Raw genomic sequence first — 72,089 nt, forward strand, 5'->3', positions numbered from 1 at the left:
TTCAAAGCTCGGAAGAGATCTTTAGTGAAAAAGAGAAGTTGCGTTTCGCGCAAAAAAAAAAAAAAAATGGAAGCCTTGTTGGTTTGAGCTGAAAAAGTTGTTAGAATCGAGGAAAGAAACAAGTTGAGAGTAAATTATGTGCTCAAGAAGTTTGCAGGGTACGCTGTTTAGTAAAATAGACAAAGTGCTGGTTTATTACCTGATTTATGTAGAGGAAGCCCCTTCCACACCTTCCAATCACTGGGCATGGAGCAGCTCTGCTATGCCTGCATAAATATTTTGCGAAGAATCAAATATGAGCATGCCTGACCTAAAGTGGCAATGGGGACAGCTTCATGCGATCATCATTCTCAATAAAGACGCATTATCCATTGCTTTCTTGGTGTATTGTAACGCATGTCCGGACCTAAAAGACGCGTTTATGCCAGAGAAAATTGAATTTCGTGCTTTTTCGTTTACTGAGTTCAATCTCCTGACGTCATGCTGTAAAAGACTGGTTGCTGTTGCTTCTAAGTGAGTGGTACTGTAAGCATGGCCTCTGTGATTAGCGCAACAAAACTGGGTATCATGCTTAATCGGCCAGTGTTGGCGACGTGTGTACGTCTTGAAAGAACGGTTTGTTGGGCTGGTTGGTGACAGTTCATCGTTAGTTCAATGCGCGAAAACACACAAGGACACAAGAAAGGTAACGGGACGGACCGCGCCTTTATTTTACTCGCAACTGCTTCATTGAAGGAAAACACGTAAATATATAGTCATCGTACACACAAGGAACATAATCGCGATTCAAGGTTGATATGATACTTCGCGGGTGAAGTTGTTCTTTTCAACTTTGTACACAGATATCGACCTATCACTGACACACTTGCATTCTTATCGATAAAAAATGGCTCAATTAACTTTCTTGCTTTCGTGTCGTTATTTCTTTACAAAATCCCCGCACCAGGAAACCATGGCTCACAAGAGCGTGACGGGCAAGACCTTATATGTCTGGTTAAATTTGGTCCTTCTTTATTTTGTTCGACGTTTCTCTCATGCTCCCTGATTCGCTCATTAACACAGCGCCCAGTTTGTCTAACATAGGAGCGGCCGCACGAGAAGGGGATTTCACACACCACCCCCTTCGGCGCACTTCATAAACGGTCGCCCGTGCTTAGTGCCGCTCCCTCAAGTTAGCTTTCTTGTGTCCGTGTTTTTGCGCATTGAACTTGCATTGTGTACGTCGTTTCGTCGTTTCTTTTTTTTTATTTTTGAAAGCTTCGTTTTCGACGGGAGGGTATGTTCGTTATAGAAAGCAGCATAAATTGCTCATCGTCTCTTTCAGCGGAAGGAACTAGATGCTTAAAGTGATTGTGTTCCAGGTGGGTACTTCCATGATCCAACGTCCAGAGTTTGTGGTGCAGTTTCTGGAAGCAGTGTTCCGGCGTTATGCAACTTTATCGTGCGAGATCTGTCACATAGGGAAGAAAAAGGCAATGCCAGCCAATATTTAACCCCTGGCCTGCTGTACTAGCAACGCCGAGGTGAAACTAAACAAGTAAACTCAGAGCTTTTGTGCTCGATGTGGGAAGGTGGGCGGCGTGTGCGGGTGGTATATTGCAGCACTTATTGTAATCTGGAATTGCATATAAGGATGAAAAAAAAAGACGAGAATGTTATCAAAACTGGGCATGAGCTGCCCTAGTCGTCCTGCGTTCGTGCCTTATTTTATTGAATTACCGGTGAGAAAATGGGCCAATTATTAGAGCGCATATGTTTATTTTATTTATTTTTCAAAATGAATACAAAATCATTAGTTAGCTAACTAGTCAATTAGTAGTTACCTAGCTAAACGGTCTGCTTTTGGGGTATGCGAAAATAATGCTATATCGGGCCTAGATGCCTTTAATCAAGGGTTAAATAAAATAATTCATGCAGTAGCCGAGCCAAAATAATGAGAGCTGGAGAGGATCAGATAACTACAGATTAGCTGAAGGACGGGGGCGATATCGTGCTAGAAAAACTGGTCACCCTGTATACGCAGTGCCTGGTGTCATCGACGGTACTGGAACCATGGAAGAATGCAAACATTATCCTTATTCACAAGAAAGGGGATTCTAAGGACCTTACAAATTACAGACCAATCAGTTTACTGTCTGGTACGTATAAGGTATTTACTAAGGTAATCGCTAATAGAATCAGGACAACCTTGGACTGCAATCAAGCAAAGGATCAAGCAGGGTTTCGGAAACGGTACTCTACTATCGATCATATCCATACCATCAATCAGGTGATAGAAAAATGCTCGGAATATAACCAGCTCTTATATATAGCATTCATTGATTACGAAAAAGCATTTGACTCAGTTGAAACCTCGGCTGTGATGCAGGCATTGCGAAATCAGGCGGTAGACGAGCCGTACGTGAAAGTGCTGGAAGATATATATATAGTGGCTGCACATCAATCATAGTTCTGCATAAAGAAAGTAACAAAATCCCCATAAAGAAAAGTGTTAGGCAAGGAGACACAATCTCCCCAGTACTAATCACAGCTTGTTTAGAGGAAGTATTCAGAGACTTGGAATGGGAGCAGTTAGGGATAAGGGTAGATGGAGAATACCTCAGTAATCTGTGATTTGCTGATGACATTGCCTTGCTAAGCAACTCGGGGGATGAACTGCAAATAATGATTGATGACCTAGACAGGAAAAGTAGAAAGGTAGGCTTGAAAATCAATATGCAGAAGACTAAGGTAATGTTCAACAACCTCGGGAAGGAACAGCAGTTTACATTAGGTAGCGAAATACTGGAACTAGTAGGCGAATATGTCTACTTAGGACAGGTAGTAACCGCATATCCGGACCATGAAAAGGAAATAACAAGAAGAATACGATTGGGATGGAGCGCATTTGGCAAGCACTCGCAGATTATGACTAGCAGCTTACCAGTATCGCTCAAGAGGAAAGTATACAACAGTTGCATCTTGCCTGTACTCACTTATGGGGCTGAAACGTGGAGACAAACCAAGAAAGTTCTACTTAAGTTTAGGACAACCCAGAGGGCTATGGAACGAAAAATGGTAGGGGTAACATTAAGAGATAGAAAGCGTGCAGAGTGGGTCAGAGAAATAACTCAAGTTACCGACATTCTAGTAGAAATTAAGAAGAAGAAATGGACATGGGAAGGACATGTAGTGCGAAGAGAGGATAGCCGATGGTCGCTGAGGGTAACAAACTGGATTCCAAGGGAAGGAAAGCGTAGCAGGGGGCGGCAGAAAGTTAGGTGGGCGGATGAGATTAAGAAGTTCGCAGGGGTCAAGTGGATGCAGCTAGCACAGAACCGGGTTAAGTGGAGAAATATGGGAGAGGCCTTCGCCCTGCAGTGGGTATAATCAGGTTGATGATGATGATGATGATGATGATGATGTGAAAACGCGATGCCAGTTCATGTCCGAGTCTTTACGTTGCTCTCGTCTTGGTGTGCGGTATAGATTTGTGAGGTATATACGAAAAGAAAGGAGGCAACTGATCAGTCGAGGCTATTGGTGATGACACAGCGCTCTGCTGTTAGCCACCGTCAGCAAAGCCGGGGCTCGGACGGACCACCATCACAAGCTGAATGCCTTAAAGCTACGAAATCACCAGTAAGAAATCATTATGGTAATTTTCGTACAAAATAAAAAAATGATTTGATTATTTGATTCAGTCCTGTCATGAGCATTTCAAGTTTACCGGTGCATTTCGTACAGGTTAATCTCGCCAGTTCACATTACTTTGGTCAAAGAATCTGGGCCCTCTCAAATATGCTTAAAATTGCGTAAAGTGGTCCTGTTTCGAGATTTCTATGCAGCAGCGGCTCTTCCACAATAACTGCCTCACTGGGGACTTTGTAAATCTGTTCTTGCCGCGCTCACCTGCTTCAAAGTAGGGGTAAGGATTACTATTCGTTCTAATACCCGCACCAAAAACAGCAGCTCTATGCCTCGTTCGTGCAAACTTGTCCGTCTATGAACATGACCTCATGGGTTCACACAGCTGTGACTCTATTTCCGAATTAAAATCAACTGACAGGAGAAAGGTGACTGCTATCAGTAGGCTACGGTTTTCGCTCGGCTATCTTGTTTCTTTTTCACTGCTTCAATCAAGCTAGCGGGACAATCTGGTATAATGCAGAACAATGGTTTAGTTACAGCTAGTTTTTTTATACATGTGCAACGTGAAGGATATAGAATGCATTCCTGAATAACACCAAAGCTGTGCTTCCTAATATGCTTTCTTTTAAGTATAGAAACATCCTGCACTTTTTTAATGCACATAAATTTGTATCATCTGCTGCGGCCAGAGTATTTTTGGAGCACTAAATTTTTTTTTCAGGATATATTGAGCACTGTGCCTTTCTAGTAAAGAAATTGTCTTTCCCCTGGAAAGTATGAAGTAGACTGACATCAAAATGTCCTTACTGCGCGCATTTATACATTCTGCACGCGACAAGATACGCCGCGACTTTGTTCTGAACCAAACTTGTTGACTTTTGCAGCAACACGCCCGCGAGGAGACGGATCTGTCTAAACTGCTGTCCGAAAAAAGAAGGCAGCTGCATAACACCGCTCTTCTCGGCTGCTTTCTTGTCTCAGTTGGCATTTGCGTCCTCGCCCTCCTCTTGATACCGTTTCACCTCAATAGCCCGGAGGTCCACAGCTGGGCCGAGGACGTGTGCGACTCGGGGGCTTGCTATCGCCACGAGCGATTCTTGCTGCAGACCATGAACCCAAAGGCGAACGCTTGTCACGCATTCGGCACCTACGTGTGCGGTCTCTGGACAAATGATTACCCTGCGTTCTCGGATGTAGAAGCTCTGGTGAGGAAGGACGCATTGCAGGAAGGCGCTAATTTCTTGCGCTTCCATCCCCATAAATCTCGCGTCGCTGAGAAGGCTAGCCGCATGCTGCATTCCTGCCTGGAGCAACAACCTGGGGAAAGTGCACGTGATGAGGGACTGCGTTCGTTTCGGACGTTCCTCCAAATCTGCAGCCTGTCCTGGCCCGATGTACCACTAGAAGGCAAGCAGCCTCTCGATGTCCTCCTCTGCCTTAGTGTCAACTGGGGCATCGACCTCTGGTTCAGGGTACGTGTGCGTAGGGACGGGCTTAGTCGACTACAGATCATGCAAGTGCCAGTAACGTGGTCAATGCTAGCGAGGACAGATCACGTGGATGAACTACAGGCCGCAACCGAAGCTATGCTCTATGCGAAAGAGTTGGGCGCAGGTCTCTTGTACAACAGAACAAGAGCGCTCACTGTGCACCGCACTGAGGGCAGTGTGCAAAAGTTCTTCGACGCTATCTCTTCGACAAGAGGACATGCTGACCGCCTGATCATCTCGCATGTAGCAGACCTTGCCCAATGGACGCCGACAGTCACATCAAAGGAGTGGCAGGATTTTCTTACAAGACATTTGAGCGTAGCAGTAAGGGTGCGTGCTTCCACAGAAGTGCTGATAGACAGCGCAAACCACCTTATCGCAGTTGGAGCACTGCTGAAAAAGTTTGTATCAAAGGAGCTACTGGATGTTATCGGGTGGTGGGTGGCACGACTTTGCACTGACCTCACCGCGCTCGCAGTGAAGAAGGATGGCCAGACACAAGCCATGGCCCCCCTGGTTTGTCAGCGCCGCGTGGAGGCCTGCTATGGTCTAGCCTTGGATAGGGAGATAGCCGCGCTGCAGTGGCCTCCGGACCTTCGGCATTTTGTGGACGACATATTTGAGTCCATTAAGAGCCAGGCCATTATATCGGTCCAACGGTGTTCCTGGATGGACGTAATCAGCAAGAGAAACGTCGTCCAGAAGCTGGACGAAATCAAGGTGACGTTTACCACACACTTAATAATTATATGCCCTCTTAATAGCATTTCGACATTGCTGAGTACAGTCGATTGCACCCAGCGTTCTGCTCAGCAGAGTGTAACTCAGGTGCCTTGTTTAGTGTGCTAACCGCAAAAGCTCGCTATATGACGTTTGAATAAACTAGTTTATTTATGACGTAATCATTAAGCGTACAGATGGACATCTTTGTTTTACAAGCACGCGAGAGTCATGCAATGAAGCAGAGAAAATATTTATTCCATGAAGTTGTGTTTCATGTGTGTGACATTTCATCACACCAAAAGCAAGGAAAGTTGCTGTGAAAATGTGCTTCTACAATTGTTATACATATAGTGATGAACGTCAATAGATTTCTCTGGGAATTTTAAGGTCCACAGAAGCAGGCGAGAGAAAGGTGTGTCGGTAATATGTACGAGAAAAAGTTCCCCTGAGAAATTGTTCACGTTTGTAAGTTATCGAAAAAGAAAAGTAAGGCCAGCTATCGGAAAACTCTAAGCTTAATACTGCCCTGGCCTTTTCGACTGCTGCTGATTCCACAGACATGCTTTCAACGTATAGCGAACCACAGAAGTATTATTTTTACAGAGTGAGTCATGCACGATTTCTGAAAGCAGAGTTTCTATGCGTCTGAAATACCTCAGGTACAGCTCCCTCGGATATTAATTCAGGTTTTCTGTCCATCTTAAAAAACAGAATTCATTTAGGCACATATACATTAGTTTACGGGGTTTAACATCCCCAAGCTATTCAGGCTATGAGGGACGCCGAAGAGTTTTGATGTGCACTGGCATCGCACACTATACAAGCGCTTTGCCTTTATCTCCATCGAAGAGCAGTCTTACTATGTTTTTAACGCGATAGTTTGAAGGCCTGAACTGCAGAAAATGCAGCGCTGCTCTCGACATAAGCGTAGTACAATTCGCGAGCCAATAATCACGAGCATGTCTTTTGCGAGTCACTGACATTGCTTTTCGTTGATTGGTACGTGGATAGTATGGCGTCATGAGACCACGTGACTTGGCCGAGCTGACAGGAGCTGTGAACTCGGTCACCTCCAATGAGATGTGAAGAGGGGATAGAACTCGAACTCGAGACCCTTCTATCCGCGCCAGATACACTACCTTAGGCCACGTGTCACGTTAGCATGGCTTGGTTCAAGCAGAGTTTTATTCTATGTCGGATAGTCTTCATGATAATGTGCTGGCTTATGACTGTATGTCAGAGATGTCCCCCCCCCCCCCCCCCCCAAACACACACACCAGAAGTTGTTCTTTGTACTTTTCAATGCAAAAACAATTGCTGAGGCAAGCGGATATTTTTTCCCTAGTCATTCATGCCCCAAAGCTGGCCAGCTTTTTTCGAAGTTCGGGCTTGTACCAGTAATCACAGTGACCGAAATTCAGTCAATGATAGAACTTACGGTGCCGTTTTATTCATGCAAAACTAGCACAAACAACAGCAACAACAACAACGACAGAATATGCCCATGATTTGAAGTTTTCAAAGTGTACACACTCACCAGACATGCGTTATCATTCCGATCCCCTTACCGAAGGGCCTGAAGAGACCATGGCGTTCCTGCTTTTCAAAATTCTTAGCCCGTAGTGAGTACTTCTTAGCCTAGCTTTCATCACTGTATACTAAAGACTCCTCTTTTCGGCCTCATGCAGTTGATCGTGTGGCCAGACGGCATAGATGAGAATGCGGTGGACGATGTCTACAACGAGTTCCCTGCGCAAGCGTCTCGCTACATCGATTACTGGACAAAGGCCAAGGGGGCCATACGCTCTCTCTTGGGTAAGCGGGAGGGCCTGCTCCTGCAGCGTCACCTGACCGCCGGCTCTGATCCTCTGGTGGCGTACGACTACTGGGACAACACGCTGACAGTGTCGCAGGCGGCGCTGCGGGCGCCCATCGTCTCGCCCAACATGACGCCAGCCATCAACTACGCCGGCCTGGGAACGCTGTTTGCGAGGGCGCTCGTCCAGGCCTTCGACGTCAAGGTACGTTTCGCGTAGCTCGACACAAGGCTGCCTTTGACGCTATCTCTGCCGCCGAGTCGATTTCAAGCTGTGATTGGACGAGAGAAGGACTGGCTAGAATACTGCTGCTCTGCAATAGAGGTGTCTACTATTGCAACGAGAAATTTTATAAGCATGGAAACGAACACATGATACGTGCAAGAACAAAGCACAGTGAAATCGTGTGTTCCGTTATTTTGTGCCGAAATCCTTTGAAATGGCATCATATGCACAACTCCCGAACTCTTGTTTTTACTTGAAAAAAGAATGACATATGCTGTGACATGAATGTTACCTATTTCCGTATTTGGTGCCCACTACAGTTTCGCGACGAGGCGCGAGATTGCTTCGGAAGGAAATTCGTGGCGTAGAAACATTCTGCGAAGTCGGCCTGATATTGAGATAACTTGCGGCCAGTGATTTGCCGACACGCCACCGGGGGGGGGGGCACACTTTCTTGTTTTTGAACGTAACCCCTTCATTCCCAACCAACATTTTTAAAATTTTAGACTCTGCCTGGGATTTCGTTTAATTGCGTCGGAAGCCGGCCATGTACGCAAAGAGACACATCGTCCATAGCTGACTTGCGGTGGAAGAAACCACTACTCGAGCAGTAAACTGGAGGGAGGTCTTTGAAACAGTAGGCTTGCACTAGAACGAAGAACATGGCAGGGATTTAGATGCGGGGTGAAACAACCACGGGCTACTGAAGGAGGGCCTGATATCCACAACATATCTGTCCTAGCTTCTCGTTGTTGGACACTGCTTCGTCGCTATGTTTCCCAAGCTGCAATTGTTTGGCGGTCATCTCTTGTTGCTTCCGATCACCACAGTATTCGAGCGCTTCTTTTCGGCACTGGACCAGGTTTTGTCTTTAAAGAGCACTCCTTAAGCACGCCGTGAGGTCATGAGAACAAAAAACTGAAGGTCCAGAACTGCCAGACAGGCGACATGCCACTGACAATGAACGACGTGTTTTTATTTATTTAATACTCAAAGAGGTGAAATGTTGCAGTTAGAAACCCAAATGGATTCAACTATTTGGAATGTGGTTGAGAATGCGCATATTTATTTTGGCAGTTTAGGCTTTACGAGTAGGAATTACATAGATGGTCACGTCTGGCTTCACATTCGTTTTCATAATTTAGAAGCTGAGTGAATGGTCGAGACGAGTAAAGTGGCTGTGCTTCCTCACATTAAACGAATTGCCGTGTGTAGCAGTCACAAATTCATTCTTTTGCATGCACGTACAGTGTTGAACATATATTCGAACTCCTTATGTGTTTTCAATTACTATATTGGTCAGTTATACTATAGTGCAAACGCTCGCGTGTTTTATACTGTTTTACACGTCTGGGTCGGTGAGTGGCTTTGAACAGCAATTCTTTTTACAAGGTGTATTCATAATAGCCAAAACTCATGCGTAGTTTAACACGCACATTTTATGCAGTCCTTATAATATTTTTTTCTGCTCATAAATGTGACATTTGACCTAATGTTCAAGTGAAGTAACTGGAGTGAAGTGAAGTAATTATTTGAAATTTTCTCATGAGAGCCGGAGTAAAAAATGTCCAACCAACACACCAACGACAGTAATGAAAACATTAAAAATGACTGCCACTTCTTCTCTACTGTTCAACGGCCTGTCCCCGTTGGCCTCGAAATTGACACTTTAGACACCAGAAGAAACAAAACATACCACAAGCGTTGCATCCTGCTGCAATTTGGTTATGATACTTGCCCCCGGTCATTTGCTTCCGATTTTTGTGACTGGTCTTTACAAATACAAGTCAATTTATGAACGCAGATAGGTCAATCCATCAAACTGAAACAGAAGTTCGCATTAGGGTTGGGGCAGTATGAGACTTCTACGCTAGGCCATCTTAGTCAAAGGCGTTTATGAGAGTCACCAAAGTTAGTTTAGCTTCTAATAGGGCTCAAAACCTCAACAGCATTCAAGTAGGCGCAGTGGCTGCAAAGTAAAGGTCCACATCTTTGCGACTGGACTCTCGTACGCACGTAAACACACTGGAATACAGAACTTAAGAGTGTACAGTGGTGACTTCCGTACCCGTAGCTGGGAGAAGTGGCTCATTCCTCACAGACGCAGTGATTGACTACATGCTGCAGTTCTTAAAACACAGGCTACAATTCTATTCTTACTAAACAAAGTTGTGAGCCAAGGTATACTTGACAACTGTTAGTCGAAGGCAAATACGCGAATTTTTTTCTGTATTCAACTGCTGACGGCCTCAATTTTCTATGCTTCTTTGTCCATTATGTAATTTGCTTCTGGCGACTTTTTTTCTTTTACTTTTCCGCCCAATGATAGTTGCGAGCAGTGTTTACTTTGCTTGTAACTGTGCCAAACACACTGAAAAATAAATTGATTATTTTTTGTTAATTCACAGAGATGCTTTGAATGCTGCTGCCTTGTACGGGCCCAGATACCCTAAAGCGTTTTTCAACAACCATTTCGTCTGGGGACCCTCAACAATATGTTAGAAAAATAACTGATGATGATAATGATGACGAACGAAGGCACATAAAAGAAATCCCTACACAACCGCAAGCAAACTCAAGTACGTTTCCATGGACAGAGTCAACAAATGAGGTATTCGGAAATGCATAAGGGACATAGCTGAACAAAAAGAAACCTGCGCCATTAAACTATAAAAAAACACGACAGAGATAACAAGGGTCAATTACCTAGTTTGGTTCGAAAGGGCCCCTCATATTCACTGCAAGCATATATCAGTGTACGTTAAAGAACCTGACGTGGTTGAAGCCTTCCATTACGGCATCTCTCATAGCCTGAGTCGCTTTGGTACGCTAAACCCTAGAAATCAAACCAAATACAAAGGAAAAGAAGCGAGAGTTTTGTGGTGGTAGTTCACGTTTAGTCGGCTACGTTCCGCAACGACCAAACAGCTGAAAGCAGATACTTGTTGCAAAACGGAGTCGCACTGTCGGCTTTGAATCCCGAATACGTTTTGGTCGTCATCCCGGAGCAAGTTGCATGACGCAAAAGCTCAAACGACTACCGTTTGGGAGGGCAAAATAATGTGCATATGCCGCGCAGGGCGTGGCACTGGCTAGCGCCGACGACCGCACTCCCTTGCTCGTGAACAGCACCGAGCGGGCCTTGGCAGAGAGGCTCGCATGCGCCGATCCGGCGGCCGAGCTGAGTGCAGCCGCCTTCTTACACAGCGCCTGGCAGTCGTCGGCACCGCCCGGACTCGAGGTGTCCGGTGTGGCGCGGCCCGCAGACCAGGTCTTCTTTTTGGCCCAGTGCCGCATGATGTGTGGGGACGATCAGCGGCGTTTCTGTGCCCACGAGATCCGGCACGTGGACGCGTTCGTCAGGGCGTTCGGCTGCAAGAAGGTCTCACCCAGTGTCAAAGACAAGGAAGCCTCTTGCCTCTTCTTCGCGTGAGCTCCCCACGCGGCGAGGAGCGGCGCTGGGGTCGTTCTTACGACGAAACTGTACGGGGAACTGCTGTGCTTGGAAACTCCACGGTTCTAATAAGTGATGCGCTTCTTGACTGTCTACCAACTGCGACCGAAACGAAAGGGTGAAGTGGATCTGCTCGCTTTTCTTGTTGCTGCAGGGCTGGAATTTCCCGCTCAGTGTATGCCTTTTAAGATGTGTTAGTAATTTAGATAGCTTTATCCGGACGTGCGTGAGTAAGGGGGGGGGGGGCAGTGTGCGTTATTTGAAATAGCCCAACTTCTTCACATGCGAAGCCGAAAACTGCTGCATATGTGAAAACATGCGGTACAAAATAAGACTACTTCAAAATAACAAGCTGAAATACCTCTAGTTTTAGTTGTTTATCAGTCAGAGAAGGAGAACTAACTATCCTAATTTTAATTATTCTGTCGAAAAATAAATGAATCCGATAAATAATACATTCTAATTTTTATAGATGTAATACTATAACAAGATATGTTATTGCTGTCGTCTCTCTCTCTCTCTCTCTCTATATATATATATATATATTGTAATGGGGCGTTTATTGACGCTCAGATGGAGAGCTGTGAGGAGAGGACCTTGCAACGGCGAGCCCAGCGTACTTCTTCTTTTTCTTCGTCGCACAGCGCACTGGTGCATGTCGATGGCTGAAGTGCTGACTATCACAGTAAATTTTCCCCCCGGGTAAAAAAAGGAGCCATCCTGGCGACTTATGGCGCGGAAAGCACAGCGGGGTCATAGAATGGCTTCAATCGCTTCACGTGAACTGTTTCACGACCACGGCGACGCAAGTCCGCAGAGGGCGTGACGGGGTCAACTATGTAGTTGACTGCAGATGTTTGCTGGAGGACCCTATATGGCCCGTGGTAGCGAGCAAGAAATTTATTTGAAAAGCCAGGGGTTGCGGAGGGCACCCAGAGCCACACCAGAGAGTTCGGGAGATATGACGAAGCTTCGCCGGTATCACGGAGGTATTTTGTTGCCACTGATTTTCTGTTGTGAGAGAGCTGGCGAGCTGACGGCATTCTTCTGCGTACGTGACGGCATCGGACAGCGGGGAAGATTCGGAAACGTCAGGGCGGTAGGGAAAAAGTGTGTCCATAGTACAGGGTGGCTCGCGCCCGTAAAGGAGAAAGAATGGAGAGAATCTAGTAGTGGTCTGTGCCGCGGTGTTATATGCGTAAGTAACAAACGGTAGAACTTGGTCCCAATTGGAATGGTCGGTGTTCACGTATATAGCCAGTATGTCACCGAGAGTGCGGTTGAAACGTTCTGTCAGTCCATTCGTCTGAGGGTGGTACGAGGTAGCGGTGCGGTGTATGGTGCGGTATTCTTTCAGGAGAGCCTCAAGAGCGTCTGATAAGAAAACGCGTCCGCGGTCACTGAGCAGTTCGCGAGGGGCACAATGGCGAAGAACCAGGTTTTTCAGAATAAAGGCAGCCACGTCGCGTGCGGAAGCAGAGGGCAATGGTGATGTCTCAGTGTAGCGGGTCAGATGATCCACTGCCACGATAATCCAGCGGTTGCCAGCTGAAGTTGTAGGAAGGGAACCGTATAGATCTATGCCGACACGATCAAACGGACGGGCAGGAGAGGGCAACGGCTGCAGCGAAGCAGGAGACTTGAGAGGAGTTTTTCGGCGTTGGCAAGACTGGCAAGAACGGACAAAATGGCGGACAAAGCGGTACATTCCACGCCAGAAGAAGCGTAGACGCAAGCGCGTGTAGGTTTTCAACACTCCGCCGTGGGCGCACTGGGGATCAGTATGGAAAGCAGCACAAATTTCGGGGCGGAGATGACGGGGGATGACTAAAAGCCACTTCCTTCCGTCGTGAAGATAATTGCGGCGATAGAGCAGCCCGTCACGAATTGAAAAATGGTGAGCTTGGCGGGCAAGCGCCCTAGACAAACGACCTGGAGAGTGACTTGAAAGAAAGTCCAGAAGTGTAGATATCCACGGGTCGCGCCGCTGTTCCGTGGCCATGTCGATAGTGGCAAGCGAATGCAAATCGTAGGCGCAGATCTCATCAGACAACGAAGAGGGAGGCAGCGGTGAGCGCGAAAGAGCGTCCGGGTCAGTATGCTTGAGGCCTCAGCGATATATGACACGAATGTCATACTCTTGGAGGCGAAGAGCCCAGCGAGCAAGGCGGCCGGACGGGTCCTTGAGGGACGCCAGCCAGCACAGAGCGTGATGATCAGGGACCACATAAAATGGTCGGCCATAGACATACGGACGGAATTTGCCGATGGCCCAAATAATGGCCAAGCATTCTCTTTCCGTAACAGAATAATTGGACTCTGCCTTGGTCAAGGTGCGGCTTGCGTACGCCACCACATAGTCTCAGATACCAGGTTTGCGTTGGGTGAGAACGGCGCCTATCCCAATACCGCTAGCGTCAGTGTGAATCTCAGTTGGCGCATTCGGGTCGAAGTGGCGGAGGATGGGAGGCGAAACTAAAAGACGGCGTAAAGTGTTGAAGGCATCATCACAAGCAGGTGTCCATGCGGAGAGGAGCTGGATGAGAGGAGCAATAATAGATGCGAAATTTAAGATGAAGCGGCGAAAGTAGGAGCACAGGCCGATGAAACTTCGTAGCTGCTTCAGTGATTATGGGCGTGGGAATTCGGCAACTGCACGAAGTTTGGTGGGATCGGGAAGAATGCCATCCTTAGAAACGACATGACCTAGAATAGTTAGTCGGCGAGCAGCAAAGCGGCACTTCTTCAGATTCAGTTGGAGGCCGGCAGTAGCGAGACAAGTGAGAACGTCCTTCAGTCGGAGCAGGTGGGATTGAAAATCGGTAGAAAAGACTACGATATCATCGAGATAGCAAATACAGGTTCGCCACTTGAATCCACGAAGCACAGTGTCCATGAGACGTTCAAATGTGGCCGGGGCAAAGCCCAAAGGGCATGACGTTGAATTCATATAATCCATCTGGTGTGACGAAGGCAGTTTTAGAGCGGTCAGCGTCATCCATTGGCACCTGCCAGTAGCCAGATCGTAAATCCAACGAGGAGAAAAACTCGGCGCCCTGCAAGCAGTCCGGTGCGTCATCGATGCGTGGCAGAGGATAGACGTCCTTGCGCGTGATCTTGTTGAGCCGGCGGTAGTCGACACAAAACCGGAAGGAGCCATCTTTCTTAGGTACCAACACAACTGGAGACGCCCAGGGACTGTGGGATGGCCGAATGACACCACGACGGAGCATGTCGTCCACATGATCAGCAATTACTTGGCGCTCCGAAGCCGACACGCGATAGGGGCGCTGGCGCAAAGGTGCGGTTTTACCGGTGTCAATGGTGTGCTCTACGACAGACGTGCGGCCCAAGTCAGTTTGAGGAAGGTCGAATGAAGAATCGAAGTCCTGCAAGAGGGCGACAAGTTGATCACGTTGCGCAAGTGGAAGATCAGCATCAATAGCATGTTGGAAAACGTCGGAGGGCGTCGAAGCCATCGCAACATCGTAAGAGCACAGACTAACGTCGAAGGAGGGGGATGAGTCAGCAAGAGTGGTGATATGACCGGGATCAAGCTCTTCAAGACGTCCAATGCATTCGCCACGGAGCAGGACTGCTGGGCAAGAAAATGGGTTCGAGGCGTAAAGTGCACTCTTGCCGTCTTGAATTTCGAGAACTGCGAACGGAAAAAGGAGGCAGGGATGACGGGAGGCGGTTTCGGAAGGTGTAAAAATCGCAGTCAAAGGAGTTACCCACTCACAAGACAGTGGTACGAGGGCAGCAGAGAACGGAGGAATGTCGGTGTCATGGGCGACGAGAAGTTTTGCAGTGCGGGGAGGGGTATCACAGAAGGGGGCATCACAGAGGGGGGCGAAGGCAATTTGCGCACGAGCACAGTCAATAACGGCTTGATGAGTCGATAGAAAATCGTATCCGAGGATGATATCATGCGAGCAGTTCGGCAGAACAATAAGCTCGATGGGGTACAAGACGTCTTGAATGAGCACACGGGCTGTGCAAGATGCGGAGGGGTGAATGTGCTGTGATGAGGCGGTGCGGAGCGAAAAGTCGGAAATCGGAGCGGTCACTTTGCGAATTCGACGGCAGAGCGCTTCACTGATGACGGAGACGGCTGCACCGGTATCGACGAGAGCGAGAACTGTGGCGCCTTCTACAGAAACTTTGATAACATTAGCGGGACGACACGGAGGACTTGAGGAATTCGAAACAAGCGCAGTTCTTGCCCCCGGAACTGCGACTGTTAGTTTCCCTCAACGGTGTTGTTAGAACGTCGCAGCATTGGAGAAAGCGATCGGCGCCGAGGAGAATGTGATCGACGAGTCGCATAGGTTTAGCGATCTTGTGAGACAAATTGAGAACCGGGCGGAATCATTTGCGAGCGTGAGTCGGTATCGTACGGGTAAAGTCGAATGTCAGGCTGTGAAGGTTGGAGGCGCTGGCTACAAAGGCGTGCAACATGGCCCGACCGACCGCAGGCATAGCAAATCGGAAGGTTGTCCGTAGTACGCCAAGGTTTCATAGGATGTGGGCGGAACCTTGAGGGTGGGGCTTGGAACGAAGGCTCAGCATGCGGCGGTGAACGGTAGGCAGGGACCTGCACATAGGCGAAGGTGGTGGACCTGCCAGACGTGGGCGAAGGTGGTGGCCTAGCCGTTATTTGGGCATACGTGAGAGGTGCCGTCAATGGCGGCAGCACGGGGTTGGACGGCAAGACATCAGCGACGTGTTCTTGCACGACACGGCGTATAGTAGGGGCCAAAGATGGAGCCAGTTCAGGAACGAGGCGGCCCGAGTCTTGAAAATGGGGAAGGAGTGAGATTTGACGTGCGACCTCTTCACGAATAAAATCTTTGATCTGTTGATTCAGCGGGCTCCCTTCAGAAGTTGGCGAACCACCCAGGGCTAATGCGGCTACGCCTTCGTCGCACACACCGGAGCGGCGCCTAGAAGCGCGCCGCTTGCGGAGCTCGTCGTAGCTCTGGCAAAGCTTCACGAGTTCACTAACGCTGGTGGGATCTTTCGCTACCAGCATCTGGAAGGCGTCCTCAGAAATGCCCTCGAGGATGTAGCGGATTTTGTTCGCTTCCGGCATGGCCGGGTCGACTCGTTTGCAGAGATCAACGATGTCTTCTATGTAGCTGGTAAAGGTCTCATCAGCGCGCTGAACACGATCGTGTAAACGTTGTTCGGCACGAAGCTTACGCACTGCCGGGCGGCCGAACACTTCCGCGAAATTCTTTTTAAATGTCGACCAAGATGACAGGTCAGCCTCATGGTTGCGAAACCAGAGGTTCGCCACGTCCGTCAGATAGAATATGACGTTACTGAGCTTATATGAGTCATCCCACTTGTTGTAGCTGCTTACTCTTTCATACGATGACAGCCAGTCGTCGACATCTTGGTCGGCCATGCCACTGAAGAGGCAAGGGTCACGCTGGCGCACGACGCCAGAACACATGATCGTGGGTGGAACGGCCGGCAGCGTCGAAGTGGACTCGTCTTGCATGACGGTCGTAGAGGGTAGTGTACGACTTCGCAGTTCCAGTTTGAATGGGATCGTTTCCGGCACCGCTGCCAATTGTAATGGGGCGTTTATTGACGCTCAGATGGAGAGCTGTGAGGAGAGGACCTTGCAACGGCGAGCCCAGCGTACTTCTTCTTTATCTTCGTCGCACAACGCACTGGTGCATGTCGATGGCTTTCTAAAAGAAAGTCACGCAGTCCTCGGAGAGGAACGGTCCTATTACCTGGATTCAGGCAACCACAGTCAGCAAGCGCGGCCGCAGAACGCTAGCACGAGTCCGACGTCATCGTCTTTTTCGGAGAGCGGTGCACCACCTGTCAACGCTAGGAGGCATTATTCCCACTCCGAAAAAAAAAAAACTTCGCAGTGGTGCCACCAGCATGGTAGGGACGCTAGGCGTCAAAAAAAAATCAAAGGGATAAAAACGGGCCACTGACAAAGGAGGCTGGCGAAGCCGTTATCGCGTATAGTATGGATCAGGGTGCAGCGGTGGCGTAGCGGTAGAACATCCGCCTCGCATGCAAGAGGACCGGGGTTCAAATCCCGGTGCCGCGCATTTCTCCACCAGATGAAAGAAAAAAAAAAATCCACGTGTTGATGGAATTGCATAAACAGGTTTGGGGTGCGACCTGATGCCGGTGAACACCTCCGGCAACGCACTCCCTCACCAGAACAGGAGTTGGCCACCCTGGTGCAGTAAATGGCCGCAACCTCCTATGATAAGCTCCATAAAACCCCGGCCCTCAGTCACCAGCGGCTGCGGAACAACTGACCACGGCGGCGGTCAGACCTGTGACGCAGCAGGGGGTGCTAAGAAAGTCTGGCTCCGCTGGACAGGCCGCCATTGGAAACTGACCCTGGCAACGTTTAATGCTAGAACCCTAGCTAGTGAAGCTAGCTTAGCAGTGCTGTTAGAGGAACTAGAGGGCATGAAATGGGATGTCATAGGGCTTAGTGAGGTTAGGAGGCCGAATGAGGCATATACTGTACTGAAAAATGGGCATGTACTGTGTTATCGAGGCTTACCAGAGAGGCGACAACTAGGAGTAGGTTTCCTTGTCAATAAGTATATAGCGGGTAATATAGATGAATTCTATAGTATTAATGAAAGGGTTGCAGGCATCGTAATTCGGCTTAATAAGCGGTATAAACTGAAGGTTGTAAAGGCCTATGCACCTACATGTAGTTATGATGACCAGGCAGTTGAAAGCTTCTACGAAGATGTAGAATCGGCAATGCGAAAAGTAAAGACGCAGTATAATGTACTAATGGGCGATTTCAATGCCAAGGTAGTGAAAAAACAGGCAGGAGACAAGGTAGTAGGTGACTATGGCATTGGTTCTAGGAATAGCAGGGGGGAGTTACTAGTTGAGTTTGCAGAGCGCAATAACTTACGAATCATGAATACCTTCTTCAGCAAACGGAAGAACCGGAAATGGACCTTGAAAAGTCCTAACGGAGAGACTAAAAATGAAATCGACTTCATAATGTGTTCTACCCCCGCCATTATGCAAGATGTAGAGGTAATCGGGAAAGAGCGATGCAGTGACCACAGGATGGTGAGGTCCCGAGTTAGCCTAAATCTGAAGAAGGAACGCAACAGATTAGTAAGAAAGAAGCCCATCAACGAATTAGCGGTGAGGGGGAGGGCAGAAGAGTTCAGGATCTCGCTACAGAATAGGTTTTCAGCTCTAACTGAGGATGGCGACATTACCCTAGAGGCAAGGAACAATAATTTCAGAGATATCATTACTGAGTGCGCGGTAGAAGTAGGCGGTAGGATAGTTAGAGAGGATACCGGTAAGCTGTCTAAGGAGACGAAATATTTGATTAAGAAACGCCAGAGTATGAAAGCTTCCAAGCCAACAGACCAGGTCGAATTGGCCGAGATATCAAAGCTCATCAATAAGCGCAAGGTGGCCGATATTAGGAAGTATAACATGGAGAAAATTGAGCATGCTGTAAAGAACGGGGGAAGCCTTAAAGCGGTAAAGAAGAAATTGGGCATAGGCAAAAACCAGATGTATGCGATAAGGGATAAGGCGGGCAACGTCATCACTAATATGGAAAAGATAGTCAAAGTAGCCGAGGAGTTCTATACAGATCTCTACAGTAGCCAAAGTAGTCAGGACCGTAATGAGATTGGCGGTAGGGAAAAACAGTCAGACGTTCCACCAGTGACGAAGGACGAGGTCAAGAAAGCACTAGAAACTATGAAAAGGGGGGAATCAGCTGGAGAGGATCAGATAACTACAGATTTGCTGAAGGACGGGGGGGATATCGTGCTAGAAAACCTGGCCACCCTGTATACCCAGTGCCTGATGTCATCGACGGTACCGGAACCATGGAAGAATGCAAACATTATCCTCATTCACAAGAAAGGGGACTCTAAGGACCTTAAAAATTACAGACCAATCAGCTTACTGTCTGTTACGTATAAGGTATTTACTAAGGTAATCGCTAATAGAATCAGGACAACCTTAGACTGCAATCAAGCAAAGGCTCAAGCAGGGTTTCGGAAACGGTACTCTACTATCGATCATATCCATACCATCAATCAGGTGATAGAAAAATGCTCGGAATATAACCAGCCCTTATACATAGCATTCATTGATTACGAAAAAGCATTTGACTCAGTTGAAACCTCGGCGGTGATGCAGGCATTGCGAAATCAGGGGGTAGACGAGCCATACGTGAAAGTGCTGGAAGATATATATAGCGGCTGCACAGCAACCATAGTTCTGCATAAAGAAAGTAACAAAATTCCCATAAAGGGAGGTGTTAGGCAAGGAGACACAATCTCCCCAGTACTATTCACAGCTTGTTTAGAGGAAGTATTCAGAGACTTGGAATGGGAGCAGTTAGGGATAAGGGTAGATGGAGAATACCTCAGTAATCTGCGATTTGCTGATGACATTGCCTTGCTAAGCAACTCGGGGGATGAACTGCAAATAATGATTGATGACCTAGACAGGAAAAGTAGAAAGGTAGGCTTGAAAATCAATATGCAGAAGACTAAGGTAATGTTCAACAGCCTCGGGAAGGAACAGCAGTTTACATTAGGTAGCGAAATACTGGAAGTAGTAGGCGAATATGTCTACTTAGGACAGGTAGTAACCGCAGACCCGGACCACGAAAAGGAAATAACAAGAAGAATACGATTAGGATGGAGCGCATTTGGCAAGCACTCGCAGATTATGACTAGCAGCTTACCGGTATCGCTCAAGAGGAAAGTATACAACAGTTGCATCTTACCTGTACTCACCTATGGGGCTGAAACGTGGAGGCTAACTAAGAGAGTTCTACTTAAGTTGAGGACAACCCAGAGGGCTATGGAACGAAAAATGGTAGGGGTAACATTAAGAGATAGAAAGCGTGCAGAGTGGGTCAGAGAAATAACTCAAGTTACCGACATTCTAGTAGAAATTAAGAAGAAGAAATGGACATGGGCAGGACATGTAGTGCGAAGAGAGGATAACCGATGGTCGCTGAGGGTAACAAACTGGATTCCAAGGGAAGGAAAGCGTAGCAGGGGGCGGCAGAAAGTTAGGTGGGCGGATGAGATTAAGAAGTTCGCAGGGGTCAAGTGGATGCAGCTAGCACAGAACCGGGTTAAGTGGAGAAATATGGGAGAGGCCTTCGCCATGCAGTGGGTATAATCAGGCTGATGATGATGATGATTATGATGGATCAGGCTGCACAACGTACACTATGTTAGAGCTTTGCTTCCGAAGACGTCGAAATTGCGTGGCACCGTTAGGAAGCACTTCATCGTTAACAGCACTGACACGTCGCAGCCCTTTGTAGGGACCAAAGTAACGGCAAAGTAGCTTCTCGGACACACCTTGGCGATGGACAGATGTCCATACCCAGACTTGATCCCCAGGATTGTAGTCGGCCTGTCGGTGTTGAAGGTTGTAGCGGCGGCCATCAGTGCCCTGCTGTTGACCAATGTGCAAGCGGGCCATCTGACGGGCTTTTTCAGAGCGTTGGACGATCTTTTCGGCGTCTGGTGAGAGCTGGTCGTCCTCAGCGGGGCACAGCAGCATGGCATCAAGCATGGTCTGGACTTCACGTGCATACACGAGGCGATACGGACTGAAGCGCATAGTTTCCTAGAGGACCGTGTTGTACGCAAATGTTACGTGCGGTAGCACCTCATCCCTGGTCTTGTACTGAGAGCATGCCTGCAATGGTCTTGTTTAATAGTTCAGCTAGTCCGTTGCTCTGTCGATAATACGCTGTGGTCTTGCGGTGGCCAGTGCAGCTCAGCTGAAATATCTGGTCGAGTAACTGAGCTGTAAACGCCGTCCTTCTGTCAGTAATAACGTACAAAGGGGCATCGTGTCGCAAGACGACATTCTGCATTAAAAGCCGAGCAACTTCTGAAGCCGTGCCACAGAGAATTGCTTTGGTCTTGGCGTAGCGAGACAAATAGTCCATAGCGACTATGATCCACTTGTTGCCGGCCAGCGACAGAGGGAAAGGACCGAGGAGGTCCATCCCTATTTGGTCGAACGGAGTGCAGAGTACGGGCTGGAGAAACCCTGCTGGCTTAAACGGTGGCGTCTTCCGGCGCTGGCATTCACGACAGCTTTTGACGCAATGTCTGACATCGGCAGGTAACCCGGGCCGGTAGAACGTGCTTCGTACCCTGGAAAGCGTCCGGGAAAAACCCAAGTAACCAGAGCTGGGCTCATCGTGGCATACTAGGAGAATGTCGGCGCGAAGATCGTCTGTCCTTTGTCCTGTCCTCTGTCCTGGCCCCTCGAGTTATTTTTATAAAGGATACCCTGGCGCATAGAGAAATAGCCAAGACGTTGTTGTATCCAGACGCCAGGCCAAGGAACAGGAGGCTTTATTACGAGGTGCAAGCTCGCAGCCTCAAATCAACAATCCCTGTACTGGAGAACGCGCGCCGTCTTATACCTGCGTGAGCTGCCGGTGCATGCGCAGACATGACGAACGCGATCAGCCATGACAATACATAATGAGTGTCCTTCTCGCAATACAACAGGAACGCTATAACACTCCTTTCCTTTCACAGTTCTAAATTATCCGGCGGCCGTCGCTGTCTGGTGCTCCTTCGCAGTGGCATCGGTTGGTGGCCGCTTGTTTCCTGTGCTGGCAACGGTGACGGGGTTGATTCAGCAGACGAATGAAGCCCTACGTCTGATGTATGGGACTTCCACCTCGGAAACTGATCTTGCACTCGACGTGATGCAGGATCGGTGCAGGTGGTTAGCGTGCGCAAACCGCACTTTGTTTCTCACACACACCAAATATTTTGTCGGTGATTTCACTCGCGTAATTCGTCCAGGCCACCATTTCACCACGTCATCACGCACCGAGCGAACCCACACACGATCACCAACAGCAAACAACCTCTGAACACCTCTGCGTTTATCAGCAGACGTTTTTGCTTTGTCAGCTTTCGTACTCATTGTATCTATAGTGCTCGGTTTTAGTAACGACAAGCGAGTCCACAGTTTATTTCGCAGAAATAATTCGGTGGTGTTTTTCCCCTGAAAGTATGCTGTGCAGTTCTGTAACACAAAACGAAGTTGTCAATTCTGTGCTGCAGCGACCTTGACTTGTCTCTTTCTGCGTCTTCCAGCAGCTGCTTAAGCACTGCTTTCTTGACTGTTTGTACTGCACGCTTTGCCGCTCCATTAGATTGTGGGTGGTAGGGTGGCGTGAGCGTATGCATAGCTTCGTTTTCTTTAAGATATTCTTGGAATTCAGCTGCTCGAAACTGTGGACCGTTATCGGTTACTACTTCTACCAGCAACCCATGTGAAGCAAACCAGGAACGAACACATTCAACCGTTTTGGTAGCGGTTGTCTCTGTCATCGCTTTGATTTCTAACCATTTGGAGTATGCATCGATCGCGACAGGGAACAACTTCCCTTTTTCTTCAGCGAAATCCAAATGTACCCGCTCCCATAGGTTTTGGCACATTTACCAGGGGGCCAAAGCTACGGGTTGTGCGGAGGAGAGAACAGACCGGCAGATCTAACAATTCCGCACACATTGTTCGAGGGCATGATCAATGCCAGGTCACCACACCATGGATCTTGCTACAGCTTTCATTCTGGTTATGCCCACATGTTCATGAAAGACATCGAGCATCTGATTCTGGAGCTACTTGGGAACGACCACTCTGTATGTCCATACCAGGCATCCATTATCTACACTGAGCTCATATCGCCGAATGAAAAATGGCTTCAACTGATCAGACACAGTTCTCGGCCAGCCATGTCGTATGTCTCGAACCGCACTCAGCAGTTTATCTCGCCCAGTTTCACGTTCCGCATCCTTTGCCGTCACAGGCAACTCATTCAGAGACGAAAAATAAATGATTTCCTCACACTAGTCCTCCGAGTCGGGTAGTGGCAAGCGAGACAATGCATCCGCATGACTGATAGCAGATCCCGGCTTATGCTTTTTCTGGTAGCGATAGTTAGCAAAAAATGCGAGCCACCGATGCACTCTTGCAGTGGTTGCCGCGCTTCCCTGATTTTTCGGATCAAACAGAATAGTGAGTGGCTGATGGTCAGCCAAAATGTTAAACACCCGTCCGTACAAGCCCTTGTGAAATTTTTTCACAGCGAACACAATGATTAGAGATTCTTTTTCTATTTGTCCATACTTCCTTTCGGATGACGACAATGACCGAGACACAAACGCTACGGGTTTTTCATTGCCGTTTTCGAATTGCGACAATACTGCGCCGAGGAGTCAGTACTCGGAGGCATCACATGTGATCTGAATTTCTTTTTTTATATTATAAAGCGTCAAGAAACTTTTATCAGACAACATCTTTTTGGATAATGTGAAAGCCTCGTCACACTGAGGTCACCAGTGCCATTTGCTTCCTTTGCGGAGCAAGTCGTGAAGTGGTTCAAGAACCGTTGCCAAATTTGGCAAAAATTTGGCATAAAAGTTTATCAAGCCCAAAAAAGCCTTCAACTGGGCCGCGTTGGTCGGCAGGGATGCTTTTTTGTATGGCCATCACCATTTCCGGCGTCGGATGCAGGCAATCCTTATCAATTTCATGTCCCAAGTACGTTATGCGTTGCTGAAACAAAGCACACTTTTTCCTATTCATATGTGCACCGTGTTTGTTCAGACGCTGTAGGAGCCATTCCACTCTTTGGTAAGCCTGCCTATAGTTCTCGCCTGTGATGATTATGTCATCTAAGTAGCAGCTGGTTCTGATGAAAACGTGATGATTTGGTTCCGGAGGTCGATAACTGCACCAAATTCCCGCAGAAAGTCGATGCCGATGATGAGATCCCGAGAGCAGTTGCACAGCACGATGAAACTAACGATGAACGTGGACTGGCTTATATCAACGCGAGCAGTGCACATACCCTTGGGCGTAACAAGACGACCACCGGCAGTTCTGAGGTGCACTCCAGGCCAAGGGGTAATCACTTTTTTCAGGACAGTTGCTAACTATGCACTTAAAATAGAGTAATTGGGGTCTGTGTCCACTAACACACTGTCTCTGCAACCGTTGATTACCTCAGGAATTTCCAAAGAACCACGATTATATCATTCGGGTGCAGGCGCCGCCGTTTCTTGGTCGGATCGTAGCTGCGGTAAGGGGAAGTCTTCAGCACAGCGCCTTCCAGCAACCTCGCCACTGAAGGTCGCTGGTTTCAGTTTTCCCGGTGAGGACTAGGAAATCAACCCTGTGCCTTTCGCGAGAGGCAGTTAGGGGTCGGGGGGTGAGCGCGACTGTCTCTGCGGACGGGCAGGAGTACGTTGGTCCGCAAGAAAGTTCTTGATTTCCAGAGGGCGCTGACGGACACGGGGCCTGGGAGAGTGCATGCGGAAGCCCTGCAGGCCGAGGCGTCGGTAAAAACAACTCAGATAAAGATGGCCCGGCTCTCCGCTGTGAAAGCAGAGTGGCCGCCGGTTAGATGCGCGCCATATGTCAGCCTTCCAAAAAGGTGTTCGTTGATCCTCATAATACTGCACCGGCTGCACTGATGGGAGCGAGGCTAGTGGCGAGGCCTGAATGGATGGCGGCGAAACGGGAGCGGGTGGCGGCGAAGCGGGTACAGGACACCGTGTAACATCGGCGTACGTGGGACGGTGGTAGGCAACCGACAGATGCTGCGTGTCGATCGTAGGAGTAGGGCCTTGGACCGCTTGTTGCACCTCCTCGCGGAGAAGAGTTGAGATGGAGCTGAGCGCAGGCTGAGATGAGGTGCACACTTTCTGCAGCTCTTCATGCACAATCGCACGAATCAGTTCACGAAGTTTATCAGGGTGGTTTCCGACCGGAGTAAATAATGCTGTGACGACAGCAGCATGCATGGCCGGTCGTAGGTGGCGGAATGCTGTTGAAGAACCTTTTCCGTCGTTGTGGCTTCGGTGAGGAAGGCAGCCACGGTCGTTGGAAAGACACGTTGTGGAAAGACACCCGAGTGGCCGGAACCTTCGAGACAGATCTCGGTGCATCTTGTGCTACAACAAAACTGGTAAAGGTGTGACTCGCGACATCGAGCATTACAAAAAAAGATTAGGGAACTGATACGCGGTCCAGAATCAGAGTGATAAGCCTGTATGCCGGCGGCTGTTAAAAAACTACAAATACTGTTTAGAAGGTTTCGCGGCATTACTCCCCCCTTAAAAAAACGTCGCCTCGATGTTCCAAAACAAATAAACTTAAACATAAACACTGCAAAGTTTAAACACCACAGATTCTTTAACGCGTGTATTATATGGCTTCAGTCGTACATGTAGAATTTCTGAGCTTGTGCGTCGCCGTTGTGATGCTGACGTTCCGTCGGGAATAACTTCATAGTCCAGTGGTCCGACGCGGCGAAGGATTTTGTATGGCCTAAAGTATCGACGCAACAACTTTTCACTTAATCCGCGACGGCGAATTGGTGTCCAAACCCACACTTGGTCTCCTGGATTGTACTCTGCGTGGCGTCGTCGTAAATTGTATTGTCGGCTGTCGGTGGGCTGTTGGTCTTTAATACGCAGCCGTGAGAGTCGTTGGGCTTACTCTGCACGGTGCAGGTAGGCGGCGACGTCAAGGTTGTCTTCGTTGGTTACGTGCTGCAGCATTGCGTCGAGCGTCGTCGTGGGCTCCCTGCCGTACACAAGGTCAAACGGGGTCGCTCTGGTCGTCTCCTGGACTGCCTTGTTATACGCGAAGATCAAGTACGGCAAGATGGCACCCCAGGTCTTTGTTCAGCGTCGACGTACATAGCGATCATGTCCGCGATCGTTTTGTTCAGGCGCTCCGTAAGGCCGTTGGTCTGGGGATGGTACGCAGTTGTTCGTCGATAGCTTGTGTGACTGTATTCCGGGATGGCTTGCGTCAACTCTGCCGTAAACGCCGTTCCCCTGTCCGTGATGAGCACTTCTGGGGCGCCGTGTCGCAAGAGAGTTCGTTCGACAAAAATTTGGCGACTTCTGCCGCGGTACCATTTGGTAGCGCTCTTGCTTCGCCGTAACGGGTGAGGTAGTCAGTGGCCACGATGATCCACTTGTTACTCATAGACGAAGATGGAAAGGGGCCGAGGAGACCCATCCTAATTTGTTGAAAGGGCAGGATTGGGGACGGAATCGGGTTTAGTAGTCCTGCTGGTCTGATCGGTGGCGTCTTGCGTCGTTGGCACTCACGACACGTCTTCACGTAGTGGGCAACTTCGGCAGGCAGTCGCGGCCAGTAATACTTCTCCTGGATTCGACGCATCGTGCGTGCAAATCCGCTGTGGCCTGCTGTGGGCTCATCGTGCAACGCGAGGACGCGAACAAGTGACCTTGAAGTTGACTCAGCATGACTCAGTTGACGCAGCATTTCCTCAACTTGATCGCGAATGGCCTGCCGTTCTCGCGGAGATAGACGATAAGGGCTTTGGCGCAGAGGTCGGTCGTGTTCGTCCGTTATAATGCGGTGCTTGTCCAGTGGTGTTTGTCGTACCTTCGATGATGACGAGAAGCACTCCCTGTAGTTTCGAAGAAGACTGCGAATCTGGTTTTTCCTGCTGTGGGTCAATACTGGGTTGATGTCAAATGTGGGCTGACGGAATTGGTCCGGTGCGTCTTCCAGTGGTTGGTCGTGGAGGGCGAATACGTCTTTGAGGTCCGCTAATTCGTCGAGAAAAGCGATGGTCGTGCCCTTGTTGAGATGCCGGTATTCTGCAGTGAAGTTTGTTACCAGCACCTGAGCTTGTCCTCTCCGGAATTTCGCGATGCCTCTTGCGATGCCGATACCTCGTTCCAAGAGCAATTGGATATTTCCTTCGACGATGCCTTCAGCTGTTTCGATGTCTGTGCTACCTACGCTGACGGCGACGCTTGATCGGAGCGGCACGGTCAATTCTCCGTCGATGACGTTTAGAGCGACGTGTTGCGTCGAAGTCGTCGTAGCAGGTATCGCTTTGTCTGCAGAGAGCTTGATGAGCTTGGATCGGAGGTCGATGATAGCCCTATTTTCATTTAGGAAGTCCATGCCTAAAATCACGTCGAGGGAACACTGCTGCAAGACCACAATGCTGGTGGGGTAAGTACGCCCATTTACGGTTATTCTTGCAGTACATCGTCCCGATGGAGTAATCAGGTTGCCACCTGCGGTGCGAATCAGCGGGCCATACTATGCAGTGGTAGCTTCCCTGAGCTGAGAGGCCAACTGTCCACTGATGACTGAATAGTCAGCTCCGGTGTCTACTAGGGCAGTGACTCTGCGACCGTCGATATCAACTTCAAGGTCACTTGTTTGCGTCCTCGCATTGCGCGTGGGTCTTAGTGTCCGATCTCGGCTCCATCGTTTCTTCAGGTCATGGCCGGGGCATACCGTTGTTACTTCGCTGGGCGGCAGTGTCTGCTTGCACCCTGGTCGTGTTGTCGTCGATGTCGTCGTGTGGAGCGGCGATGAAATGGTTGCGTCGTCGTTAGTGGTCGTCGGCGGCGGATGATCTTCGTCTTTTCGCCGTTGAGCGACCTCACCTCCAAAGGTTGCTGCCTTTAGTTTCTCCTACGGGGGCTAGGAGACCGTCCTTGCACGTAACCGTGGCCCGGCGACGCAAATCGGGCATTGTACGGTGATGGGGAGCGTGACAGACGCCTTGGCGACGAGTGCTCTCCGTTGCGCAGGAAGTCGTTGATTTCCTGTGGTCGCTCGCCAGGACGGGGTCGTGGGACGTCGACAGCGAAACCACGGAGGCCGATCCGCCTGTACGGGCAGTGACGGAGGTTGTGTCCTTCCTCACCACAATGGAAGCAGAGCGGTCGTTTCTTTGCTGTCCTCCAGGCGTCGCACTTTCTGGGGCTTGGGGGTCGTTGGTAGGCTTGGCGGGCGGGGACCAAGGGGCGGCTTTCGGAAGCAGGATGATAACGACGAGGGCACCCTTGCAGTGGTTGCAGAGGTCGCGTCGGGGTGCGGGACGACATAATGCAGCTGCATAGTCCATCGCTGCTAATTCATGTTCCGGAGCCATCGGAGTCGTCGCTTTAGGAACGCCCAGCGCCTGCTGAACTTCTTCATGGATGACGTCCGCGAGCGTCGCCACCTGGGGTTGTTGCGATGATGGTAGCATTCGGCGGAGCTCCTCTCGCACGATCTCCCGGATGAGGTCCCGAAGGTTCTCTCTTCTTGCAGATGTGTTGGGGTAGTGGGTTGAGCAGTCCGGCTGAAGTGGTCGCTCGTAGTGGCGCATCCGGGTGGCCAACGTCTTCTCGATAGTAGACGCCTCCGTTTCAAATTCCGCCACGGTTTTTGGCGGATTTCGGACAAGACTTCCAAAAAGCGATTCTTTGACGCCTGGCATTAAAAATTTGACTCTCTCACCTTCGGTCATGTTAGGGTTAAAGTGAAGTAACTGGCTCACGGGGTTGGACGAAAACAACCGGTGCTGTAGTAGGCTGGGCCATTGTCAGCGTCGATGCCTTCCGAGATCGAATGGGGTCAGGCAGCAGACCGTGTTCGGGTTGTAGGCCTTGAAGTCGGCGGCTGGCTCGGTGACCTGTAGGCTGGTCTTCCAGGGCGACAGGAACACGGCTTGGGGCCTCGCTTGAAGGATCAAAGGCAGCACCTCCACCAGATGTCACGTAGGGGTGACAAGGTCGACGACACAAATGAACGGTCGATGACTGCACTGAAGAAACTCTTTATTGGGCTGACTTGCGCCCGCAAAAGGTAATAAGCAACTCAGCGGCATCTCGGCGGCAGCTTTTCGATGGAGGCGAAAAGCAAGGCGCCCGTGTGCTGTGCGATGTCAGTGCACGTTAAAGAACCCCAGGTGGTCGAAATTTCCGGAGTCCTCCACTACGGCGTCTCTCATAGCCTGAGTTGCTTTGGGACGTTAAAACCCCAAAAACCAACTCGGCGGCGGCGATAGCAAAGAGAAGTTTATTTGGTACCTTGAACGTACATTTGAAACCACAGACGATCGTGGGTTCGATGTTTATACAGTAGTCAATAATACACGCTATTCACTGTGCTCAAACAAAGGGTAATAATAACCACGGCCAAAGCTGTCCGTACGGCCTCTCTTTCCTTAAGGGAAATAAAACTCACACGCACATCAAGGTGTGGAAACTATCCCCCAAAAGGAAAAGCAGTTTGACAGGGTGACCCATTACATCACATAAAGGCGCAATATAAGCTTGAATACTGCGCTTACTCAAGACCTCGGGTACAAGCTTAAGAAAGGGGGGGAAGGGGATACGAGGCTCGCAGGCTAGTACAGCAAGGCCGGCATCTTCAGCCTGTTGTCACCTACAACAAAGAAGCGCGTATGCCAACGCCGCAGAAACCGTGCCTCACCATCTCTTTCTAGCTGATCAGACAAGTACTTCCAGATGACGAGGCGCAGATTCCGCTGCGCTGGGTACATTGCGCGAGCAGGAGTCCGACGTGCCTCAGCGAGGCAGCGACGCCGCCACAGTACATACATGGTGGCGGCGACAACTAAACGTGGAAAAAGGCCACGCTGGCGTCTTGTGCCAGGTCCTACGCGAACTCTAAACATGCGCTGCACGAGGCGCCACATCGTGCGTGCAACAACACATTCAAAGAAAACATGCTGCAACGTTTCTACGCCACCACAATTGGCGCATCTATCGTTGGGTACCACGCCCCACCTGGCGAGGCGGTGGCGCGTGGGAAGAACCCCCCAGCGCCTGTTCCACTCAAAATCTGCAACTTCATTGGGCATTTGTCCTGTCGCCAATGCCCGCCATTTGGAGATGGTTGTCATCCGGACTTCATCCGGTGTAAGGCGTGCACACGCGATTTGTTCGCTAATCTGAATGGGTGGCGTGTCTGTAAGGCTCGCATCAGGTAAGTCGGCGTCTAAAGCGTGGCCCGCATGGAGCGTTTTTTGCACGCGAAAACGCGTCGCACGCCCGACGCCCGCGCCGGCGTCGACGATTTCACTCCCGCATGGTAAGCATCCCAGCGGCTTTTTTTTTCCGCCCAGATGCGCGACGCACACGCCCCATCCGGCCGTGCGTCGAGGTCGCGCACATCTTGTTTTCCCTGTCGCCGCGAGCTTCAAGTTGTGGTTTCCGCTCTTTCTTCTGGGTCAGGTGTGTCAAGAAAACAGGCACAGGCATCACTTCCAACAGCTATGGATCTAAATGCAGAAGCCATAGCACAAGGGAGGTATCAGAGGTCCGCTGGCAAGGCTAGCAGCTCATAAACAACCTCCGAGCTCAGCTTAAACACTCGTGGCCCCAGCGGACGGCCCACCTTCACCGAACTCCAACCTAAAAAAAAAGGAAATGCACGGTGCCCGATGCCCGGACCTTGCTGTCGTCGCCTCGTGCGCGGAGCGACTCCGAAAGACTACTTTGCTGTTCGGCCGTTTCGGCCGAGACACCCGAAACCCTCGGCGCCGTCGGAGCGCCAAACCCCCGTCGTTCTTTCCGCTCTCGCGAGCTTCTCTCTCTCGGCCGGCATGGGCGTGGCTCCAACCGGAATCACGTGACGGCTGCTCCGGCTCTCATTGGCCCTCTGCCGCTGCCGACTACCGGCGTCGGCGCGTCGTCGGCGTTTTTATCTGTCAGCCAGATCCCAACGATTTGGCAAAATCGTCCTCTCCGGCGGCAAAAAAAAAAAAAAAACGCTCCGCTGCCGTCGACGCCGGCGAATCGCCCGGAAAAACGCTCCATGCGAACCACGCTTAACGCCTCTTTCATTCCCGCGACAGCGCGATAGAAAGAGGACGGCCTCTCCGCTTGGGGGCCTACGTGCCTTCCAGGGCTGAAAGCCCGACGTGCCGTGCTTAACCAGTAGAAGAGTAGTGAGCGTCCTGGGTAAGACCCCCTTGTGAGAAGGGAACCCACTAACCTCACTGCCAGCACCCGCGACACAGTAGGGGTGCACGGCAATCCAAGGCCCCCCCCCCCGGTTTGTCGGCAGTGTTAACAAGCGACGGGCAACCAACGCAGTCCGGCCGTCCCACATGAAGGCGCCTACAAGAGACGCGAGGCGGCCTGCTGTACGGCGCGGAATTATTGCGACGCGTGACACATAAAAAGCGAAAGCGCACACACAAGTTTTCACAGCCGTTGCTTTTGCCCTTAGTGAGAGGCTGAAAAGTGCGGCCTCAGAAAGAGCGCGTGTTGCTCGCAACACAACTTCTTCCCAAGTACGGGAAGAAACTCCACTTGTTTCGAACAATATCCCCAACACACGGACTGCGGCCACAAAGTTCACCGCCACAGACAGTGCATCTCTGAAAGACCCAAAACGTAGCGCCTGGCTTTTACTAGGGTTGAGCTGTGCACCTGACAGAAGAGCGTATTGGTCAAAGGTGGATAGGAAGATTCGGAAGCTCTCGCTGTCCCGAACAAAAACACAGATATCATCCGCATACACGGAAACCACTAGCGTTTCCTGTCCTACCATTGGGAAGCCCCGAATTCGTTTGTCGGCGACTACTTTACGCAGAAAAGGATCCAGAGCAAGCACGAAATGGACCGGTGAGAGCGGGCACCCTTGTCTTACTCCTCGTGTTACCGCAAAACTGCCTGCGATGGTGCCATTGAGGACGAGTTGGCTGGTTAAACCATTATATAGTGATCTTATGAGTCGTACAAATTCAGTCGGTAAGCCAAAGCAACTAAGCACATTAAAGAGATACCTGTGATCTACGTTATCAAAAGCCTTCGCCTGGTCTAAAGCAACGAGTATACCACTGACATTTTTGGCATTTGCGTAAGCGAATACGTCTCTCGTTAAAGTAAGGGAGGCAAACACCTACCTACCAGGTACCGCGCAGGACTGGTAAGGGCTTACCAGGTCCTCTAAGTAGGCTCGCAGCCTTCTGACAAGTAGAGTGGCAATCAGTTTATAATCAGTGTTCAGGAGGGTAACTGGTCGCCAAGACGCTGGGCTTGATGGTATCAAGCCATCCTTTAGGAGCAAGACGATGCGCCCAGCGCTAAACGAGGGTGGTTTCGTGCCATTTGAAAGAAAGCCGTTTACAAGCTTAAGAAGCAAACCTCCGATGATGTCGAAAAAGGTGGTGTAAAAACCTGCCACTATCCCATCTGGACCAGGCGCAGTTGACTGATTCATGGCCCCTAAAGCGTCGCGCACCTCCTCCATAGTAGCTGGAGATGTAAGTGCCACGCGTGCCTCTTCAGGAACCTGAGGGAGGGGCCCGCAGAAGGAGCTGACAGCTTCTTCATAGCCTTCGCGTTGGTCGACGCCCTGGGAAGAAAACAGGGCAGCAAAATGGCCGCAAAAGATGCGCTGGATATCGGCTTTATCTGAAGAGAGAGTACCATCTTCCAAGATTACTTCATCCACTTGCGGTGGCCGAACTTTAGACTGACCTTGCGAGCGCACGTAAACAATGTCAGCTGTGTCAACAAGGGGAATACGTGAACCTGCTGCCATAAGTGATGAGTGGGAGCTGTTCTCAAGGATGCGATGATACCGAGTGCGCAGTGCGTCAAGATACTCTCTCATTGCGAAAGTTAACTCGCCGCCATCGTGTACAATCCGCATACGTCTGAGGACGTCGTTAAGCGCCGTAGTAACACGGACGCGCCGCGCTTTCCCCGTGAGCACGAGAACGTTTCGCCATCGTGACTTGAGGGTATCCCAGCTTGTGGGAGTCAAGTTAGTCACATCCGCTACCAATGCCCGAAGTTCCGCGCGAATCGTAGTAATGCACTCATCATCATGCAGTATGGATGCGTCCATTCGCCACATTAGTGGGCTGTTGGAGCGTCCAGGCGCCCCCTGTAGAGTGACCATTACTTGGAGATGGTCGCTAATATTTCCGACCACTGCAGGAAAGGGCAGCACCTCACACTCAAGCAAATTGGCCAGCAGGGTAGAGGGGACATAAACTCGGTCTAGCCGGCTAGCACTCCGAACCCTAGTGCGCGTTGCCACAAAATTGTCCCCATGTAGTGCGACCCATGTGTCCTGAAGGCACAGGGAGAGGACAAGCTTCCCCAGTTCTTTTGCATGACAATGTGACGCGCCCTGTCCGGGCCCCCTGATGTCGCGCCATGAGTCCAAAACACAGTTAAAGTTTCCAAGCAGGATGTGTAGAACATCATCCAAAAAATGTGGTGCAATGGATTTGAAGAACTCGTTCGTCAAACTACGCGTGACCGGCGCGTAAACGTTGACGAAACGAGTTCTCCGGCCGTCCAAAAAAAAAAAAAAACGTCCACCGCAATCAAGCGACCGTTGAGACCGAATGTGCAGTGAGCACTCGATCTGAATGCAGGGTTAAGAAAAACGACGCCCACGCCGCAAAACCGCGAGTCCGTCAAAGAAAAAAAGACATCAACATTAAAATAAGAACGAAAGGAAATGACATCTGCAGGTGTACGGAAATTGCATTCCTGCAAAAACAAAGCAACAACTTGATACAAACGTGCAAGGTGTAGCACTTGCCGCTGCTTATCGGGATTACGGAATCCTTGCACGTTGAAAGTAAGAAAGCGAAACCTAGCCATCATAACAAATGAGTGAATGAAACCAAAACAGCAAAGAAACGCAGCTGGAGAACAAACAAAACGGCGAAGGACTCACGATATAGTTCTGCGGACCAAGTTTGCGAGTGCACCCTGCGTCGGCGCCATGGAAAGGCATGACGGTGTCCCACAGGTCCCCGCTGAGGTTCCGGCTGTTAGCTCGACGACGACGCGGCAGCGGCGATACACGGACTATAGGCGGCGAAAACGTCCCGTCAGAGCGAGTGGCTATGGAGGAAAGCACACAGTCACACTCGAACCAACACACACTGCACCGCACGCACCGTTCATCGTTCACCACCGGCGCCGGCGAAGCCGTAGCACCGATAAGATAGCAGTGGCTGGTGTGGAGCGCCAAGGTAGCGGCGCTTCGGCCACCTCAAAGCGGGAAAGGATGAGGTTGGCCGTCACGGCCTGTCACCTTGAAGAGTTACGCCATAGCGCTCACGTCTCGGAAAACGAGACACCCATCGGTGCGTCGTTCTCAGCGGCCTTCGGCTTCTTTTTTGGAGCCGAGGGCGTCGTCGCGCTTGCTCCACCATCCGATGCCGAGTGCTGGCGCTTTGTTTCGTCAGCGCCATCCAAAAGCAATGTTTCCCGCACCCTTATGCGTTGGGTTTTGGGAGCACTTGCGCCCAACGCGCGCAACGACCCGGGCAGGAGACTAGGTGTTCTGGGAAGCTGGGATTCATGACTGTGGTCTTCCGACTGGGCATGCACGGTAGCTCCAGGGGAGGGGAAAGCCGCCGACTCCGAATAGGCCTCGGGCAGAGCGCTCTCCTTCGTAATGGGTGCGTTCAGAGCCGCACCCTCGTATGTCGGTGTGGCGGGAAGGTGCGACGCGTCCGAGTCAGTCACTGACTTGGACACACGCGACGACTCGTCGTCGGACGTAACTTCCGAGCTCCCGACGTCGGATTCCGGCGACTGGGCGGCGGTGGACGCCCTGTCCAGTTCGCCCTCAGAATGTGTAGTGGGGGTTTTACTGGACACTACCGAGGGCTCATTGAGGACTGTCACGGCGGCGTTTCCACGTTGGTGCGACATGGTATCAGGCGTAGCAGCGGCCGCATACGAGCGCGGCATCACGCAGTCCTTGGTCACGTGGCTACCGCCGCACCGTTTACACGCTGCTTGGCACGCCTCTGTCTCGTGGCCGTATGTGGAGCAGCGGCCACAACGTGCCGCGGTGCAGGAAGCACCAAAATGGCCCTCTGCGCCGCACTTGGAGCACACTCGCTTCATCCCACGATACTCCAGCATCGCACGGTGCCCAGCGACAGTGATGAAGTTGGGTGGTGCCCGGAGCATGTCTAGCTTTACCAGCCTCGCTCCGTTACGCACATGACTCTTTCCCTTGAAAACAGGCTCGGTAACAGCGCGGACCTTGCCGTACGGACTTAGAGCGGCGGCGAGGGAGTCGTCGCTCACTGATTGGGGTAGACGGAACACCGTCACGTAAACCACTGCAGCAGCCATTTGTGCCAGTGGTACTTGCTTTCCAGCGACGAGGATTGTGCCCGCCGCTACCATCTTAGTTGCTTGAGCCATCGACGAGACGGCAGCTAGGAACTTTGTTCCGCCGAGGCGCTGTAGGTACTGCAGGCCCCCGACACCGACGACCGCCTCGAGTGCATCAATTAGGTCGTCCGCCGGAGAAGGCTCCGGTAGGGTGAACTGAAAACATTGCGCTTTCGTAGGTCTCTGGACTGGAGGCGGCAGGTCCATGGCTGCCCTAGCTCCGGACACCACAGCTAGAAGCGTGGCGCCTGGGCCCTGTATCTGGCAGCGGGGACTCCGAGGACGAGTTGGATCCGGGGGCCGCCGGAGTAGGCGTCACTGAAGGCAGTTCGACGACGGCGATAGCAACAATCGCGCTCGGCGGTCATCGAACAAAGAATGCTCGTCACACTCGTCAACGCTCAATTTAAAGGCTGCACAGAACAATCTAGATAACGTCGCCAACAGCTACCAGCACGGGCTGGAACATTGTGGAAAGACACCCGAGTGGCCGGAACCTTCGAGACAGATCTCGGTGCATCGTGCGCTACAACAAAACTGATAAAGGTGTGACTCGCGACATCGAGCATTAACAAACAAAGATTACGGAACTGATACGCGGTCCAGAATCAGAGTGATAAGCCTGTATGCCGGCGGCTGTTAAAAAACACTACTGTTTTGAAGGTTTCGCGGCAATGTATATATATTGTCACACGAGCCTACCACGGCGCTGCCGCCACGCTTGGGGATTACGATGACGAAGCGGCTGTTGGTTCGAGGGACGCTCTGGGGCTAGACTCGGTTATCAGTGCTGGGGCCAGATCCCGCGACGGTTCCGTTCGGGAACTGGTTCCTTTCGCCGCTCCTAATTGGTTGCTGCGTCACGTCCGGCGCGACCCCCAAAACTTCCGGAGGAGGCTCCGCGTTTTTCGCCTACGTCACGGGGCGGGACCACCGCTCCGAAAGGAACCTTTTTGCCGGCCGGCGCAGGAACCGCGACGAGTTAGGTCTGCTTCGAGATGGAACCGCTCTGCGCTCGCTGTTGCGCCTCATGGCCGTAGTCGAGCGACGGCGCGCGCCGCGCAGCTGCTTGAGTACGGCCGTGGTATCCTTTTTTTCTCTGTGTGTGTGTGTGTGTTTGGGCAGCGCTTTGCGGGTTTAGTAAACTGACGCAGTAAAAAAAAAGAAAAACGAGACAACGCCTTCTACATAAGGAAAATAAAACCGCAGCAGACACAGGACGGAGGCTAGAGACAACACAGGGCGGTACTGGCAACTGAAACGTTTATTGAAAAAACAGGGGCTTTTAAAGACAGATGGCACATGTGACCTTACAATCAGGTAAAGTGGGCTGAAACATGAAAACCAAACAAGACCTTCGGCGAACCTTAAGCGACAACAATCATCACGTGGAAGTTGATAAAAGGATGATAACAAGCATAATCTGTAAAAGAGGAAATCATTACAAAATAATCTGAACAATCTACAACAGCACATGAATGAAAAGACAAAGATCTCCGCACTAGATGAGCATGACACGAATCCAAAACAAGAGGTTCAAAATAATTTTTAACGGCCGACAACCAGGGGAGAAAGTGGATGCAAACAAACCAAACAGTATAACAACCACCCAAGAAGTCACATGACAAGGAAATCTAGTTCTTTTTGGAGGAGAGCGACAGAAGGTGAGCTAACGCATTCATCTGGATGCGAACGCTGGATGGCAACCGCCTCTACAATCTCTCTTTCAAGTTGTCCCTTCCTTCTTCCTATAATCTCAGTCTGGCTGAGCTGTGGGCGACAGCCCCGACAACTACGGCAGTGAATCGGCAAATTCGAGCCCCCTGCCTCCCCCAAGGAACGCGCGTGTTCTCGTAAACGATCATTTAAGCACCTACCGGTTTGTCCAATATAAACACGCCCACAACTGAGGGGAATCTTGTAAATAACCCCTTTCGCACATGCGACACGCTTGTTCTCTTCTAGGTGTTTTATGCCACACGTGCCTGATCTGGAACCATTCTTTCCCACCAAATTGCACAATCTGGACAGTTTGCAAGGTGCAGAAAGAACAATATCGACGCCATATTTACCTGAAATCTGTTTAAGATTATGTGAAACCTTATGAATGTAAGGAATGACTTCAAGTTTCTTCGGGCTAGTAGTTTGTAAGGAGACAGGTTGTTTTTCTTTCTCTGCCTTTAAAAGCCCCTGTTTTTTCAATAAACGTTTCAGTTGCCAGTACCGCCCTGTGTTGTCTCTAGCCTCCGTCCTGTGTCTGCTGCGGTTTTATTTTCCTTATGTCTCACCAACTGGCCTACACTTCTACCCTGCCTTCTACATGTCTCAGGAGGTTTTGCGGCAACACTGGCTAAGGCTGCGTGCCGATCGCGTAGCGAAGTGGGGACGAAGGGGTATGCCGGGCTGCCGTCAGAAGCAAAGGTGCTCTACGCGCTTCGATCGCTACTTTGCGATCGGAAGCTCTCGGTCAACAGCAGTGCGACCATTTGAATTCGGCAATCGCAGAGACAAATAATTCGCGTCCGTAAGTGCGGGCTGAGTTTTGCCTCCTTCTACATCAGCGGAAGGGGAGTAACGGTGGCTGACTGGATCGAGTGCGGTCGGATTCCATGTGTCATCGGCTGCGTCCTACATTGACAGCTATTCACGGAAAGGTCGCGCATACTCACGACGCTTGAGCGGCCGATAAGACTACGGACGCTGCCCCGCTACATAGGCAGGCTCGGACGCGCCGGCGCGGTGCCGGTATCAAGCAGCTCGTTCGTACTCGCAACGGCGGCAGCAACTCCTCCGTCATAGAGCTTGCGTGATTTGGACTGCATACTACGGGCGTTGTAGTCCTCGTCCTTAGGATATTTGCCACTCGGTGCGAAAGGCAGAACTTACAAAAATTTCACAGCGAGCGAGGAAGCAAACGACGCCGCCGTGCGCGCGACACCATCTAGCGGCGAAGAAAGGTACTCATGAGGCAAGACAATTGCTTGGCAGTTGTTAACAGGATGCTTCTAAGAATATTTTAGTCTATTATTCACTAGTTTGCATTACTATGTAATTATTAGATTTATTTCGTGCTTAACACCACTTTGGTACAAGTATTTGGTACCAGAAAAAGCCACATGCTCGTGGTGGACACGCCTACGATCTGGCGCCATCGCTGATTGGCCGCTGTCTTTCCCGTCCTCGCCGTGAGGTGGCGCCCGCTGCCTTGCTGACGTCAAATTGACGTCATCTTGAAAAAGAACGGTTCCCGAAAGGAACCTCCGCTGGATACGGCCCCTGGAAGCCGACCTGATTCTCGTGTTCTCACCTACGCATACTTTCACTGCTCCTTTGGGCCTGAGTCGCGGCAATAATATGCGGTGTCGCAGCTAACGTGGATCAAAATAAAAAAAAAATACGGTTACTCTAGCACAGTGAAACCAGTTTAGAGTTGTCCAGTGTCACCTATGCTAACCTCCACTATTTTTTAGTTCAAGTAACTTAATTAGAGAAGGATAATTACCTGTTTTTGTAATTATTGCCTTCATAGAAAAAGTGTCAATTCAAAAGTTGCAGGTCTCGAAAAACAGGTAGGTACATTATAGTACGACTTAGCCTCCCCATTTATAGGCCTTCAATATATATATATATATATATATATATATATATATATATATATATATATATATATATATATATATATATATATATATATAGTGCTAAGCGGGGATCCAGGCACTGGTAGCAAGCAGAACCGGAGCGGTGGTGGCTTAACTTGTAGTCAGTTGGTCCGCAAAATTACTGTCTCTCAGCGATCTGTCCTCTTAATCGGAACTTCTTTACGATATGGCCCCCGTAGAAGAGAGGAGCCATCCTGGCGATTCAAGGAGACGAAAGGATAGCGGGATCGTAAAGGGCTTCAAACGGTCGACGTGAATGATCTCACGGCCACGGCGGCGAAGGTCCGTGGAAGCGGCCAGCGGTTCAACTAGTTATCAGAAGTCTGTTGGAGCACTAGATAGGGTCCGTGGTACTTGGCAGTAAACTTGCTTGTCAGACCTGGTGGTGCCGATGGGATCCAGAGCCATAAGTGAGCACCAGGAGAGAATTGGTGGACAGAGTGGCTGTTGTCGCTGTGCGCTTTTTCTGGGCTTGCTCGTCTGAAGTAAGCGAGTGAGCTAGCTTGCGACATTCTTCAGTGCGTCTGGCAGCTGCTGAAAGCGATGTATACTTTGAGATATCAGGACGATAGGGGAGAATGGTGTCGAGCGGAGACGAAGGTTAACGGCCGTACAACAGAAAAAATGGCGAGAATCCGGTAGTTGCTTGAATGGTGGTGTTGCAGGCATAGGTTAGAAATAGGAAAATCTTGTCCCAGTCAGAGTGATCGGAGGCGATGTACATGGGCGTCATGTCACCCAGTGTGCGATTGAAGCGCTCTGTGAGGCCATTGGTTTCAGGGTGGTACGCGCTGGCTGTCCGGTGGATGATCTGACAATCGCGAAGGAGCGCTTCGACAACCTCGGATAGAAAAGATTTGCCTCGATCACTTAGAATTTCACGAGGGGCCCCGTGCCGCAGAATGGAATGATGAAGAAGAAAGGATGCAATATTGGGTCCGGTGGCACCCTGAAGTGCTGCTGTCTCCGCATAGCGAGTAAGGTGATCGACAGCCACGACGATCTAACAATTCCCCGCAGGTGCGTACGGCAGAGGTCCATACAAATAAATACCAACGCGATCGAATGGTCGGTATGAGCACTGAAGATGCTGTAGTGGAGCCGGCTGATGGAGCGGAGGAGGCTTGCGACACTGGAAATCGATGCACGAACGCACATACTGATGAAGGTATACATACCGCGCCAGTGGAAACGCTGTCGCAACCGTTCATGAGTCTTAAATACACCTACATGGCCACACTGCTGATCGTTGTGGTAAGATGCGAAGATATCACTACGGAGGTGGTGAGGTACGACGAGCAGCCACTTATGGCCATCTGGCATATAGCTGCCTCGATAGAGAAGGTGGTCACGTAGGGCGAAATGCTGCACTTGACGACAAAGAGCGCGAAGAGCCAGTGACAGTGACGAATTCATATAAGAAGATCGATTAGTGATGGTAGCCACGGATCCTTGCGCTGTTCTGATGGCATGTCGTCGATAGACAGGGAAGACAAGGCGGAGCTCGATGCTGGGGACAACGGAGCGTCAGGATTTACCGGCGAGCGAGATAAAGCGTCTGCCTCGGAGTGCTGCGCTTTGTGCGGTGGATAACTCGTACATCATACTCTCGGAGTCTAAGCGTCCAGCGGGCGAGACGGCCGGTGGGGTCATTTAGTGAAGACAACCAACACGAAGTGTGATGGTTCGAAACAACATCGAACGGACACCCATACAAGTATGGCCGAAATTTCTGCAGCACCCTAACAATGGCCAAGCATTCCTTTTCTGTCATCGAGTAGCTGATCTCGGCCTTGTTCAACGTTCGACTTGCGTATGCCACAACGTATTCATCAACACCGGGTTTTTGTTGGGCAAGAATAGTGCCGAGACCGACGTCGCTGGCATCGATGTGCACTTCGGTAGGAGCAGCCGGGTTAAACTGGCGCAATACGGGGGAAGAGGTAAGTATCGTGCGCAACTTCGTAAAAGCAGTATCGCAAGCCGGCGACCAGGCAGAAAGATCTTTGTGAGTGGTGAGAGGTCGCGTCAGAGGAGCAATGACGGTCGCAAAGTTCCGAACGAAACGCCTAAAATAGGAGCTAAGCCTATAAAGCTGCGTAGTTGCTTGATAGATGTTGGCTTCGGGAACTCAGCGACAGCGCGGAGTTTAGATGGATCAGGAAGGATGCCATCCTTGGACACTGAATTCCCTAAAATGGAGTTGGCGAGTGGCGAAATGGCACTTTTTCAGATTGAGCTGCAGCCCGTCGTCGCTAAGACATTGCAGGACAGTTTCAAGGCGAGTTAGGTTGGTTGCGATGTCGGATAAAAATACGACAATATCATCCATGTAGCAGAGACATGTGTGCCACTTCAAACCGCGGAGAATATTGTCCATCATGTGTTCAAAGGTGGCGGGCGCGTTACACAGGCCAAACGACATTACGTTGAACTCACAGAGCTCGTCGGGAGTGACAAAAGCTGTCTTGGGGCGATCGTCCTCAGCCATTGAAACTTGCCAGTAGCCAGATCGTAAATCGATTGAAGAGAAAACTTCCGCTCCTTGCGAAGTGTCCAGCGCGCCGTCTATGCGTGGTAGCGGATAGACATCCTTTCGTGTGATCGCGTTAAGGGGCGGTAGTACACACAGAATCGAATAGACCAGTCTACCTTCTTGACTAAAACGACCGGGGACGCCCAAGGGCTAATGGAAGGCTGAATGACACCTGGTAGCGGATAGACATCCTTTCGTGTGATCGCGTTAAGGGGCGGTAGTACACACAGAATCGAATAGACCAGTCTATCTTCTTGACTAAAACGACCGGGGACGCCCAAGGGCTAATGGAAGGCTGAATGACACCTCTGCTGAGCATCCCGTCGACTTGCTCATCAATAATGCGGTGCTCTGAGGCTGATACACGATAAGGACGTTGGCTTAATGAGGCGTGCGTACCAGTATAGATAGGCTGGGCAGCAGTTGATGTCCGACTTAAGGATGGCTGCTGGATGTCAAAGGAAGCTCGGAATCGGTTCAGCAAGTCGAGGTGCTTTGCGCGTTGATCTGGAGCGAGAGCACTGTCGATGGCTTTGTCGAAGGCAGCCACAGGCGATGAAGGAGACGAGGAACGAAGTGGGCTAAGGGCACTGACGCTGTCGGAGATTGTGTCAGCACAAGTGGATAGAAGCGGTGGGGCGGTAACAAAAATTTTTGATCGAACTGACTCGGCGTGCCCAACGCACTCACCTCATTGAAACGTGAGTACATAGAACGAATCGTTACTGATGGCTAGCTCGGTGCGGCCGCTTCGTACATTAAGAACGGCGCAGGGCAGGGGCGTCGAGAGACGGAAAGGGAAGATGGGGTGAAGAGCACTGTGCTGTCATGAAGAGAGGCACAGTTTATAGGCATAATCGCAACAGTTGAAGGCGGGATCTCAGTAAAATCCGCACCGTGGCATTTGGCTTCCCCAAAAACGTAAGCGGCGGTCGGTGCGGTGCACAGCGGAGAAAGCTCTACTTTGGCACGAGCGCAATGAATTATGGTGCGATTGCCACACAGGAAGTCCCACCCTAAAATAATGTCACGAGAGCAGTCACAGAGAACGACAAAACTGATGACATAAAGAACGCCCTCAACGATGACTCGAGCCGTGCAGGTACCGAGCGGTTCGATATTCTGAGCAGTGGCGGTGCGCAAAGAAATCCCAGAATACGGCAGAACAACTTTTCGCAGCAAGCGGCACAGTTTAACGTCAATAACCGACACAGCATTAGTATCTACAAGCGCAAGAGTAAAAACATTTCCAATGCTAAGTTCGATTAAATTGTTCGGTAGCGAAGTAGGACTTTCACTGGTCGACGAAAGCGTAGTTCTTGCCTGCGGAACTGGGTCTAGTGGTTTTCCGGCATTGACGAGGTAGAACGACGACGCATCGGCGACGGCGAGCGATGGCGCGGACAGGTTGAGCGGTTAGCATGCGAGAAGTGGTCAAAATGGGACGAGGGCTGAGATGGCGCACGAGGAGGGGACGGCGGCTGTGCGTAGGTGACCGGGCTCTGATCGAAATCGTACGGGGCGGCCGGGCGGCGGAGGAGGTGGTCTTGCGGTAACCTCAGCATAAGACAGTGGAGTGGGTCCGGGCGTCGGCAGATCATCGGCATGAATGAGCGGAGCTGTAAGTGGAGCGGTATGAAGCGTTGGTTGTCGAGGGGGCGGAAGTGCTTCGGCTACTTGTACCTGAATAACCTGGCGTATGGTCGGAGCCAAGTGTGAGCTGGATTGCGGAACATTTGGAATTAGTGACAGTTGCCGTGCAACCTCTTGCCGTACGAAGTCTTTATTTCTTGAATAAGTGTGGAGCTGACAGTGGCATCAGATATAGTCGCGATGGTGGCTTCAGGTTGTCGAGAGACGATCCGTTGGCTACGAAGGTCGTCGTAGCTTTGACACATCGTGACATCACTTACAGTGAGAGGTTCTTTGACTATGACAATGTTCAATGCGCATTCGTGGATACCCCTCATGATGTGGCGAATCTTCTCGGCTTCAATCATCAATGTATTTACACGACGGCACAAATCTAAACACAAATGCTGCGCTGACGCAGAAGAAGTGTCTTCCTGCTAAGGTGGCTTCATCGCTCCTCTGAAAATTATTGCCGTCCTTGTAAGTGCCTGTCCTTTCTCCAGAGAAGTGGATCCTCTACTTCCGAGGAAGCTCCAGACGTCCTCTCGGCGTCAGGTTGCGAGAACTCCAGCGCATGCTACCCATGCATGAGTGCAGCTCAGGTCGGCACGGAGGCTAGGCCTAGTGCTGCCGCTCCCATGCTGGCAGAGATAGCTTCGTCGGAGTTGCTCACTGCAACTCCTGCCCTGCCGTCGACACTTCAAACTGACCATCGGCCTCAGCTCCAGCTTGGTGCTCCCGGTTCTTCAGCACCAGCGTCCATTCAGCCTTGCCAAAATGCACAACAGCCCGTAAGTGACCTGTTCTCTGGGCGGAGCACGGCTATGGCCACCCAGTTAACACACCGAGATGGACATCCAACAGTGCGACATGAGGAGACGGGCTCTCCAATGAACTTGTCGGCACCACCATCCATGTCAACGAGCACCCGTGTCCCTCAGAAGCGTCCTTCGGAAGATAATCAACCGAATTCGTCCTCGGCAAGTGGTGGCTATCAAGGAAAGCGCTCCTGTTTAACTATCGAAAACCAGGTTGCACCTACACCGGGATCGACCTCTTATAAAGTGGCGATAAAATCTCTAGCCAACAAAAGCCTTACCGATATACAAAACAGGATCATCCAGGCCAACTTGGACGCGTGTCTCGGAACCAAAGGTTTTCGGGGCTTCACGGCAAGGAAGAAGTCAAACACTATAGCTGTGTGGCTCCCGACACTTAGTGCGGTGGAACGTATCCAAACGCTTAGTTGTATTTCAGTCACAAGTGATATCTCAGTGCCTGTGCAAGTATATCTAGTTGAAGGCTCCGACTTGCAGCGTTGCGTTGTTTACAACGTCGACATAAACGAAGATCAAGCCAACCTTCAACGTGAGCTGTACTGCCCAACGCACCGAGTCATACAGGCCCGACACATAGGCAAGGGGCGTTCCTGCATGATCACCTTGCAAGGCCCTCCGACACTCCCAGCCTGTCTGTACTACTACGGCTGCATATTAAGGCCACGGCCGTATAAACCCAGGGTGGTTTACTGTTACAACTGTTTCCGGGCAGGACACATGCGCAAATCTTGCCCTTTTGCTACTGCCGATGAAGGTGCGTCTGGAGGAAATGTAACGTACCGATGCGGCCTCTGCAAATCGGACGACCACGAAATAACATCTCCAAGTTGTCCGACAAAGCAAAAGGCAACGCAGAAGGCTCGCCTTCGGAACGCTAAGCATTGGCCAATAGAAGACATGAAACCAGTGCAGACATCCAATCGCTTTGCAGCTCTTCAGTAGGATGATGACGAGTGGCCAGAGCTTCCTGAGCCGGCTTCGAATGCACCTCCAGCTAAGACAAAGTCTAACGATACAGTGCTCAAGAAACGCCATCGACAACAGCCAATACAGCAGCGTACTGATATACCAGACGACGATATGACTGTACTGGATGAGAAAATCAATCGTCTCTTAGCAGAGGTCTCTAAGCTCCGACAACACCGCGAACTGCTTGTTCGACGTCGGCGAGCTGCAGAAGTAACCGCCAAATCTAGCAATTGCCCAGGACCGCCGCCTTCATCCCGCACAACAGGGCCATTTTCTGTCTCTTCTCAGTGTACCACAACGCCCAATAATAACTCTGCAACATCGCTGCTCCGCTATATGGTCAACCAGTTGTCCAACTGGACATCTGTGGTACTACAGCGCTTAGACTAGCACACGAAAATGGCGAAATCCGGTCGTCCTGGTGTACCACAGTGGAACTGTAGAGGTATTTCCACGAAGGTGGCCGAGCTCAAGACCCGACTGCGGTTTAACAAGCTTCGGGTGTGGGCTATGTTACTTCAGGAAACGAACGCCTTGCCATCCATTCCGGGCTTCAGCGGCTACGTGTCTCCTTCAATGACCGACCGTCGCGTGCAGACTGCTTCTCCCCCGGGAACGGCAGCGGTATATGTGGAAACGCGTATTCTTCATGTGCGCCTTTCTCTTGAAAACTGGTGCACATCATACCAAGAGGTAGTAGCAGTTGCTGCGAAATTTCTGAAAGGAACCGTTGTTGTTGTTTCATATTTGCGGGACGCCTTCACTGATGCCCTGTTTGTTCTGCTTAATCATCCTGGGACAGCAACACGGCCTGTGCGTCACATACGTAGTGCTGCCTATGCTCCAGACTTGACGTGGTGGTTGGGCGCGGGAACTCCCTCATGGCACATGGAGCCAGACTGCTGGGGAAGCGATCACCACCCTATAATCATCGGTATCCATCCCTCCCGTCTCCGCCCTTTACGCCGCAAATATTCTGTGATAAACTGGGACAGCTTTCGCTTATGTCTCGACAGTATGTCTCCAGATTCGCCGTCACTCCTTGTTGACCGTATACAGAGAGCACTAAACAGTGCTACGACTACTACCTGGATTGATGTAGGTCGACTGGCACCAGATCTTGGCCTGCTTAATTTGTGGGCAGCCCGCCGTCAAGTTGAGCTGGCTGCTACGCGAGACCCTACTTCGGGGCAGGCACGTACATGACTGAATTATCTTACTGCGAAGGCTCGGAGATATGAACGCGATCTCTCGCGACGCCAGTGGCATGCATGGTGTGAACAATTCTCTGATAAATCATCGAACGCCTCACTCTGGCGAATGTTTCGTGCAATGGAACACGGTCGTCGCTCTACTGACGCAGCAGCAATAGCATGCTTTGCGGCTAATCTGTCGCCGGGCGATTTCGCCAAAGAAGCTGCTCGAAAATTTTTCCCAAAATACGATATACTGCCTCCTTCAGCTGCAAATCTTAATTTGGCACGTATCCCTGCAGTCGCATGGAAACTACCATCTGCTGCCGACGCAGATAGAATTGCGAGCCCCTTTTCGATGTCTGAGCTGCTGGCTGCAAGTGAGGATGCGAAACGGAAAACAGCGCCCGGCCTGGACAAAATTCAGTATGAGGCTTACAAGAATCTCAGTACTGCTGCACTTCCTGAACTACTAGACACCATAAACAAATTTTGGCGTGATGGTGTCGTACCCGAGAGCTGGAAAACCGCTGTCGTGAGCCCTATACCCAAACCTGGGAAGCCTCCAATAGACCTCGCCAACATACGACCAATCTCCTTAACATCAACGCTTTGCAAGCTTGCAGAGAAAATGCTAGCCATGCGGCTTTCTTGGTGGCTTGAACAGCACGGTTTCTATCACCCTGCTCAAATTGGATTTCGTCCATACATAGGTACAGAGGACGGGTTGGCTGTCTTGGCATCAGCAGTTCTGTTATCTACCCGCAGCCGCAATGTACGTACCATATTAGCAATGGACGTTGAAAAGGCATATGACATCAGTCATGCTGCAATCCTGAATGCCATTGACATGCTTCATCTCCCTCCGAGAGTACGCACTTTTGTCGCATCATTTTTAGACGGAAGAAAATTTGCAATATGCCTCAGTGGTGACACAGTTGGTTCATTCGTTTCACTACGTGGCGTGCCCCAGGGATCGGTATTGTCTCCGACGTTGTTCAATATTACTTTCATCCCATTGGCGTGGCGCTTACATGATATCCCTGAAATCAAGTTTTTGCAATACGCAGATGATATCACGGTATGGAGCACTCACCATGATCTTCTCACTCAAGAGGCCGTCCTTGAGTCAGCATTAGACGTCACCTCCGATTACGCATCCTCCATTGGCCTTCAACTTTCTATGTGTAAAACTTCATACACGTCAGTCGCTAACCGCTAGGGACGCCGTAAACGTACCTCAAATCCAATTCGTCTCTCTCTATCAGGCACCCCAATACAAGAAAGTTCGAGCCTGAAAATTCTGGGCAATTCACCAACCAGGATCAGCGACTGCTTGGCTTTCTCAGGCAAAAAAGCAAACACTTCAAACTATGAGTTTAATAAGAAGAATTGCACCTAAAACGGGTGGCGCTGGTTCGTCTGTTGCACGCCAGTTAGTGAGGGCGGTTCTGCAGCCACGTATTGTTTATCAGGCCCAGTTCCAGCATCTTACAAGAGTACAATGGGATCGCCTTGAAGCCGTAAATCGAGAAGCTATGAGGACCATAACATGCCTTCCACGACTTACACCGGTCGTAGCGTTACAGGAGAATGCGCAGCTCAACACCATCGATGAACTGGTGCAGCAGCGCCGTGATGCTCGCAGACTCAAGGCCACTTTGTCACATTCCACGCAAGCACTGAGGGCGTATGCAACGTCGCACATTATTCTTGAGCCACCTGCGCCAGTTCTCCCTCCCTGGAAATTTATACAGTTAGGAGACAACAAGCCAACTGACATCCGCAGACCGAAGTCTGCCAACTCGGCATCATTGCTATGCCAGAAATTTGAAGAGCAAGATACTCACCTGCCCCAAGATTCCATAGTAGTGTACGTAGATGGAAGCCTGCAAGGCTGTGAAGCCAAAACGGCAATCTACTGTCCACGGAGGCCTAGCCTGAATCAGACGACTACGTTTCAGCTTTCGCAACCACTTACATCTTTCTGCGCTAAGCTTGTGGCAGTTCAGGAGGCACTCTGCTCCGTGACTTCTATAACCATGCTCCCTACAGCCCACGTCATCCGCACTGACGCACTTCAAGCAGTGCGTCTGCTCCGACATGTAAGCCGCTGCCCTAAAATTTGCCAAGACATCCACCAGCTTGCGGCGCGCATCCCACAGTCAATACGCATTGAGTGGGTCCCACGGGATCTGCTGCCTTCCCAAAGTCAAGCTGACTTAGCAAGCCACCTCGTGAACCAAGACGCATCAATCCCATGGCTCCTCGAAGTAGACGACGCTACCCTTCTTTTGTCAAGAAAGGATCACCTCCGGCGCCGCACACGTGCACTTACCCCTCCGTGTGCGATATCCCTACCCCGCGGTCTCACCCGTGCAGAGGAGGTTGCGCTTAGGAGGATCCGGGTCGGTGTTGCCCCTACACCAGCTTTCACTAGGACGTGGTCATACTTCCAGCACTTATACCCCCGCCCAGGGTGCGCGATCTGTAAAAACGAAGATATTGAGGCCGACATCCACCACTTGCTATGGGACTGCCCAGCACTCAAACCAACCCGAATCCGGCACCTGAGCAAAGCTGGCCTTTCAGCAATCAATCCTGCTTCATACGTCACTTGGACGCAGGGACCTCATCATCGCTCATTTCTGGACTTCATAAAATCAGCCAACCTTTTTCCATTCATTTAATCGTTTATTCATCCTTCATCTCATAACCTACTGAGGCCCTGAGGCAATAAATATCGATTAAAAAAATGCTGCGCTGATTAGTTTTACACGAACAAAGGAACTGGACAAACGCTGAGGTTAAGCGCAATCTACCAACTGAAGGTTTATTTCTTAGAAAATTGTATTGTATTGGGGTTTTATGGCGCATAAGCAACTGAGATTTCTTAGAAAAGGAAAACGGAAACACAAGCACGCGACGTAATCTGAGGATCGTGAATACACATAAAACATAACAGTGCACTGTAACAGCAAGAACAACCAAGGAATGAAACCATGAAAATGCGAAAAATAAACACCTTATCTAAGCCCGGGATGAAACCGCACTCAAGAACAGGACATAGACAGGACGTATGTCCCCAAACTAAAAAAAGTGACATACCACCGATGCGGAGATAACCACCCGCCAACCCGAAGACCAAAAACCGACCTGTAAGCCCGAATGCATTGTATGCAAAGGGCCCCACAGTACAGGCAGCAGCAACTGCAAGTTCCGCTTTGTCAAGGGCAGAACATCAGAGACAAGCGCCAAGAAGACCGACACTAACAATTCCCAATAGCCAAGAGGAAGACCAAAGACCCGGAACGCAGCTGGCTACTAGAGAGACTCCTCATCTTCTTTCCCGCCTCTGCAAAGGCATAGGAGCAAGTCCAACCAAAGCAGGAGCGATTCCGGACGTAGGTCAAGGGACCCCAGCCAAAAGAGGGACTCCAAGGATGTCTGGAACGTCGCGGATGACAAGATCATCTCCTGGAAGAAAGAAGACAACGATGATAAGGTGAGAGATCAGGCAAGAGTTATTGAGAAGCTTCTTTCATGCATACATAAACTAGAAAAATTGGTAGAAACACAAACAAAACTTACTCAATCTCTCAAAAGTGAAACATCTCAAAAAGAGCTAGTTACGCAAACTTCAGATAAGCCCCCCATGGAAACAGATCATGTCTCCCCAACTAAGAGACCGGTGCCCAATGAGGAGGTGGAGACCCCTAAAAAAAAGATTGAAGAATGCTCCCAGGGGAGTGCACCAAAAGTCCCGCTCTCTAAAAGAATGAATGAGATAGAAGAGCACTTAAATGGCAAAGTGTCAGAACTTGCAAACTCCATTGCTGGCCTCGGACGTTGGCAGCAGGAGGCCACCCAGATTCTGCGAGAACTTAAGATTGCGCATGAGAGCACAGATCAGCAGATTAAGCACTTAGGATGGGTACTGCATGGCGGGATGGGGCAGCAGCAAATTACCGTATCTCCATCCGGCGCGGAGGGGACAAGCCAAAGTAAAACGTAGATTCCGCCAAACGGAAAATAATTACATTCTGGCAGTGGAGCTGTAGGGGGTAGGCATGCAAGAAGGCCAACCTACAGATCCACATCCAGAACACCACTGTCAATCCAGACATTATCGCACTACAAGAAACTTTCAGAGTGGCTACTCTTTCAGCTTATGTTACCGTTACGCAACTGCGAACTAGCCGCAGATATCCAGCAACGACTGTACTGGTCAAAAGGGACATCAGCTATGTGCAGCATGAAATTGGCGACATAAACCTAGATTATACGCTTGTTGAAGTCATTCCCGCCGAGAGGGGACAGCGGAGCACCTACGTCCTCAACGTCTACAGCTCTCCCAAGGATCACACCCAGGAAACAAGTAAACTCCTAAACAAAATTTTGAGAAAGGCCAGAAGGAATCGACTTATCATAGGGGGGACTTCAATGCCCATCACCCTGAATGGGGTTACCCGAAGACTAATGGTAAAGGCACAGCAATACTAGGGAAGATTCAGGAGCTGGGCCTCAAGCTACTGAATGATACTTCCAAACCCACGAGAACCGGCAACAGTAAATCTAGGGACACTAATCCTGATCTGTCACTAGCTCGAAACGCGATCAATCCCACATGGCTCAATACTGGGGAAGACCTTAACAGCGACCACTACATTCTCGCCATTACAATACAAACCAACTCACGTAATAAGAGGGTATAGAACTCCTGCAAGCACACCGACTGGGATAAATTCAGAAAAGACAGGGAGAGTAATGCGCCATGCAGCGTCTCGGACTTGGAGAAGTGGGTCCAGGATATATGCGTAGACGCCCTTAAGCACACCAGTAGTATAGAAACGGACGGGGAGCAAACCATCATAGACTCCAGGCTAGCGCATATGTGGGAAGCCAGACACGTGCTCATGAAGAAATGGAAATAGCAGAGAATTAATCGGAAGCTCAAGTTACGCATTGCACGGCTTGAGAAGGAAATTGAACAGCAGGTCATTAACCTTACACGCCAGAACTGGTATCAGGTATGCGACGAACTTAAAGGGCAGCTTGGAAACAAGAACACGTGGAACCTTCTCCGCCACCTTCTTGATCCAGCCCAGTCCAAGACAGTCAACAGAAACGCTATAGAACAGATCATCCATGCATATCCCGGAAACGGTGAACAATTGTTATCGTCTATACAAGATAAATATGTAAACTCCAGCAAAGATGGAGATTTGTACCCGGACTACACGGGACGCGACAGCCCAAATCTTGACGAGCCTTTTTCGTACGCAGAGATCTGGGCCGCACTATCTCAACTTAAGACAAAATCTGCACCTGGACCAGATAAAATCAATAATAAGATGCTGCGGAACCTAGATCTAAAGTCGGTCACAGCGCTGACGGATTACTTGAATGCGTGCTGGGAGAGTGGTAGCATACCCCAATCCTGGAAGCACGCCAAGATGATTTTTATTCCAAAACCTAACAAGATGATATACCTCGATAACCTAAGGCCAATCTTGCTTACTTCATGCTTAGGTAAGCTAATGGAGCATATTGCGCTTAACAGACTGCAGGACTATGCCGAAGAATACTCGCTTCTACCACACACCATGGTGGGCTTCAGAAGGGGACTTTCAACACAGGATGTCATGCTTCGACTGTCAGTTCAGTTCAGTTCAGTCGTTCAGTCGTGTCCGACTCTTCGTGACCCTATTGACTATGTCACGCCACGCTTTCCGGTCTCTCACTATCTTCCTAACATCACATAACTTCATCTGCAGTGCCTCGAGGATGCCATCTAACCATCGCGTTCGCTGCCTACCCCTTCTCCGGCAACCCTCAACCTTTCCCAACATCAAATCTTTCTCCAGCGACTCCTCTCTTCTCATCAGATGACCAAAGTAGCTGAGCTTTAACTTTAGAATTTGACCCTCCAATGAGCAGTCAGGGTTTATGGTCGACAATATTGACTGATTTGATCTTCTGGCAGTCCAAGGAACTCTCAAGAGTCTTCGCCAGCACCACAATTCAAACGCGTCAATTCTTCGGCGGTCAGCCTTTTTCACAGTCCAACTCTCGCATCCATACATCACAACTTGACATCATTAACATACATCCATACTTGACATCATTAACAGATCTAAAAAGGTAAATACGCAGGCTACCCTGACTATCAACCTAAAGAAAGCATTTGAAAATGTCTCCCATTAAACTATACTAGAGCACCTAAACGAAATTAACCCTGAAAGTAAGGCTTACAACTACATCAAGACCTTTCTGAGTGAGCGCTCGGTGGAACTGCACGTGGGCAATTTGACATCCGACTCGATAAAGCTGGGAAACAGAGGCACCCCTCAGGGGGCTGTTCTCTCTCCGTTCCTCTTTAATCTGGCATTAATCAAGGTCCCGGATAGACTCGTCAAAATACCAGGAGTACAGCACAGCCTCTATGCGGACGATATTGCGGTTTGGGCAACTAAGGGCTCTCATGGTGAAATCGAGGCCGCTCTTCAAGCAGCTGCAGACGTCATCGATGAAGAGGCCAGGAGAGCGGGCCTAGAATGCTCCCCTGAAAATTCGGAGCTTATAGTGTTTCATAAAGGCAAATTAAATGCGCTCTTGACTACAGTCATTATGCAGGGTGTGGAAGTAAAAGAGGTTCAAGAGATCAAGATCCTGGGGCTCAGGCTACAAACACTCTGGAAATGCGCCAGCAATAATCAAACTGAAATGGGCGGCTCACCAAACAGCCAGACTAATACAAAGAATCACTAATAGAAAGCGAGGCATGAAAGAACACGACCTCTTCAAACTCATAGACGCCTTCATCATAAGTAGGATTACATATACTCCCTCCCGTACTTAAAACTCCAAAGAAACGAAGTTGAAAGAATCGACGAAATTATTAGAATGACTTACAAAACAGCAATGGGCCTGGTTCAGTCGACTCCCAACGAAGAGCTTCTCAAACTCGGGGTCCACACTACCTGCAAGGAACTCAAAGAAGCACAACGAACTGCCCAAATAAGGCGCCTATCCAGCATGCCTGCCGGTAGGACAATACTTGAAAGATTAGGTATTGAGGGCGAACCCCTACAAGACCTTCCTCAAGCTATTCCACGCGATATCCGAAAGAGGATCACTCTCGAACCTCTTTCTCGGAACATGAACCCCCCCGCCCAAGACCAAAGAAAAGCACGAGCTAAGAGCCTGCACAAAACCCTGAGCCGGCTATAGGATGCTATCTACGTCGACGCCGCAGAAGACGCGGAAGACCCTTACAAATATTCGATATGTGGAGTCACACAGCCCAACACTAACCCAGCGAGACTCGTTATGGCGGAGACTGTTTCCACATCCACACCCCTAGTGGCGGAGGAGGCCGCCATCGCCGCGGCCATCGCTTTTACTAATGCAACAACCATAGTAAGCGACTCCAAACTGGCAATCAGTAATTTTGCTAGAGGTAGAGTCTCCAAACCCGCCTCACAAATACTCAGTGAAATGAGGGAATCGCCTCTCGAGAGAGATATCGAATTAATATGGACCCCAGCTCATGCGGGGAATCCGGGAAATGAGGCTGCCAACTAATACGCTCAAGATTTAGCCGGCCGAGAGGTGGCGCAAAATCAGGAACCGGAACTCTTCGGTGAGCCAGCCGTGTTATAGTGCGAACTCACTGCACATTACAAAGCAATGAGAAGAACACTCCCATCACCCCATAAAACACTGACCAGACAACAAGTAATATGGAGACAGCTACAGACGGGGACCCTCCCCAATCCTAACTACATATCAAAATTCATAAATAAGGATAGGAATCCCTTCCGCCGGTTTTGCAGAGAGAAAAACAACTTCGAGCATATGATCTGGGCGTTCAAAGCCCATAAGCCTCCCTCAGAACTCTTGCCTGATCCCTCTAAAGAAGCTTGGGACAAACTAAGGTCCAGCGATGACCCTGGCATTCAGTTCAAGGCCTTCGAATGGGCCGGCGTTGCCAAAAGTCTTCATGGCGTGCGGCACGCTAGCTGACTTCCTCTATTCCTCCCACTTATTGTGAGTAAAGTTTTATTAGCCTCAGCTCAATATTTGGTTCAGCAGTGTTGAACCTATGTAATTTTTTATTGTAGGATAGGTAATTGGCTCAGTTTCAGCGCCTGATGCGCTCGCCTTTTTCTTCTGCTGCTCTTTCCGACGCCACTTTAATCTACGTACCCTCGTTACGATGCCTGACCAGAAATCCGTTTTGCTGCTCCATGCTGTGCTGGCAATTTTTCGTAGCTGAAGTGCAATTTGTCTGTAACCCATGCTCCTGGCCTCCGTGGCCAATCGCTGGGTAGGGTTGCCTTGCTCGATTCCACAGTCACCTATCCCTTCGTCGATACGACCACCTTCACATCAGCGCCATAACAACACTTACTGTCGCCACTTCATCTTCCCTCGAAGTTTTTCACCGGTCCATCGATGCTGGCCTGACGCCCTTATAACGAGCCCAGCTTGTCGCCATCTTACAATGTTTCGCGGCTACGTTAGACCCCCAGCAACCTTCATTGGTATGCATAACTACTGTTGCTCACAGTATTGATACTGGCTACCATTCCATTTTGTGCCAGCATCCGTACCGCGTCTGAGCAGCTGAGCACTGCTTCATTGACGAATGGGTGACCTATATGCGCCAGTGCAACGTGATCGAACCGTCGCACAGCCCTTGGGTGTCTCTGGTTGTCTTGGTAAGGAAAAAAGGTGGTTTCATCCGACGGATCCGCCGACTGCACAAGAACACACGCAAGGAAATTTACCCCATCCCTCGTATCGACGACGCCCTTTGCCTGCTGCAGGGAGCTGAGCTCTTTTCCTTATTAGACCTGCGTTTCGGTTACTGGCAGGTGCCGATGGCAGAGGCCAATCGCCCCAAAACCGTTTTCGTCACACCCGATAGGCTCTATTAATTTAGTGTCATGCCATTCGGACTGTGCAAGGCCCCGCCACATTCGAGCGGATGATGGACAACCTAATCAGAGGGCTCAAATGCCACATTCGCCTTTGTTACCTGGACGACGGTGTTATCTCTTCCTCGGATTTTTCATTTCGCCTCCGGCGCCTTGACACAGTTCTGCGATGCCTGACCGACGCTGGTCTCCAACTAAATTTAAAGAAGTGCCGTTTCGGAGCACGGCAGCTCACCGTTCTCCGACATGTCGGTCTCCAAGCATGGCGCTCTTCCTGATCAGGTAAAATTGTGTTATGTGACAGGATTTTCCGCGCCCACTACTGCGAAAGAACTCCACAGCTTCGTCAGCCTCTATTCTTACTTCCGCCGCTTCGTTCGAAATTTCGCTACAATCATCGTCCATCTGACCAAGCTTCTTTCCAGCTACGATCTTTCAGCCTGGCCTCCCCACTGGGATGAAGCCTTTGCGACTTTCCGCCACCTTCTGATGACTCCGCTAATCCTGCGTCATTTTGACACTTCTCCCACAGAAATCCACCCTGATGGTAGCGCCGTCGGCCTTAGCGCAGTACTCGCTCAGCAGAAGTCTGGCTTTGGTGAGTACGTTGTCGCTCATTTACCGTAGGAATTACCTCCCAGAACGTCAACAGGTAATCGCTGGATCACCGCTGCAATTGACAATCTCACAAGCTACGCCGAAACGTCGCCTTTGCCATCTGCTACAGTACACAATATTGCCTCCGTCATCCTCCAGCGTATCATTCTTCGCCACGGGGCTCCCAAACAATTGCTGAGTGACAGAGGTGCCGCCTTCCTTTCTGAAGTTGTTGAAGCTCTCCTTCGAGAATGCCAAATCGTTCTCCACCCCCCTCCGAGTACCATCCGCAGACAAATGGAATGGTTGAGCGCTTCAGCTGCATGATGGACGACATGCTGACAATGTATATTGCTTTTGACCGCTCCAACTGGGACCGCGTTCTTCCATTCGTCACCTTTGATGTAACTCTGCCACTCAAGCAACCACCGGATTCTTACCATACTTCTCCTGTATGGCTGTGAGCCCTCTTGTACCACGGGTATTATTTTCCCATACCGGCCGGATTCCTCCGAATTCACGACTGTGTCCCAAGCTGCAGCTTATGCTGAAGAATGCCGCCAGCTTGCCCGATCCTTCGCTTCTCACGCCCAGCAGCAACAGAAAATCACCAGAGATCAATCTGTACTTCTTCCTGCTTACCGTCCGGTTTGGGCGCCCGTCTCGACTGCGGGAGGTGGCCAGTTCGAAACCCACCACCGGACACCCACCGGTAAAATGGGTACAAGCGTCCCCGGCCCGGCGCCCGGCTCTCTTAGGGGTGTGCGTTTGGAAGAGGCTCTGCTAACCCTGCTGTGCTCCTTAGAGGGCTTAAAGTTTCGAACAACTAATGACTTGCAAAGGTCGGGTTCTCACAGGACTAAAAGAAAACAAACTGGGTGTGGGCAGCTGTCACAAGGGTTTCGAGGCGGATGCTCTACCACAAGGCCACCGAATCCGCCTCGCATTCGGGAGGTACCGGGTTCGATCCCTGGTGCCGCCGGTTACCCACCGGTTTTTAAATGGGTACAAGCTTTCCCCCGGCCTGGTGCTCGGCTCTCTGGGGTGAAATGCTTGGGAAAAGGGGTCACGGCCCAAATAGTTGCGCCGATGTGGCAGTGATTCGTTCCGCCATCGGACAACAATAAGACCGCCTTGCGCGGCAACAGCCCATTATGTGGCCCTTTTTTTAGGACTGCTGCAGCTGAGGCTCTAAGGGAGCACTTCAGGTGAGGGTCAAAGGAAGTACCTTTGCAAGACAAACAGAACCACCTTTGCAGGCTGCGAGGTTCGAAACTGGGTTTGGGCCCACTGCGGAGGAGGGGCGCGCAGCGGGGTTTACGGAGCTTCTCCCAAACGCACACCCCTGGAAAAGCCGATCGCCAGGCCGGGGGACGCTTGTACCCATTTTTACCGGTGAGTGTCCGGCGGTGGGTTTCGAACTGCCTATGGCACCTATGGGCACCTTCCTCCAGTCCCGACCTTTCCTCAAAACCTCTCAGCAAATACCAGGGCCCCTACCATATTTTCAAGCAAATACCTCCCGTCAACGACTTCACCGAACCCCTTACGCCATCCACTGACCACCGTCGCCGAAACCGTGAAATAGTACAGTTACCGCCTGAAACCTTACTACGATCCTACCATCGTCCCATCGCCATGAGCCGCCATAATGGTGCCTTTTCGAACGGGGGAAGGTGTAGGACAGGTATTCGTCTCTGAAATGTCCAGAGCCTGACTCTCAAGAAAGAGAACGACAACCTTGTTCAGCGCCTGACGCTCAAGAAAGACTCCGACGACGCTCACTCCAACGCTCGCGTGTATGTTGACATAAGCTTGTCGGCGCTGGGGCCTGTGTCTTCTGCGAGCTACACACGCCTTCGCCTCCGCCTTCGCCCGTCCTGTTTGCCTGCGATTCGAGTCTCCAGTCTGACTTAGCCAGTGAGTGGGGATTAGCCACTATTTAATTAGCGTAGCTCATTAGGCTAGGTGCTTTCCTTCCGCCTATGGCGGTTTCTTCGCCCAGCCAGACTTTTCCACCCTAGCAGGCCAAACGTCCGGCGGAGTCGGTACCTTTGGATTTCTTTCTCAGAAATGGGGTTAACACTGTACCGGTCGCACTCGTTCTGGTTGATGGTAGCGCCATTCGATTAAACGAGTCTGAAGTTATCCAGGAGGAACTTCGTTCTATTACTCTACATTTCTTAGACATTTTGGAAGTGAAGTGATTTCGCAAGACAAGCATCCTATGCAGATGATTAAACGTAGAGTGCCTGAGTGACCTTCTGGCGTGTTTCAGGTTTGGCAACTCAGCCGTAAGGACTTCTGTCCCCCTGCACCTCGCTTGCGTGAAAAGCATTGTCCGTGGCGTTCCGACAAACCTCTCTCCGGGAGCACTTTTGAAAATGCTTGTCCCTGCTGGTGTGGTGTCCGTTTACCGGTGCACTAGGCCTGCAGGTGATTCTCACATATCCACAGAGAGTGCCATTTTACCTTTCGCCGGCTTCACCTGCCCGTCTGAAGTTAAAGCGAGGTCATACCTGTTTCGAGCTGAACCCTTGTCTCCACGTCCGTTGCAGTGCCGCAACTGCTGGCGTTTTGGCCACGGTGCAAATGCCTGCAGGTCCGCAATTCGCTGTAGCTCATGTGGTGGTCTCCATTCCGCAGCAAAATGTGCATCTGATGTGTTAAGTTGCTGCCTGTGCTCTGCCTCACACGCTGCTTCTGATTCTAGTTGCCCTGCACGTAACAATAAGATTGCGCTCCTTGAAATAATCGAAAAACGTCGTTGTTCACGTGGGGAGGCTGTGGCAATATTAAAGGATCGCAACTCGGTCTCCGGACAAAGAAACTTCTGCTAAAACCCATATAATCAATTCTAAGACGTTCGGCTCACTAAATTCCGTTCTTCTAATTCAAGAATTTATGGAGCATGCACAAATATCCTGAATAAGCCCTCTAAATCTCGACAGATGATAAATCTTGAGTATTAGCTCCTGCAGACACATGATTTGCTGTCTGCTGTAGAGTACATCTTAGAATTAACACAGGTTTTTCAAATGTTTTGCAATACAGTTGCCACTCAAATAATTCTGGTTTTGATAATCTCTTCTGCTTAGAGCTGAAAATTCATCCTGCTATTATTTTCCTTAAAGAGTCCTGCCTTTCCTCTAAAAAAAAAAGATTCTCTCTTAACAACTATCGAGCGTTTAGATTAGATCGCCCTGACAGGGGTTAGTGATTTTAGCTTCGTGAAATTTGTGACATAAGGTTTCAGTTTCAGATGAATTCGTTTTTCAAGAATGTGAAATACTTGGTTGGGAGTTTACGCTGCTGGGTAGTACCCCTTTCACTTTGGCCAATGCGTACTTCCCAAATGGCGTTCGTTTCTTCGCAGCTGGATGCTTTGCTAACTCGTTGCTCTCAAAACCTTATATTAGCGGGTGATTTTAATTCTCATCATATTTCTTGGGGGCTGAACACTGATTCTTGTGGGCGTAAGCTGTGGGACTAGGTTCGGGACAATGGACTCTATTGCCACAATTCTGTGGATATCAGTGCTCCGCAGCTCTGGATCTTACTTTTTCAATTGCGGGTCTTCTTATATCATCATGTGCGACCATAGATAGCGGAACCAGCAGTGATCATCTTCCTATTACCAAAAATTAATTCTTTCAAAATCTGTCTACAGGGCTCATCAGAGGCGGTTTGCAAATTTGTTAAATACGAAACCGCTCTTTGAACGTCTCTTCTATTTCTCCTTTTGACGCTCATTCACGGGCGGCGTCTGTGGTATCATGGTTTCACGATGCGATTGAATCGGCTGAATGTTCTGTTGCCTTATCTGGTCAGCCCTCAAATCCATCTTGGTAGAATCCTGACTACACTAGTGCTTATCGGGGCCGAAATGCTGCATGGAAGAGTGAGTCATAATCAGTCCCCGTCTAATTGGAAAAAATACAAGTATCATGCTGCCCTTTTTAAATATGCTGTGTCATCAGTCAAGCAAAAACATGAGACTGATTTACATTCTTTTTTAACTGATAATAAGCACCGGAGTACACTAATTCATTTCCTGCGCCGTGCTAAATCTCCGCAGCAAGTATTTTGGTCTTCATCTGTGGTGCTAGGCCCTATAGCGAGACGGCCGATTTATTTGATAGTGTTGGCCGAGGTCAACAAATTCACTTTTCGTCGCCATGCCCAAGGGCGCTCGCATTCCCGATCGCTGCGACAGAGGTTTCCGCGGTGACTATGTCGGAATTGGCAACTGTGGCAAAAACAATAACAGCTTCAGCTCCAGGCCCTAATGGTATTACGGTTACATAAAATTCTTTCTCCCAGAGAGATTGGCTTCCGTCCAGAATGTTCAATATTGCCGCGAAGTGTTTAAACCTTTATTTGTTCTTGTTCGACAGCTGCAGACATGCGGCCGTATCATTGTGATTCTGGTGCGCTTATCGATCCTGTATTCCGTGTTCGTTCATTCTTGTCGCGATGCGACGCGTTATCATTGTCTTTGTCGCCAAAGATGCGTCGGGACCTATCTAGAAGATTCCAGCCGCTCGTGTGTGTTTCTACATGCTCCAGGTCATGCTAGTACCGTTTGCGGCTTTATCTAGATCTTTGCTCGCCGCCTTTAAATTCAGTGCTGACAAATGAAACGGGCATTATTTGCTCGACAATTGACGAGCACGTTGATTGCTATCGTCACCACCGAGTTGCTTGGTTCTTTTGCGGGCGCAAGTCAGCCCAATAAAGAGTTAATTTCAGTGCCTTTGGTGTGTACGGCCTTGTCACCCCTACGTGACATCTGGTGGAGGTGCTGTCCTTCGAGTCCCGATTTACCCCTTCAAGCCAAGACTCCAGCCCTGTTCCTGTCATCCTGGGGGATCGGCCAACAGGCCAGCGAACTAGGCGCCGACTGCAAGGACTCCAACCCGAACGCGGTCTGCTGCCGGACACCATTCGATTTCGGAAGGCATCAACGCTGACAATGGCTTAGCCTACAACATCGGTTGTTTTCGTCCAACCCCGGGAGCCGCCATGCTTCCATGGGCGACTGGGCGATAATGAAGACTGGCTCGACCTGTCCGAACGCGTGGCAACTTACAACGGTTGGAACGACGAAGCGGAGGTATGCCAAATCCACTTTTTTCTTTAGGGATCTGCCCGTATATGATTCAAAAATCACGAGGCAGCTTTGAAGAATTGGGAAATTTTCAAGACAGAGTTTTTGACTGCTTTTGTAAGTGCGTTCGAAAGGAAAAAGCTAAAGTCATCCTTTAATCAAGGCTTCAACTTCCAAATGAGCCAGTCCTGGTTTACGTTGAGGAGATGAAGCGCCTGTTTCGCCGCGCCGACTCAAACATGACTGAAGGTGAGAGAGTGAAATTTTTAATGCGAGACGTTAAAGAGTCGCTTTTTGCAGGACTTGTCCGGAATCTGCCGAAAAGTGTGGAAGAATTTGAAATGAAGCGTTGATCACCAAGAAGACGATGGATACCCGGATGCGCCACTATGATCGACCACTGCAACCGGTCAGCGCCAGACCCTACAGCAGCGCATCTACTAGCGGAGAAAGCCATCGAGACCTAATCCGTGAGATTGTCCAAGAGGAACTTCGTCGATTGCTGCCATCATCCGAACAACCCCAGGTGGCGACGCTTGAGGACGTCGTCCGTGAAGAAGTCCAGCAGGCGCTGGGTGTACCTGAAGCGACAGTTCCGACAGCTTCAGCACAAGAGACGACAGCGATGAACTACGCTGCATCATTACGTCGACCTGCGCTTCGACGTGACTTTCTAAGCCCTCGCCTCTACCGTCCTGTTCCTGAAAGCCACCCTTTGGCCCCCGCCCGCCAAGCCTACCAGCAACCTCGAATCCCCAGGAAGTGCGACGCCTGGAGGACTGCAGACGACGGGCCATTATGCTTCCACTTCGGTGAGGTCGGCCACATTCTACGTCACTGCCAGTACCGACGAATCGGTCTCCGCGGATCTGCAGTGGACGCCTCAAGACTTTGCCCCGATGAACGACCTCAAGAAATCGAGAACTACCTTCGTAACGGTGAGTTTGCGCAACCGAGCCGTCGGTTTAGGTCCCTATCGCCATACAGGGCCTGCTTTTCGTCGCCAGGTCGCAGCTACAATGACAATGTGCGAGGAAGGTCCTCGAGCCCCCGTAAGAAACTAAAGGTAGGCCTCTTTGGAGGTGAGGTTGCTATATGGTGAACTAACGAAGATCCTCCGCTGCCGACGACGAGTAACGAAGACGCCGCTATGATGCTGACGTTACTTGCGAAGCCGCCCTCGAGACGCCCAGGTTTCAAAGTGACACCGATGGAGTAGAGATCGAACACCGAAGCCAACATGCAATATGAGGGAACGAACAAGTGACCTCGCCGTTGCTGTCGATGGACGCACGGTTACCGGCCTAGTGGACACCGGAGCCGACTACTCTGTCATCAGTGAAGTTTTCACCACCCAGCTCAAGAAAGTTACGACTACCGGGAATAGCCCGCTAATCCACACAGCTGGTGGCAACCTTATTACACCGTCGGGGCGATGCCCAGCAGCGGTTATGGTGAATGGACGTACCTTCCCAACCAGATTCGTCGTCCTACAGCAGTGCTCTAGCGACGTGATTCTGGACATGCATTTTCTGAATGAAAATCAGATCATCGACCTCCGATCCAAACTCAAGTTCTCGATGGAGAAAAGCCACACCTGCTACGAGAACTTGGACACATCACGTCGCTCTCAACGTCCTCGACGGAGAATTGGCCGTAACGCCCCGATCAAGCCTCGTCGTCCCTGTGGGTACAAAAGAAGTCGAACTCGCGGAAGAGGTTGTCGAAGGAAACACTCAGCTCTTACTGGATAGAGGACTTGCATTCGCAAGAGGCGTCACCTGTTGCCGTCATGGGAAAGCTCAAGTGCTCGTCGCCAACTTCACCGAAGAGTACCGGTACCTGAAAAACGGCATGACGATTGCTTTCCTAGACAAGCTAGCGGACACCCGAGATATATTCGCCCTTCTCAGCCAAACTGAAGACCGAGCAAAATCGCTCATGTGCGACATCAACGCAGCTTTACCCCAATACAAGAAAGACCGGATTCGAACTCTGCTTAAAAGCTACAGCTAGTGTTTTTCTTCAGCGTCGAAGGTACGAAAAACTCCGCTAGCAAAACACCGCATCATCGCAGAAGAACGCGCTCCACCTCTACGTGAAAGCCCCTACCGTGTATCGCCCCGAGAACGTCAGGCCTTACGTGATCAAGTTGAACAAATGCTTCGTGATGACGTGATCCAGCCATCGAAGAGCCCCTGAGTCGTTCTGGTGAAGAAGAGACGGGAAGCTTCGCTTCTGCGTCGATTACCGCCGCCTAAACTGCATAACGAAGAAAGATGTTCGCCCTTTTCCTCGCATCAACGACACTCTCGACCGGCTCTGCAACGCTGGGCACTTCATTTCGATGGACCTAAAGATCGGATATTAGCAAATTGAGGTCGACGAAAGATCGCGAGAAGACCGAATTCATCACACTGGCCGGCCTTTTCGAGTTTAAGGTGATCTCATTTGGCCTCTGCTCCGCACCATCGACGTTTCAACGAGTAATGGACACTGTGCTGGCGGGCTTGAAGTGGCAGATTTGTGCGGTATACTTGGATGATTTCGCTGCCTGAGGGGCTTTGAAAAGCACCTAAAATTACTTCGGACAGTGCTAGAAGCTATCAGGTCATCAGGGCTAACTTTGAAAGCAGAGAAATGCCACTTTGCCTATGAGGAACTGTGGTTCTTGGGTCATATCGTTAGCAAGGATAGCGTTCGCCCTGACCCTGAGAAAACAGCTGCGAGCACGCACTTTCTATCCCCCGCCGATAAAAAAGTAGTGCGCAACTTTCTTGGACTGTACTCTTGTTATCGACGATTTGTCAGGGACGTTTCGCGCATCGCCGAACCGTTGACGCAGCTTACAAAGGCTGACGTGCCTTTTAAATGGGAATTCGCGCCGCAAGAAGCCTTCGACGAACTGAAGCGCTGCCGGCAGTGCACTCAGGTACTTGGCCACTTTGATGACAACGCTTAGACTGAAATTCATACTGACGCGAGCAGTGTGGGCCTAGGATCCGTTTTCGTCCAGAAGAGTGCCGGACAGGAGGAAGTAATCGCCTACGCTAGCAGGTCCCTCAGAAAAGCTGAAGTAAATTACTCAACAACCGAGAAGGAGGGCCTCGCGATTATCTGGGACACTCTTAAGCTCCGTCCATACCTATACGGTCGAGCATTCAAGGTGGTAAGCGATCACCACGCGCTCTGCTGGCTGTCTAATTTGAAAGACCCCTCCGGCCGCCTTGCCCGATGGAGCCTACTACTTCAACAATTTGACGTGACTGTTGTCTGTAAGTCGGGCCGCAAGCATTCCGATGCAGGCTGTTTATCCCGTGCTCCCGTCGACGCTACCCCGAAGGACGATGACGACGACGCCTTTCTGGGACCAGTAAGCGCCAGCAGGTTTGCACAACAGCAGCGATCAGATCCTCTGTTGAAAGACCTAGCCGATTATTTGGAAGGCAAGACCGCTTCCCCTCCTGCTGTCTTTAGGCATCAGTTATTGTCGTTCGCCTTAAGCAATGACGTCCTCGTTAAGAACTTCGCTTCCTACAAGACCGCGCAGCTTCTTGTCGTGCCTAAAAGCCTCAGGCAGGAAATTCTTCATGCGTTACACGACGAGCCAACAGCAGGGCATCTCGAGTTTTCGCACACGTTGCATCGAATCTAGGAGAAGTACTACTGACCGCGACGTCCTGCCGAAGTTGCCCACTATGTGAAGACATGTCGTAAGTGCCAGCGACGCAAGACGCCGCCGATCAGACCAGCTGGGCTACTGAACCCGATACCGCTCCAAACCCTGCCTTTTCAACAAATTGGGATGGATCTCCTCGGCCCCTTTCCATCTTTATCTGCGGGTAACAAGTGAATCATCGTGGCCACCTTACCCTCTACACCGAAACAAAAGCACTGCCCAGTGGTATTGCGGCAGAAGTCGCTAAGTTGTTTGGCGAACAAATTTTTTTTGCGATACGGCGATCCCGCAGTGTTCCTCACAGACAGGGGAAAGGCATTATACGGCAGAGCTGACGCAAGCCATCCTGGAATACAGTCATACAAGCCATCGACGAACTACTGCGTACCATCCCAAGACAAATGAACTTACGGAGCTTCTCAATAAAACTATTGCGGACATGATTGCACTGTTCGTCGACGCCGAATACAAGACATGGGACGCCATTCTACCCTACGTCATCCTCGCTTATAATACCAGCGTCCAAGAGACAACCAGGCCGATCCCGTTCAACCTTGTGTACGGCAGGGAGCTCACACGATGCTCGACGCAATGCTGCCACATGTAACCGATGAGGAGAGCCTGGACGTCGCCACCTAACTTCAGCGTGCAGAGGAAGCCCGAAGACTCGCCCAAATGCGCCTTACAGAGCAGCAACGAACCGATACCCGACGTTACAACTTACGACAATGCGATGCTGAGTACAAGCCGGGAGATCAAGTCTGGGTTTGGACGCCGATTCGCCGCAGTGGACTGAGCGAAAAGATTTTACGCCAATACTTCGGCCCCTACAAGGTGCTTCGCCAACTAGGACAATTTAACTACGAGGTCGTTTCCGACGGCGCGGCCACCTCGCAGCGGCGCCGAGTGCATCCGGAAATTGTGCGTGTTGTACGCCTTAAGCCATATTATGCGCGCTAACGCTATTCATGTTTGCTTTGCAATGTTTATGTTAACTCATGTCTATTTTGAAACATCGAGGCGATGTTATCTTTAAGGGGGGGAGTAATGCCGCGAACGTTTTAAACCTTTATTTGCTCTTGTTCGACAGCCGCTAACATGCGGTCTTATCTTTGTGATTGTGGCGCGCTTATTGATTCTTATTCTGTGTTCGTTCATTCTCGTTGTCGCGATGCGACGCGTTATCATTCTTTTTGTCGCGAAAGATGCGTCGGGACGTATCTCGAAGATTCCAATCGCTCCTGTGTGTTTCGTTTCTACAATGTTCCAGGTCATGCTAGTACCGTTTGTTGCTTTATTTAGATCTTTCCCAACCGCCTTTAAATTCAGTGCTGAAAAGTGAAACGGGCATTCTTTGTTCAACGAACGACGAGCACCTTGGTTGCTATCGCCGCCGCCGAGTTGCTTAATTCTTTTGCGGGCGCAAATCAGCCCAATAGAGTTAATTTTAGTACCATCACGCCCGTGTCTTCCTTCGATGTGTACGGCCTTGTCACCACTACGTGACGTTATGGTCTGCTCGCATTTACCTGGAGAGCAGAATTCGTTTGGCTAGTCGGTTTCGTGAAATATCTGCTCTAGTAACTTTGGATATTTAAAAAGCTTACAGCAGTGTTCATCATAGACTACTAATTTATCGTTTGATAAATTGTCAAGTTCCGAACTACACAGTCACCTAGATTCAAGAATTTCAATCATGACGATTTTTCTACTGTTATTAGGGTGGTCTTTCATATCGCACATTTTCTCAATAGAGAGGTGTTCCTCAAGGTTCGGTTCCATACCATCTTCTGTTAAATATTTTCCTTTCTTCAATACTTTTGCGAGATGACGTTCACCTGTATGTCTACGCAGACGATATTGCCTTCGTTTCTTCATCCACAGATATACATACCTTATATAATACCTTACAGAATTGCCTAAATGCTCTTGAATCCTGCCTGGATGATCTTTTGTTTACTCTAAATGTCAACAAATTCTTCATTCTTGTCTTTTCGGTCAATCAACCTGTTTCTATTTCTCTTTCATACCATCAAGATCCTTTAGTTCAGGTGACAATTCTTAAGTACTTGGGCGCTTTCTTCGATCCTTCGATGAGCTGGAGACCTCATATTGAATATATTGTTAAGTGGTGGCATGACAAGCGATGGAACACGGCGACACAACAGAAACAGAACGACGTGATGACATGACAATGAAATATGCTTCAATGGCCAGCGGGCCTGACGCGAGCACTCCACCCCGCGCCACTGCCCGCTTCGTCATCTTCGTAGCAACATTAAGCGCAAAGGGGAGCGTGCCTTGGGTCTACTGTCTCCCATCAGCCACAGAAGATATGGAATGAGAAGATGTGCCCTTGTTATGATCCATAAACTTTATGTGCGCCCTATTCTGGAATTCGGCTGCGTCTTGTTTACAGGTTGCACGGCTTACAAACTTCGACCACTTCTCTTGGTTGAACGGCAAGCATTGCAGCTTTGCCTGGGCCTTCCTAGTTTCGTTGCATTAAATGTCTTGCACTCCGAGGCTCGGGTACTTTCTTTGGATTTCCGTTTTCAGCAGCGTATGGTACAGTCCATTCTAATTTTATACGATTCTTTCCTATCGTGTTCACAAACAATTTTCATTACTTCATCTAATTTATTTTTTCGTATGCATTGGTCTCCCTATCAATGTCCGCAGGTTGTTCATGTGCCGTCGCTATTAACTCCGTTGTCAGTAGAAATGTGCTCTCTTTCACAAGCCAGTTCTCGTCTACCTCAAGTTAATTTGGTTCATGATGACATTTATCCCAATAATGCCAACTCTTTGCCAGTGTCTACCTTGGTTTCCATTTTGAATGACCATTTGCAACATTTCGATTCAAATGTTGTAATTGCCACTGATGTTGCACAGCCCGAGGAAAAAGCCGGTGTTGGATTTGTTTCTTTTTCAACCTGATTGGGCTTTTTCACTCCGGCTTACTGATTATACCAAAATATTTATTGCGGAATGTTTAGCTATAGTTTTAGCCATCTGAAGAGTTTGCTTAGAGGGGAGTTGTGCGACCGGCGATAGCCACAGTCTAGCGGGATGTGTACAGATGGTGGAACGGAGACTTGCCTGGACGAAGACGGAAACGGCGCCTGCAGGGTTGGCTTAGGCTTATTTGAATGAGTTTCTGCTACGTGGGGTGTGATGTTTCTGGTACCATCATTGGCGCTTTGGGCGTATCGATCTCCCTATTCGTGCCGCAGTGCGCTTTGCCTTGCCGCTTTAATGGCGTGTCCATCGTTTTCTTTTATTTTTGGCATTCAATTGTCGCACGTGTAGACAGCATGCTTGTAGTGCAGTGACGCCCGGTGTTTTATTTTGAATTCTTTTCTGTTTATCCGGGATAAACCGGTGTTTTTAAGAAAGACTGGATTTGTTAGTCGTCGGGCGAGACCATGCTCTTGGACCTGTTTTCTAGAAGGTGGGCCTTAATTTAAAAGTTGCTTAATTTGGTTGTTTATACGCTTTTCGGTGGTGAGTAGGCCCCACATCGCAAAAAAAGAAAAAAATCAAATCAATTTTAGTAATTCCACTGCGCAAATAACACCAAAACACGGTGAGGTGTAGATTTAGCACGAGTACATGCACAATCCAAAGCAGCAAACTTAAAAAAATACAGTTCAATGCAGCTGAATCGAATGTGGATCGAAAGCTCTGGCTGGGGCGAGCGGGCGTTGCATCGACACAACAAGCGTTTCGTTGAACGCATCAGGGTCACCGGCGTTCTAGGTACAATTCACTTTCATGCATTGCGCATGTGATATCAGCAGACCCTTTCCTGCTCTAATCGGTCAGCCCTCCGCGGTGGCGCGCACATTCGCATTTCGGAAACTATCCTTCCCTCGCGTCTGTTGAGACGCCTTCATAACAATATAGAGCAGGTGAAGAGTTTTTTTTGTTTTTTTTTTGGGGAAAAAAAAATCTCTGGGTTCTGAACGAAAATTTCACCCAATTTACAAGTACTTTGCCGCATATATCTCTGCGTTTGGAACATTTTTGCCATATTAAAAGAGCTAGAAAGGTATTGCCACATTAGGTGCTGTCTTGGACAAAGGATGACTTCAAAAGTAAATTTTGCAAAACGAGGTTCGCACGTTGAATCCAATGCACACAGACGGGATGCTATTATTGAGTGCGACCAGATTTATAGATTCGATTATAGCCCAGATAAAGTATGAACTGAAGGCTCCTCATCAGTCAGGTGTAAAACGTTTCAGGATTATCAGATGCGCGATTACGGAGGCGTGTTGTTTCATAAGCCGTTCCGGCTCGGGCGGAGCTCGTAGAGAAAGAAAAATGTACGTGTTCTTTTCGGTTTTGGTTCCGACATAAGATTTGGGCTCCGTCCGAGTTAAGATTCAGTTTCGGTGGTTGTTCGAGACCCTGGAGAGGAACTACTGTCAGTTGTTTTTTATTATAATCTTCAACTTCCCAACTGATACTTTGGCCCTCAAGGCAATAATTAAACACTTTTATAACAATCTGCAAAATAATTAAAGTTGCTGTGACAATAACATACTGCAGTCCATGTGATGCGATTCTCAACGATCCTCAATTGCTTTCACTGCATTGTTTTTGAATGCTAGACTGAATTTATTTCGTACACCCGCTACAAGGGTGCTTCAGAACTGTAGCCGAGCTATAAAAGAAAAGCGGCACACAATAAATGGGTGAAAATAACGACATACTCTTTTCCAGCACCCCGCCGGGGTGGTGCAGTGGTTACGGTGCTCGACTACTGTTCCCAAGGACGCGGGATCGAATCCCGGCCTTGGCGGCCGCATTTCGATGGAGGCGAAAAGCAAGGCGCCCGTGTGCTGTGCGATGTCAGTGCACGTTAAAGAACCCCAGGTGGTCGAATTTTCCGCAGGTCTCCACTACGGCGTCTCTCATAGCCTGGGTCGCTTTGGGACGTTAAACCCCACCAAACCAAACCAAACCAATCTTTTCCAGCGTGTGGCGCTTTTCAAAGTCTTACACTTTATTTGCTAATAGACTAAATTATTATAGCAAAGCTAAGATTTGGTTTACCGTTCAGTGGTTTTGTTAACTAGCTGAGGCAGTGAATACACGACTGATATACTTTTTTCCAACAAGCAAAGAGTGAGCTTGAAATAAAAACAAAAACACGTGCTCGCGCTATTGCGCTGCGGCATTGCTCAGCTGTGAACACGTCAAGCATTGCATCCCTATTTCGAGAACGCAACAAATGCGGCAGTGCAGTGGGCGAAATTATATGTTCTTGCAGAATAAGCGCTTTACACAGTGTCACAGCGACCTACGCACAAGCACTATCATAGATGAACTTGTCTGTATAACAAACACTATATCCAGGCAAAACACTATGGCCCACTACAGATATGGCAAATTTAAATCTATAGACTTTGGGTGCTACCTGCTTGCACGATCCTTTTTACCTGCCGGCTTTCTTTAGCAGGTTTTTGCTTTAGTGTCGTCACGGTTGCTGTTACACTTTGTCCATACCTGACATGGGAAAATTGTCAATTCACAGTGCGTTAACATGCGTTGTAGCGTAGTTGTGGATCAGGCTGCACAGACCTTGCTTCATTGGAACAGAGCTCTCTCGAGCGAGAAATTTTATTCCCCTTCTGAAAATATCATAGAATCATTGCATGCTTCAAATGTAACCTTTTCAACCTTCCCGCCTTATTTATTTGAACTCCTTCGAAGAGTGGGCAGTGAATTCCCTCCTGTTTCGGTCAACAAAATCATGCAGAATTAAGGGTAGGCAAATCATTGCCCATCCTCCCTGAGAGCGTTCTTCCTTGCAGGCTTAATTTCTAGGTATTTATGAGCTACCAACCATGCTTAGATGCTTCCTAAGCAGTGGAGAGGGAAAACAAATGTTGGGATACTGTATCGTTCAGAAATCTGGCCCAGGCCTCATTGGTACGCACACAGCTGCAGGTGAAGCAGCGTGACCTTACTGTTAATATATAAATGAAACGTCACTGAAAAGATTAAGCAACCGCTATAAGCTCTCAAAGTTCGTCAATCAAAAAGCGAAAAAGAAAAAAGCAGTTTCACTTTTTTTTTTAGTGTCTAAGGAAAGTTACAGCAGCGTTAGTCGCCTCTAGTGTTTGCCCTGCGAGAGCAAAGGGTTCAAAGTAATTTCGTGGATAATAATCCTGTAAACCCAAATATCTTAAAACTTAACTATTCCCTTTGAGTAAAAGTTAATGTCTGTGTCAAGGTAGACATTTCGTTGCGTCTACTGCAGCAGTGCTGCATGCTCTAACGAAACAGAGAAAAGAAAGAGAAAAAAAAGTCTGATAACGTCGGGAACACCTTTCCCACAAGACTGCGCCAAGGTAGATCGTTCTGTCGTCATGTCTATTGCAGTAGCGCCGCAGTTGAAGAGGAGGAAAAAGAAACAAGATCTGATGACTAGAATAAAACATTTACAATAAATGTATGTAAATGTTTCATTTGTCTTTCGGTAAATCAATATGCTTCTATGTTTCTCTCATATCAAAACCCTTTAGTTCAGGTTACTGCCTTTAATTATCTGGCCGTTTGCTATGACTATTCAATGAGTTGGAGACCTCATATTGAGCATATCAAGCCTTGGGTCTAGTGCGTCGCATAAGCCACAGGAGATATGGGATGAGATTTGATCTTGTGGTGGTCTATAAACTTTATGTGCGCCCTATTTTTGAATTCGGCTGTATCCTGTTTACCAACTGCGCTGATTACAAGCTTCGAGAGAGAGAAAGAGAGAGAGAGAGAAACATTTATTTGTCCAGCAGAGTCAAGAAGCTTCGAGCAATTCTCCTGATCGAACAGAATGAATCGGGCCTTGCCTTGGCCTACCTAGTTTTGTGGCAATAAACGTTCTTTCGTTGAGTGTCGGATGCCTACTTTGAATTTTTGATTTCACTTACTTACGGTAGAGGCCATTACAAAATTATATGATTCTTTCTTATCGTGTTCACGGTCGATTTTATTACTTCAACTAATTTATTTTTTGTATTTATTGGTCTTGCTATAAAGGCCGCAGGTTGCATATGTGCCGTCGCTTTTATCTTGGTTGCTAGCAGATGTGTTGTTGTCTTTTCCAACCCAGTACTCGTCTATCTCAGTTTAACTTTGTCTATGATGACATTTATCTCAAACATTCCAATTAGTTTCCAGTGCTTACCTTGATTTTTATTTTGGATCGTTACTGGGAGCATTTTCCATCATAAAGCGTAATTACCACTGATGCTGAAAAACATGAGAAAAATGCAGGAGTAGGGATGTTATCGACTCAACTTCATTGGGATTTCTCACTCCGCCTACCTTATTATAACCCCATATACATTGCGGAATTTTCGCTATTGTATTAACTATCCGGGGAGTTTAATTACAACACTGCAACTGTGGTGACGGACGTTCTTTCAATTTGCAGTGCCTTTACTTCTTCAATTGCATCTACTTGCGTGGGCAGTTTTATGACCTCGCGGTCTATCATATCCGTGAAATAAGGCTTTGTTTGCTAGAGGCCATTGTGACATTTCGATGAACGAGTC

At 49.6% G+C, this 72,089-nt stretch overlaps 1 protein-coding gene across 1 annotated transcript; it reads left to right on the forward strand.

The window, feature by feature from the left end:
* Window positions 1-5,380: 5,380 nt before the first annotated feature.
* On the forward strand, window positions 5,381-11,318 carry LOC146193793 (neprilysin-1-like). The gene is made up of 4 exons (XM_084600608.1): window positions 5,381-5,450; window positions 5,599-5,840; window positions 7,532-7,864; window positions 10,965-11,318. The coding sequence occupies exons 1-4, from the start codon at window positions 5,381-5,383 to the stop codon at window positions 11,316-11,318; spliced, it is 999 nt and encodes a 332-aa protein (XP_084456734.1).
* The last annotated feature ends 60,771 nt before the right edge of the window (window positions 11,319-72,089 follow it).

This window comes from Amblyomma maculatum, chromosome 4 (genome assembly GCF_055883805.1).
Source record: "Amblyomma maculatum isolate TAMU_Amacu chromosome 4, ASM5588380v1, whole genome shotgun sequence".
NCBI classification, from domain to species: Eukaryota; Metazoa; Arthropoda; class Arachnida; order Ixodida; family Ixodidae; genus Amblyomma; species Amblyomma maculatum.

Excerpts from the sequence above, each read along its gene's own strand:
- LOC146193793 (XM_084600608.1), top strand. The coding sequence starts at position 5,381 with ATGGACGCCGACAGTCACATCAAAGGAGTGGCAGGATTTTCTTACAAG. Across the intron at positions 5,451-5,598 it reads ATTTGAGCGTAGCAGTAAGG|TGAAGAAGGATGGCCAGACA; the intron begins GTGCGTGCTTCC and ends CCGCGCTCGCAG. Across the intron at positions 5,841-7,531 it reads AGAAGCTGGACGAAATCAAG|TTGATCGTGTGGCCAGACGG; the intron begins GTGACGTTTACC and ends GGCCTCATGCAG.